This window comes from Haemorhous mexicanus, chromosome 1 (genome assembly GCF_027477595.1).
Source record: "Haemorhous mexicanus isolate bHaeMex1 chromosome 1, bHaeMex1.pri, whole genome shotgun sequence".
Taxonomy (NCBI): domain Eukaryota; kingdom Metazoa; phylum Chordata; class Aves; order Passeriformes; family Fringillidae; genus Haemorhous; species Haemorhous mexicanus.
In genome coordinates this window covers 70,698,274-70,770,362 of record NC_082341.1, presented here as the reverse complement: position 1 = coordinate 70,770,362, position 72,089 = coordinate 70,698,274, and the positions used below count along the sequence as shown (strand labels likewise).

The window sequence follows — 72,089 nt, the reverse complement described above, 5'->3', positions numbered from 1 at the left end:
AAAATAAGAACTTGGATGAGACCTATGAGCCAGAAAGACTGTATTCTATGTGATGGCATACTAGGAACCCCTTTGGGACAGTTGGGAGGCATCACACAATGGCAATGCTATTTGCCACACTATAAAAAGATCATAGAAAATATTACAGAAACCACTCTGGTATGGAAGTGTGAGGCCGAGGATCAGAAAGACCAGCTAGAGCCTTGGGACAGTGCGTGGTCTGTGAGTATACTTCAACAATTCCAATATATGGCAAACACCCCTTGGTGTATGAAGTGGGAAGGCTCTGAGAATGAAACAGATCGAGCAGTAACATACACTGCCACTAGTAGCAGAACGTGGGCAGACAAAGTAAGTTGGTGGGCATGCAATAAAACTTATGACTGCACTTCTGATAATGCAGAGATAAAACAGATACCACCCCGGACAATAGCCCTGCAAATTAGTTGTGTTTGCAGAAGGATCAAACATAAACAAGGCAAAATGAATTATAAAGTAGTTATAGGATGTACCAAGAGTACAATTAAAAGTCCAAGACAATTTGTATGGGCAACAAGCGATGGTACCTGGACAACACATCTGCCTGTAGACAGGAAAGTAAAGGTAATTACTTTGGGCCTCCCAACCTTATGTCCAATTTGGAAAAAGTCCCCATTTAATGGAAAACATGAACTTCTGCAGATAAGAGCAAGACGAGAAGTCCTAGACAATGAAAATCCAGATGACACTTGGCAAGAACCCTCTAGTGGAGTGAAATTTGGGTGGGCCCTCGAGTCTTTGCTCGGTCCTATAGCAAACTATCAGAGTAGAGAGATGCTGTACAAACTTACAGGTCAGGTAGACAGACTAGCAAGAGTCACCCCGGAAGGATTTAGAGAATTAAACGTACAATTACAAGCCACCACAAAAATGACTTTGCAAAATCGATTAGCCTTAGATTTTTTACTCCTGAAGGAGCATGGAATATGTAGATTTTTAAAGGGACGAGTTGATCATTGCTGCATTCACATCCCAAATGTAACTGCAGATGTAGAATATGACATCAATCAGTTGAAACAAATAAAGCATGAGGCACAAGAAGAGCAGAAGGATTTGACTACAAGCTGGTTAGGAAAAATCTTTAAAGGGTTAAGGTAGAATGTGAGTTCACGGATTAAATCTATCATTGAGAGTGTGATAATCTTACTAATTGTATTCTTAGCAATTTGGTTAGTTTACAGCATCTTAAGGAGAGAAATACAGAAGAAAATGTCCTAGAATCAGAACATAATAAAGGCACTGACACGAGATCCACGCCCACTATCTTCTGGTTCTCCAGCCCGTGATAGCATCCACGACAACTTTTACATCAACCCTGGATTTGAAGAACAACAAGCATAAATTGAGAAGTAAAGGACTGTATCAAGTGAAAACATTTACACCTATAGTGAAGTGAAAATGCATTCAAAGGGGGGATAATGAAAGTGGGGCCCTCGAAAAATGTTAAGCTAAGACTCTGAAATGTTAAGTTTTGCGTTTCACCTGCATAAGTAGTATGATAAATAATATAATTGTTAGATGTGATGATTGTTTAGTAATTAAAAATAATTATTGTATAATCATAAGAAGAACCATGAGAAACTGTATGTTCTTAATCTAAGGAGGCTATGCTTGGTTGAAATCTATGTATACAATTGAACAATACAAGTTTAATAATTAACGTGAAAGTTGTATAATGGTAGAATATAAAAGCATATCTATCCCGAACCCATGTCGGAATCAGATTTGGGTTTTTACCCCTGACACCCAGAGCTCTTCAATAAAAGCACCTGCATAGAATAATTTTCCGTGATTATGTGTTCCTGAACGCTAACACAGCTAGACTACAGAAAATCAGAAAGGAAGATGTCTTTTAAGAAGAATTTATCCTGATGTTCAGGAATGCCAAGTAGGAGCCAGGGCTCCATCAAACACTGGCCTCTTCTCTCAAGCGTGGTCTCTGCATATTGTCAATATAGATTTCTTTTCTAGCTTTCAGACCACATCCTGTATTACTTATTGCTAATTAATCCCTGAGGGGTTTAGATATTTAATATTGCAACATGAGAAGATGCCTTAGAAGCATTAAAAAAAAAAAAAAAACCAAAAAACCAAAAAAAAAAAAAAAACTAAATCACAGGCACCTAGGCTTTAACCAAAGAATTAATTGCAAAGGGCCAGACTGCCTCTGGAAGCAGAGCTCTGCTCTGTGCAGGAGAAAATGGGCATTACCTCCAGATACATTGGAAATCTCAAGTCCAAGCCCAGAAAGAGCAGAAGCAGCCCAGGAAGTGCTCTCATTTCTGACATTAGCCCGAACTCCTGCAAGGAAACTGTGGGTGAAGGATCAGCCAAGCCCACAGCAATCACTAAGTCATGGCAAGGAAACCAGTGGGAAATGGGTCCGGGATTTTGCCAAAAGCAATTTCTGGGTCCGAAGGAGATTTACAACCAGTCACTTGTAAATGAAAACTAATCCATGGTCTCCATGACCTTTATGTTTGATAGAGGTATAAATGTGTGGGGAAAATGCTTGTAGAAAAGATGCCACAACAGAATGATTTGACAGGTAGAACTTCCCTTGGTTCTGCTGGTGAATGTGCCAACCTGACAGATAGAGACAACTCCAAGGACTTCTGCCCACTTTCAAACGTCATAAAAAGGAAAAACAATGAGTAATTTTTCCTCTCTGCAAGGTGTTATTGCCCTGGCAACAACCCTCCATGTCTATGGAACAGCTTTAAACAGCGTGAGTGGGCAAGACATTGGACATTGGTGAGCAGTCCAAGTTTGCCTGTGTGACACCTGAACTGCCCCACCAGCTCTGCTTGGGCTTCCTGAGCAGGGCTTGAGAAGATGCAAAGATATGGCCCTTATGCTCTGTGTGAGGAGGCAGTCCCCCTGCCTGGAGCTCTGACATGACAAAAAGTAGCTCCCACATTCAGGGCAGCTGCAGTTTTTGCATTCATAGGCCCAGATTTGTGGTTAGGGTACAGATGGCATCATTATCTACTCCTCCTTGGTTTCCTAGAGAAGTACACATTTAAACAGCGTGGGATTGAGGGCCTGTCATGCCATGGTCTGTCTGAAATTGTCATTATCTCTAAAGCACATGTCACAATGTCAAGATTGAAATAAATGTATCAGCATTTTACCCAGCTGACAGAACATGACACCGTGTAAGGAGGTTGACAGAGAGTGTAGGTAAGAAAAGTATTCCAAGATGGAGTAGGGGAATTGTAATAGCAGCACATAAAACCTTGGGAGTGCTAGGTTTGCCTTGTGTTCCCATTCCCATGGGATGATGTGGAACAGCTTATATGCAAGGTAAAGGGCACCCACATTGCTACTTGGGGGTCCTTAACTCCACAAGGTGCATCAGGCTCCCTCTGACTACAGTCACTGATAATTATAGAGCATGAGCAGGTTTCTCTTAAGCCCCACAGTGGGCTCCAGCTAAGATCAGTTTCCACCATTCAAGCAGTGTCAGATGACATTCTAGATTTACAGCAGAGAGCACCATTTGCCTTGCCAGCTCTAAGAGCCTAATGACAAACTCTGAAGTTGGAAACTATTTTAATGGGAGCACACAAGCACAGGAAGTAGTAAAAGTTTTCCAAAATATCCAATGGGGCAGAGCTCTCTCCCTTGCCTGTGGATGCTGGCAAATGATAATGACCACGTTTAGTTAATAATTACCCGGTGCACCAGGCCACCAGATCTCGCTGCCCTGGACAAAGATACAGGCTATCTCCACAGTGTCAGGCAGCTGCTCCATCTGCTGGATCAAGCCTCCAGCTAAAGCAGCTTAGCTCTACCCCTGTCCCGTGAATGTGGTTCCCTGTGTCAGTCAGTCTGTGAATTGTAGCTATGAATAGTTTTAGCACTCCTCAGGGAGGTCATGAGTACCATGGAGGTCCTAGGGGTGTGGGTGAGTTGAGTCACTGGAGTAAGGAATAAAAATGGTAAGGCCATGGGCATGCTGGCCAGTCTCCAGCTATTCTCTGATGAGACAGGCTCTTGAAAGATAATTTGTGAAGTGATGTGACTGAAGTCAAACCATAAATGAAATTTCTTAAAATATATAAACAAATAAGCATTGATACTGCTGTTTCTGGGCTTCTAGGGTACACAGAATGTCAAGTGACTAATGATGCATGCAGAAAGCCTTGCAACAAAGGAGATCAGTATTTGCTGAAACAGAGCACATTATGGAGTTTCTCTTTTGACAGAACTGAATGCCAGTGTGTTCAATCTTCCACACTGATAGATCCAGTCAGCTCAGAGAAAAAAAATTCTGTATCACCCCACACTGTGTATAGTCACTTTTGTCAGGATGAAATAGGAAGATTAAAAAAAAAAATACTTTGTACAGCTTTAAATGTCTACACAGTGATGTAAAATAGAGAGTATTAGCTGCAATTGAAAACTGAAAATAAAAAAGAGGGTTGGGAAAAGACAGATACCTTTCTTTAAGGTGACCATCATTCTTGGATACTGGATAGGATACTCCAGATTATTTGCACAGTGAAGATTTGGTTTAATTTGTGCCTTTTCTTCCCAGGGCAGATCACATTTATTCTTATAAAACCTTAAAAAATCCCAAAATGTGATGAAAAGGAAGGCTGGGACAAGGCAGTAATGAAAGAAATGAAAACTATATCAGAGAACAGTGCATCTGAAACAGAGTCTCCATTCTCCATCAATCGAGGCAAACTCATCTATAAAAATCCTGTGTAGAAGACAGCTACTAATGCACAAAGATGTACAAAGGTTGTTAGCCACGTAATAGTTCTGCAAATGTTTCTTTTTGGGGAGGATCTCATTTTGGGAACCAAGGACCAACAGATTGCCATTTTCTTCCCAGCTGTGATGGAGAGATTTTGTGTGATATTAGGTTAGCTGTCATTTCCCAGTCTCTGTGATGGTTATTGTAAGAAGAATCTCTGTTATCACAGCAAAGTCACTTTCATCCTGCAAGTTTCAGCATAAAAATAAAATATCATTATTCTTAAACAAAATTATTTAAAACACCTGCAAACTAAACTGTTGTCTGTATCCACCAGAATTAATTTCACACTCTGAGATATGTCACTGAGAGAAATCTCAAGATATGGAAGAAGAAAGTGTTGCCTTCCTAAAAATTGCTGGGATAGGAACTATTTTTTGGATCCTGGATATCTGTGCAGCTGTTTCATCTGCTGCTTTCCCATTTTGGTGGGATGTGCTGAGAACAATCATCTCCTGTCCTCATTTGTGTTCTTTGGGTTAGAAGCTGGAACAAAAGACTAATGGCAGGGCTAGGTCTTTCCTGTCTGTTTTGATGATTTGAAAACACAACTGCTCACTAGCCACAAGGGGCCTATACTTGTTGCCTGCATTTTCATCCTCATTCCTAAACCCTGAGTCATGGTGGGAGCACTGAGATTAGCCAAAGGACTGCTTGAGATGACTCATGAAGCATATATCCCTGCAGGGGTTCACAGTCATGCACTCCTTTCCCTTACTGTTCTTACCCTTGTCCTTCTGCCCCAGTTGTTCCACTTATTTTTAGTATTTCTTAGCCATGTCTGGTCCAAGCAGACCACAAATGCTGGTATTCTATGTGTAGGTAGGGGTCTCTGGGCTGAAGCACATCACATGATAACAGACTACTACAAGAATCTCGCAGTAGCATAGCCCTTTCTTGGCAAGGAAAAACCCTTCCAAACCCGACTAGTGAAGTGTAGTTTGGAGTACGGCACAGCCAGGAATACAAGGCAAATAAAAATACTCAGCATTGTGTTAAATGTCCTAGCATATTTTACTCCTACTGCCTCACAATAACTGGCAGAGATGTCTATCAGAAGATATTTGAGAGACAGCTACATCAAAACACAAGGGTGACACATGCACAGAGCTTTTTATGCTATAAATAGGATGTCATTAAAATTCTTTGTTACATGCAATGACGAACACACTACTTATGATTATTAGCAATTTTTTCAGATTCAGATTATTTGCAGTACCACCAGTGGTGCAGGAGAAAAATCCAGGGCATTTCCCCTAAAAACACCAGGTGCTGACAGTGTTCTGTAGCCAGGGATTGCTTTGTATTTCTTGTGTGCTTCACAGTTAAAGTAAGAAGAAGATAAGGACTATCTTTGGAGGCTTGCAAGCTCCCAATGAGCTTGGTTCTGTGGTGAGAGTTAGTGGAGCCTGATGCCTTCCTTGAACAAACAGTCTCTGGCTGCGCAGTGTGTGCACAGCTCAGTGAATTTACTGAGCATGGACTGGGAGTACTTCACACTGCTTCCCACCCTCCATCGCTGACTCCTCAGAAACTCACACCCATCCTGTCTGCATTAATTTAGGGAGAAGGTCCAGGTTGACAGACTTTTAATAAGGGCATGGTGTCTTTTACTTACTGCAGTGAAGTTAATCTTACTCATTGAAATTGTTTAACTGTAAAAAAAACCCCAACCAACCAGCAAAACAATGAAACCAGAGAAGGTCAGAAGCCCCTAAATCCTTGCACCATAGACAGAATGAGTGTGAGCTGTCCAGATCCTCACTTAGTCTTTCCCTGACTCAACAGAAATTAATCTTTATGTCAAATCCATCACAAAGCTCTCTGCCAAGAGGACTGTCAAGGGTGACAGCACCAATCAGTGTATGATCTGTGTTTCATGATCAAAAAGAGATTATGGCATTTTGTGCCAGCTGAGGTCTTGGCAAATAGCTTCAGGTGCACAGACAGTGCTGTAGAGCCCAAGACTGAGCTGTGGAAGTCAGGCCCACTGAGCCAAGTTTTGGGTCCTCCCAAGCACAGGGCTGGGTGCAGAGTCAGAGCCAGTCTGGGTCTGGTACACAGGCCAGGCTCAGCTGGAGCCTGCCCTAGGAGCTTGCATCTGGTGGGGAAGGCTGCGTTGCTCTTTGCAAACAGATGATTTTGTGCCCGTTAAACCACACCTTGTTTACACCTGAACTTGGTGGTGAACAGCTGTTCCCATTACCATCAATATTCAAGAGGAAGTTATGAACCCTATCCATCTGCATGCCTAAGGGAATGCTATCTGACCAACACTCTCCAAAGATGCTACAAATTGTGTGATCTGTGCTTTCACTGCCACTGCCTTAAAATATGTGCTGACTTTTCCTGCCCATACCCAGCAGGAGCATTGAGGACATTTTTCTCTTCCCCATCACTGACTCAAAGCTTTCTTTGAAATCCTCTTATCTTTCCAAGGAAACTATACTACAGCACAGTATGTGTGTGGCACAACCTACACAACCTCAGTGCAGTAGCAGAATGCATACCTTGGCTGCTATTTCTTAAACTAGTATCTAAAAATCATGAATACTGATCCATGCCCAGAGCAAGTCTGTTGGAGATTAGTTAGGCATGCTCACAGAATCACATTTCCATCAGAAGGAGTGGTGCACATCATGCAGAATTTATACACTTCATATGATAACTCGATCCAGAAGCATCTTTCCAGATGGCAAAGATGAGCAGTAATTGCTCTGCCAGAGCCTGCTGAAAATTAGATGCTGCACTGATATGTTTTTAGGAAACTGGAAGCAACAGAATTTAGCCATAGTGCACTAGCAGTTTGTGTCACTTGTTTGTAAGCATTCTTGACTTGGTTTATGGAACATCTTTGTGTTTCTCTAACAACAGCAAAAGAAATGATGCTCTGCTGACACACATTAACCTCCTTGCAGAGCAGATCTATGTGAGAAGCTCAAACAGCTGTTGATGTTTCTCCTCAGGTGCTGCTGTGTATCTCTTCACCTGATTCACTGTGAAACCTCCCAGCCCCAAGGACTAGTTTACAGAAAATAGTTCCTGCCAGTTTAACTGCAATCAGTTATTAAACTGATTCACTTAATCCCTCAGAAATTCCTTAGGGGACACAAGTGTAATAATATATATCAGTTATGACTTAGAGCAATTTCCCTTTCAGTTGGTAAGATGTCATATCAATTTAAAATTTTCTTTCAGGTTCATAAACCACCAAGTTAACACCTAATTTCTATCAGCCAAAGCACTGTGTTTCCAAGTGATGTTTTCCATAACTGATTACAGTTGAGTTAGTTCAACTGTTTGTACAGGTCAGCCCGAAACCCCCTGCTCCAATTACATGGCTTTTGGTTTCAAATGTTGAGCAAGGCACAAGTGAATGATCCATCTGTTCCAGTGGTAAACAAAAGGGTAAGGCAGGCAGCACTTGATCCTGTTTTTAAAACAGCTCAACATGCAGAAAATGTGTTGAGGAACCAGAGTGAAATGACAGCAGTGAAGAATTTGACACACAGATATGCCTTGCAGTCCATCATCCCACAGCTCCTCAAAGACCCCCAGCTTTAATCCAGAGCTTTAAGTCCAGTGTTGGGTTTCATGTACATATTTCTCTCCTGTGGTTGCCCCAGACACTAATTATGGCCTTGTCTGTGTGGTGTGGCTGCTCCTATGGTACACAAGGGAATTGGTTCATGTTTCCAGAAGCTTGGAGCTGGCATTGCTGGAAACAAGTTGAAACAAAAGAAGCAGTTCCCTAAATGCTAGTGCTCCTGGTAGGGTGATCATCCCACTAGTATTACTAGTTTTACTTCTAACCACCAATTTCAGATTAATTAGCTATAAAACCTAGTTAAATAAGTCAATAGAATTAATTTTATTAAAATTAAATAACATCAAAGAAAAAAAGATTTCCTCTAGGATGGGAGAGGAACACCAGGGATGACAGCCCCTATGCTCTTACCTGGTGGTTCTGCCAGTGCAAAAACAAGTGGTATCAAGCCCTTTTGCTCATCTATTGTTTAATCAGACCATCACCTGCTGCAGACTCAGCAAGAAGCAGCCTGGAACTCACTGGCAAACCAGTTTGGGGAGGAGGGTTCCCTCAAGCCAGGCTGGGGTGCCTGGGACAGACAAGCTTGCACTGCCAGGATGGCAGAGCAGAGCTTGCTGGGGGCACATCTGGCTCCTGACACTGTCCAGCTGCTGCCAGGTGCGGGGCAGGGAGCCAAAGAGCTTTCTGTGCTGCTTTCCCTTGCTGCTCTGTTCTTGGCTAGCAGAGGGAGAAAGCAAGGAGCAGGGGCTGAAGTAGGCTGAGGGACAGCATGGTGCTGCACCTGGCAGGGTGGCTGCAGTCTCAGGCGGGGCTGGTGTCCACAAGAGAACAGAAGATCTTCTCAAGAAGTGAATAGCTCTGCTCACAGTTGTTCTAGCACACTTGAATTGCACCTGCCCCAGGGCAACACTGCTGTGTAGGGTGACATCTCCACCTGCTGTCCACTGCAACCTGCTCTGCTTCTCCCTATAAAGGTTTTTAGGCTTTTTTTGTACCTCATGGGGCACTGGGCTGAGTTTGACAGCTTCTCGGAGGGAGTTTGTATATTTCACTTCTGTTGCATTTCAGCTCAGTGAACATGTGGTAGATTCTTTCCCAATTTCATCCCCAGTAGAGGATTTTTTCCATTTGATGGAGAAAAGTTTTTAAAGTTCTCTACTATTTGGGAGGTCACTGGGTGTCACAGCGATATGCCAAGCAATGTCAAATTATTTTGTTTCAGCTAGGTCTCTTTACAGAGTTGAAGTTAGCCTCAGTTTTTCCTGGATTAGTTTCTTTATCTGGGGTTCCCTTTGGACAGTCTATGCTGTCCAGACAGAGAATTCAGTTTCATTGCTACTGTTTGCTTTCCAGTGGCTTATTACTGCTTGACACGACAATTTCATGAGTGCAACAGATGCAAATCCAACAACCTTGCCTTTGTTGTTCTTTAGCTGTTAGTAGCAATAAGTGGTCTCTAAATTTAAGTGCAACACCACCCTCATTGTCTCCTAGGCAATGTCAGCCTGCGCTGCTGGAACCTGCATTGCTTCTTACTCACCTGACGAAAGGCAGTGTCACAGAGCACTAAAGAAAGAAATGCTAAAGCTAAACCCACTCCTTTCTCAGGGCACCTGCTCCTGCACTGCTCTCCACACCTCCACACTCTTGGAGCTGTGCTGCTCAAGGCCTGATGGATGGCCCCATGCCCATCCATCCCGGCCTTCAAATGCTTTTCAAAAATCAATTCAGACACAAACATTTTGCATGCTCAGGGGCATGTCTTCAGCAGGAACATGCAAGATGTCTCAGGGTTAAAGCCAGCCTTGTTTTAGCTTTGCAACCATTTCATCTTTCATCTGTGACTCTTGTCAAACCTCATTAACACTCAACCCCCAAGCATGGGCCTCTGTGCTCTCTCACTCTCTAATTATACATGGCATTCCCTCTTCTCACACCCAAACCCTCCCATGTTGGTAAGCAAACACACTGACACCCAGGCCAGCCTTTTACAGCTTTGCAGAGACTTCCTGCACCCATGCTGAGAGCAGCCTGCTCCTCCTCTGCAGCCCAAATGCACTGGGCAGAGGAGAACCCAGGTGTCAGATCTCTGATGTTAAGACTAGGCTCAGAATGTCTCTTTGATGGCAGGAGAATAAATAAGTAATACTCCAGGGGCGGGTGAGCCACAGCCTTGCTGTTCCTGCCATGCCCTCTGGTCACCCTGAAGACAATGCCTATGAAAGCTGCCTTTGCCAGCCTTGCACAGCTGTGCTAGCTCTTCTGGAACAGAGATCCTTCCTAGAGCACTTCTGAAGCCCCCTTCTACCCACTGCACTCACATGGACAACATTCCCTGAATGAACTGGAGAGGTAAGAACAGAAGAGAGAAGAAAAAAAAAAAAATCTTTAAGTGAGGTACTTGCAGGTAAGTGTGCAGTAAAAAATGAGAATCTCTGTGTCAAAGTCCATGGCGTGATTTGCTTTGAGGCAGCACAAAGAGAGAGAGAAAGAGAGAAAAGGTTATTTTTCCTCCAAAAGCCCAAATGCAGAGAAATCTTGGGCTTATGGAAAAATTCCTTGAAAGGACAAGGTGCTCAAGAAACAGGAGGAAAGCCAGCAAGCAAGGATAATAAGACTTATTTTCCTTTGGAGACATAGACAGCAGTTCATCCTGAAGCACTAATACAGCATTCAAGCAGCTCTGAACAGTTCTTGCCACAGCTTTGTAGCCTAATTCATAAGGCTGCCATCATTCACAGGAGGCTTTTCTTTACCTCCTGAAGAGAAAAGCAAGACCCAACTGCTAAATGGTTCAGTATCCTGCATTGCTTGGTACCCATCTGTTAGGTCCAAACAGTACAAAGCACCAGGAAAGAAACAGACACCAGAGAGACACTTCCCAGGGGACAAGCATTGAGATGGACAGTGGGAAAGACCACTGAAAGATTGTTTCATGCTGGGGGCAGCAGTGGTGGGGGATGTAGATAATGCCAGATGGCACAGGATAAAGTGTAGTGCCTTCCCTTACAGCACAGGGCTCTGAATTGTGCCTTCAGGCCAGTGCCCACCACAACACTCTGTTAGCAGCACTACAGGATTGCCAGAAAGCCATTTCAGGCCCCGTGGCTCTTTAGACAATGGCTGGTTTCTGCCAGGGCCTGACACAGCTGGGGGAAGGTGGCTGTAGGCAATATGATCTGCTCTGCTCAACAGAAGGTGTTTGCTTGCCTATCTGCCTCCTCAACAAACACAGTTTTGAGACATGATTTCTCATATGGTCTGGTTTGACATGGTCTGGTTTTCAAACAGATTGCAGTAGGAAATACATCAAATGAAAAAGTGGGTGGACTTCTGCTGATATGACTTTTGTTTATAAGCCTTTAAAAGTATTGTAAATGACTGGCAATCCAAACCCAGCAGGTTTGATGGGATTTGGGATTCAAAAGATCTTGTTTTATTGTCTGTATTAAATAGGGGATTCAAATAATGTAAACAAAAGGAAAATTGCCATTGTAGATGGTTACAGCATTGGGACCTTGCAGTAGGCTTGGTTCTGGATTGGTTTTCTTCTAACAAAAAGGCACTACATTCAACCCAAGGAGAAAGCATTATTCCTCACCTAAGCTCAGTCTCAGCTGCCACCCAGTGGAATTAGAAATCTCTGCATTATACCAGTGGTTCCTACTGCTGCCTCTCACACTTGGCTACAAGATTTTAGTGACCAACAATAAGATTTGATTTGTCTGTAGTGTTCCCTGCCCGTAGATTCATGTAGCCCTTCAGAGAAACATCACCATTTCTATTTCTCACAAGAGGAACTGAGGCACAAGAGCCAAGGGATCTTCCTGCAATACAGGCCAGGAACAATATTTGGGATAGACCTTGCCTTTCATGATGATGCCCTATACATGGCTGGGTGCTGACCCACAGGAGATCCCGTGGGTTCATGATTTGAAGCAAAGGCAACAGTGCCAAGTAGAGGGAATGGATGAAAACATAGTGGAGGCTGGAGGTGGGATTGAACCTGTCACTTATAACTTGGACAGCCAGTTCCCTTCTCTTTGTGGTCTTCTGTGTTTGCTTAAAATGAAGTGAGCAGACAGTCTGGTTTGAGAGATGTCTGCAGGGATTTTTCAAGCTGTCATGAGTTATCTTTCACTCCAGGAGAGCCTGCTCCGGTTACTGCAACACAAACCTCGGCATATGGCAGGATGTAGAGGTGTAAGACAGAGCTGTCTGTACAGCTGGAGGGCACCTCCTGGAAATAAGTGGTCAGCCAGAGAGCCAGAGGTACTACAAATGAAGAGGAAGTGCTACACAGAGGCAGGCACAGCCCTAGCAAAAATGCAGACAGAAATTGTCCTTGTTTTAGGGTTATGACCACTTAATATGCAAAGGGAACACAACACACCTATCAGATCTCATGGGAGTCCTGGTGTCCAACAACCCCTCATCTGTCCACCCACAATTCACATCAGCTTTAAGCCTCTATGAGTTATTTCAGTGAAAGAAAATGAGGAATAGCTGGAATGTTTCTCTGCCATCCTAGGCAGGCACAACTGTGAGCTGCAGCTCTGTCATAGCAGGGAAAAGAGCTGGTAAATTCCATAGTCTGGAATGTATGGAAGGGCCCTAAAATAGGTAGTGGCAGAAAGAGGAGGCATTTATTTCTAAAGACAAAGTGTATGCATGCACACACTTTAGCATGTGTGTGTATATATGTATTTTGCCTGAGAGATTACAAACAATGTCATATTTACAAGAGGCAGAGATTCTGAAAGCACAAGTAAAGCCCAACCTTCTCTGACCTAAAGTACAATGTCAGGATAAACACTTAAACAAGTTGTTTTTCAGAAGAGGAACACTTTGTGCCTTCTGCCATGCACCTGAAGAGCACTCAGCAGAAGGTAATCATGAATAAGAAAAAAAAGAACTTTTCTCTAAGCTTTTATCTTGCTCCATAAATAGCTGGATTTGAACAGCACATCTCCCAGGCATTCAGATCTATAGAACACAACACAAAAGAGTGACCATTGGGATTTAAGGGATTCAGGGGAGACTGCTCAGCAGCCAGCTGAGGGTATTCCTCAGCTATTATCAAACTCAGGCTATTCCTAGTCAAATGAGAGGCTTACTTTTCAACCCACTTTCCAATTTGCTCTGCCTTTACTTTTACAAGGAAAGGTGAAGCAAACACTGAGCAGGAGGTGCACACACATGTTCAGCTCACCTCCAAAGTCACTGAAGACTAACTGTAGTTTCACAATATTTTCACTTTGCAACTGAAAACTCCCATCACTGAAAGCCTACTTCAAACCAAAGCCAACAGTGACCCAGTGCCACAGAGTAATCCCAACTGCAGTAGCACTATCTCTATTTGATGGCATCATCAAACAATGACAAAAATACCCCTTGCTAGATTTACCAAGTGGATACTATTTCAGGAGATTTCATTTTCAAGCTTTAGATCTTCAAGATAAAAAATGACCTACTTAACTTTTCATCATACCTCTGGAAGAAAAGACACTTTCTAGTGCTGCGTGAGAGAATTTTAAAACAGTTTCCATAAAAAAGTGAATCCCTGATTGGAATATGCAGTAGCAACAAGCCTCCCTTGGTATTACCTACTTAACCTCATGCACCACTACATCAAAAGCACAACTGGTGCAAGTCAGTGCCTGACTGATTTCACCATTCAGAGGCCAAATGATATTGATGAGGAAGATGAAGGGAATGAGCTGTGGTCTGAAACACAGGCAGCCTCATGCAGCCAGATCTAGGCACAGACAAGTCTAAGCAGAGCAACTCCATGAAAGTGCCAAGGTTCAGTGTGGGGGGAAACAACTTGGGAGGAGGGGGGAAGAAATCTGTGTAAATAGAAACCTTATTACCCAACTATCTGCGTTATTTATTCTGTTGCTCTGGTTTCCCTGTAAATTGAATCCAGAGAATATACTCTGCCAGCCAATCATGTAATGCTGGACAACATGTCCAGGCACACAAGCTGCTAAATTGCCACCAGCCTTCAATCTGGAGCCATAAAAGACACACAGCTGGGCTGATGGGCTTGTCCTCTCTCTAAACAGGCCTTGACAGGTAAGATACCATCATGCTCTGACTAGACAGTTGGACATGTAGGCAGCAGACTGCAGGTATGAGCTTCATTTGGCCCAAGAAATCCAGAGGATCAAGCCTCCTCAGTAGGAGGGGATACCTCCTGTTCAGCTTGGTGTATTGGAAAGAGCTGCTGCAGCAGCTGCTGTTGCTACAAATGTTTATTCCCAAAGCAGAACTGAGGGATCAGGACACCTCAAGAAAACTTCTCCTGTATCTTCTGCCCAGGGCACTGGGCTCTGTTAGCAAAGACCACTTTGAGGGTGTTCCTTTCGGACCTGCAGGTCCCATCTGCTCCACGCAGCAAGAGGAACATACTGCAGGGGTCTCAGGGACCCTCCCACCCCTCAGTCTATCTTCCCATTCACACCTGGATCCTGATGAGCTCCTTACCCTGGTGCTTGCTGAGGGTACTCCAAACACAGCCATTCTGAACTGAAAAATACAGGGGTAGTGATCAGAAGGAGAGTGGGGTTTCCAAACTGATTTTCTATACCAGCTAGAAGTTAGTTCAAATCAAACTACTTCAAGTCTCAAGCAATTACAATTCTCCCCAGACTACTGTCAACCAGAAAACTCACCTGTACAGCACTACATCTTTATTTTTGTTCTGTGTCAACCACATTATAATGAATCTATAGGTGAATGTCAAGCTCATTTTAGGAGCTTTTTCTTTACAAATACCCGTTTTCCTCCCTAAAACATTAGTTACCTTTTAATCATACTCAGACCCTAGGTCATTTGTCTGTAGCTATGAAAACTTAGAAGCTTCTGTTTTCAAGACTTTTCTCCCTCACAACCTATAAACATGCTTGAAATGGCAAAAGACTGCCTCAGTACATTAGTGTATGGCTCAGCTCTGTCTCTATGCACTGATCCTTGAATGAGAGCTATAGATAACTTTGTTAAATACACAAATGAATTTTTTTTTTTAAGGCAACAAAGCAGTGAAACACAGAGTAAATATATCTTATTTTTGAAAAATAGGAAGATACCACAGGCATTCAACTTTTTCCACAAAGATCACCCCTTCAAACCACTAGAACTTTGGTCCTCTCCTTTGTCTCATAAATACCCAAAATTGGCAGTTTAACATATCCATCAAGAATCCAGCCTCCTCATAATAGGAGAAGGAATCTATTGATTGAAAGGTGATTTTCAACTTTACCTATGTCCAAAATATCCAGGTGGTCTCAGACTGCAGCAGCAGCAGCAGCCACCCTCCCGGACACAGTCTCTGTAGATGTGGACATGATATATGAGGATTTTAATTCTGAGCTAAGCTTTGATCAAAAACACTCTCTAGACAACAGCCTATGACAGTTCATCTATCCTTTCTTCTATTGTTAACCTGCCATTCAGTAGGGAACAGCAAAAGAGAACAGCTAAGTGGAAGGGACAGCTAAGAAAGTACTTAGAACATTCAGAAGTGGGTATCAGGAAATGACGGTTTCAGTCTGTGTTTGTAACATTTTGCTTGGCACAAAAGAGTCATTCTGAAGATCTAGAAAATGTCAGAGTTGTATTTCAAATGATACATCAGTATTTTGCAGTTTTCATAATGTCCTGGCCAAGAGGAAGGACTGACTGGTATTAGCTTTAGTACAATATGATGGTTTCTGCCTCCAAGATGCTTAATGAGTCATTAATTTATTGAACAGACAGGCTACCAAGAAAACCAAAATAAACCTCACAACAACAAAAAACCCAAAACACAGGGGAAAGGGCTTATTTGGTTTTGCTTTTGAGAATCAGTGTAATAAATGAGAAATATCTTGTCAACATTAGTAGCAAATGCCAACTCTTTTGCCTGCATGAATTAAAATTGCTGGCAAGATTAAGAGAGAAAACTGTTTCTCAAGAACTGTTGTGGCTTGGCCCAATATAGGACCTCTATAGGAGGGTGGCTTGTGGTGGTGTTCACAGGGGTCCCCAGGATGAGGGAAGAGATGAGAATCTTGACTCCACGTTTCAGAAGGCTGATTTATTATTTTATGAGATATATTATATTAAAAGAAAATGATATATTAAACTATACTATAAAAACTATACTATAAAAAAAGAAAGGAGACATCAGAAGGCTAGCAAGGAAGGGAATGGAATGATAATAAAATCTTGAGACTGACCAGAGTCCCAGCACAGCTGGACCTGTGACTGGTCATCAAGTAGAAACATCTTATATGGACCAATCAAAGATGCACATGTTGCATTCCACAGCAGCAGATAATTATTGGTTTTATTTTCCTCTAAGGCTTCTCAGCTTCTCAGGAGAAAAGATCCTGTCAAAAGGATTTTTCATAAAATATGTCCATGACAGTGGCTTGAATCTAGTGGGACCTGTTGGGATCTAGTGGGATTTCATTGCATTTCAGGGGAAAGAAGATGGCATTTTCTTGTAGCACTGCTATGCCTTCCCTATAAAGTGCTTGTCTGCTGGATGCAAACCAGAATACAATATCACCATTCCTATGCCTGCTTTCCCCACCTTCAGGACAGATGCTCTGGGGACAAGCAATTGGTCACAGATTCCAGCATCCAGAGATTGCCACTGACTTCTCAGCCGGGAGAGATGGAAGCAGACTTCCCAGGACACATCTCCTTTTAGCTCACTTTTGCATCATCCTCGGGCCATCTTGCTTATTGGAGGTTGTAAACCCCTTTCCATCTCTCAATTTGACACTGATCTTCATTGTTGTTCAAATTACTTTAAACACCAAAGCTCTAGTCCTGCTCAGAGCAAACAGGCATTTTCTGCAAGCGTTTGCTCATGACCATCACCTGCCATCCCAAATCAGCTACTGCACGGGCACACCAGAATTTGGAGTGCACCAGTAATCAACATAAGGAGCATGACATGCTGCAAAACCTCTGACTGAATAATGCTCACAAAAATACATGTTTCTGGTAGATTGTGGAGAGAATAATGTCACATTTATCACAGAAGCAGCTGGAATGAATAGGATGATTTCATTGATTACTTGAATCAATGAGATGATTGCTTTTTCTCCTACAACTCCCATTGCATTCACAGTGTCCTAAAGCCATCACAAAGACCAATTCCTTCCATAATAACAACATTACCAATCTAATCTAATAAAGAGCCATCAGCCAGCAGAAAACTGCAGAAACAGACTTGTTTCTTGATGAAAGGTTACCATTTTTCTCTAAATTTGTCTGTTAAATTCCAGCTAGCTAAATGCCCTGATGCACACTGCTATTGCTTCATGTAAGTGCACAAACAACCTCAGCAAAAGCAATACTTTTGAGAAATTCCATCAGGCCCCTGCCTCATTATATGTGTCATGTTTGAAGAAACATGTTAGGTGTATTGGTTGAGTCTTAAGCTCCCTTCCACGGGGAAGAATGGAAATTGAGAAGCAACCAAGAAACAAACAAGGACAGAGTTAATGAAATGAATTGATTTTAGTCCTGGCCCAGAAATGGTATCCAAGTTTTCAAAATCTTCATTTAAAGTGTAAGGCTTGTTCAGCATATGGAAGTGTTGGTGAATATTCAAATATACATGTGTATATATATATATATATATATATATATATATATATACACACACACACATACCAATATACATGAATGTATACCTATATATTGGTATCTGACTTTATGAAGCATTTAATTCCTTTAATCACACTTGAAAAGGACAATCCTTAACAAATTTTCCCACACCACTAAGAACGACATGGTGGATTCTTTCCAGACTGCCACATTGTAATCTTGGTGGTGTAATTGCAAACAAGAACAATGTGTAATCACAATACTGATTGTATAACCTAAAATGTTCAAAACTGTATTTCTTAAACAGCTGAGATAATGTATTAGCTAGGAAAGGGGAACATTCAATCAAGAGCCCTGGCTATTCTCACATCATGGGCACAGAAACAAAGCTGGAGGGCAAGCTGGAATGGGGAATACAACTACTGAACAAATGGATACCTGCAGCAAGGAAGCGATGTGTTTATTTTATATTTATTTAATAAGCTACTGTCCTGAAAAGCCATGTGCCAAATCAGATTTGGAATTCCCCACTCTCACAACTGATGAAAGAATGACCATTTACAAAAAAAGCTTTATATTTTTCCTACTAGGCAGCCACAGTAGGCTCAAAGCCTCCAACCTAAGAAATGCAGATTACAATTTTCCTATGTAGTAGATTTTATTAAAAGGCTCCATCTAGCATGAATGTGGAAGGCATTAATATTTATGCCCAGCTGAAAGAGGGCTGTTTGTCACGTAGTGCCATTCTTCCACTGAACGCCTTAAGCTCCCTAGTCACAACCACTCATATTGCTTTTCTTTAAATTTAACTGCCTTTCTTGCTGTGACCTATTTTCTAGAGAACATATACTCAGCTAATGCTGGTAGATCAAATCAAAGCTGTAGCTATGATTCCTTTGAACAGAGATACATCCTTGTCATTTGAAACATAACACATCAGGGCTTTTTCTGGCATTTATTTCTAAATGGAAACACTAGATCTGTTTAGCCAGGCTATTTTAAGCCTACCTTAAACTGAAAATTAGTTGTCCTTATTACAGCATCAAAAGCTCATTTTCCTCAAAACAGGCTGGACTACCTCTACCAGTGATTCAATTGCTGTCTCTTACACAATAGCCACACATTCCACAATACTCAAGAGTCAGATGGGAATAGCTCTGCAGAGCTGATTTTTGACACATTTGAACCACTGCTGCACCTCTGTGGATTTGCTTGCTGCTTCTGAAGCCCCACCAAATGCAGTAACCTAAATGATAAAGCTGGAGCCAGAGGGAGGGAATGCCTTTGCGATTTTCCCAATCAGCTCAGCACCAGACACGCTCAGCTCTTCTTCAGCACCTGGTTTCAAAGTCTTTTGAGCCTTTAACCTATTGCAAAAGGTTATTTATCTTTATTGCCCAGCAGCAGCCCATAGCCTACACAAAGTGTATCCATCTGTGTGAACCCTGGGGTGACCAGGAATTCTTCCCATCGGGCAGCCCCAGCAGAGCACTTTGAGGTGAGGCCCATGGGCTGTGCTGCCCCTCGCTGCAGGAGAGCTGCTGAGCACCCATGGGAGCTGCAGGAGCAGATTCCAACCATCCTGCACCGGGACAAGGTGCTGCTGCCTGGAGCAGTGAGGTGCAGAGGAGGCAGCCTGATCCACAGCAGCAGGATCCTGGGAGAAGCTAGCAGCAGGGTAAGGCAACACAATGTCTTCTTGCAGGGGTTCTGCAGGGGCTGGGATATTTCTTCCTGCTGAAGCCAGCTTCTCCCAGGAAATGCAATCTTGCCTCTCTGCTATGACTTAGAGCTTATCTTACCTTCACTGGCTCCCAGCTGAGGGGACAAAGTCACGCCTCATGGGGATCCCCAACTTCCAGAATGCATTCATTCATGCCAGCTCCCATGACAAGGAGGCTGTGCATTAGAAATGGAGTTATGGGATGTGCTTTGGCAGGGCAGTGGGGACAAGTTTCTGTCTGGCAGAGTCAGACCTTTGTATATCTCCCACTTCTGAGCTGCATCCTTGACAATGTGGCCACATGGATGGGACAGATCCTTCGTGGCTCTAATGGAGCAATTTTTTCCTCATTATTTAATAACTGCTCCTTGAGCCTGTGTTTGACCTGCCTTTAGAAAGCCTGTCTCTACTACTCTCCTAAAGACTGTTTTTTATGGGTTGTACAGAAGTCTTGATCTCCACATATCTGGATTTATTTTAAAAATACCTTTTTCCTGTCCCCTGCAAAAGGGCATTTGTGCCAGACTGTGAACTGCACACATTAGAAGACAAAGTTGGTACACAGACAAAGAAATCAGAGCAAACCTAACTACTAAAAAAGGCTCCATTAAATCTTTTGTCATGGGCCACCTGAAGCTTTTCTCACATAAATGGGCATCTTTCCACTTTCTGCACTAAGAGCTGGATCAAGACCTTGGCTTTTGTCCAAGACTCAATTTTCAAGTGCAACACTTCTCCAGAATAGCCACCTGTGTTTCAGGGGAGAAGGCAAGCCACAAAAAAGGAAGGAAAGTGAAAGGATTTCCATCCCATCACCCCACTGATAACCAAGCTCCCTACAGCAGAATTAACAGACTTAAGCTAATCAACAGTTCCAGTGCAGCCAGGCCTGTGGGCCAGTTTAAAGAAGCAGCCACTGCTACCGCTGTTTGCACATTTCAGTCCAGTGAAAAGCTTCTCTAAGCTGCTTTTGGAAAAGCAGATGTAAGCTCCCCACTCACTTAGATATTACTGAAAATCTACCCTGCTCATATTAATTAAAAGGAGAATAACTCTCATTTACAGAGCCTAATTAGCAGCAGATTCTGCAGAGGGTATCATACATGTGATGTTTAATGAGCGTGAGGCAGATGTTACTCATCTCATTGAACACACAGCTGGCAGAACTTCTCACAGAGTACTATGGTGAAAAAGAACCAGCTACAATAAATTGTGCTTTGCAGAAGTATTTCTGGCTTGCTGGTTTGGGTTTTTGGTTTTTTTTTATATATAAAAACCAAATTTCATAAATCCCTTAAGATCCAGTTTAATTTCTGTGGAACTATAAGAGCCCCACATTTTTCTGGGACTGCTGCATGACTATCAAAGAAGAAGGCAAACTGCAAGAGGTTATTTTTGTGAGGTAAAAGGGATAGAACACCACAGAGCCAGGCAAATGCTAGTTGCTAGAGCTACACACACAATTACTACTGCACATCTCAAAATTCTCTCCAGATTTGGTGTGGCTACAGCTGTGCCCTATGACTGCTAGCAGCATTAAAAAGTTATATCATAGGCATATCTGTCAGGTGATTAAGAACACCAATAAATATCAGCCACAAATTCTCCCCATCAAGGGGCTGCTGCCCTGTCAGAAGAACCTCGTGGCTGGCAGGTGGCTGCTGTGGTGGCCGAGCATCTGCAGCAGGCTCTGCCTGGCTGAAGCCCATCCATGATGGCAAGCAGTCCCTCAACCCTTCAGCACTGGCAGCAGTACAAAAGCATGCTATTAAATATGAATCTCTTATGGTGTTAAGCTGCCACCCTCTATAAATAGCAAGGCATTCATTTTAATCATTTTATTGGAATATGGAAGCCTGGAAATATCTTGATTTGGGATTTGAATATTTATTACCTTTTGCAATGTTCTACTGTTTTGTAAGCTTCTCTAAATGGTTAGCTGCTTCTTCTATCAAAAACTCATTTTATTTTTGTCAAGTACTGCAGAAATCTACTGTAGAAGTTGTAAACAAAAAGACATCTGCAACTTGGGCTTTACAAGAAAAATACATTTTAAAAATGGGGTGGATTTTTGTGTGTATTTAGCCAAAAGGCTCATTTTTTACCAATGTAGTTAACTGAAGGATTTCTAACAATGAATGAAAATAAAACAAATTAGAATAAATCCTTTCATAGTCTTGCCTGGAACATCAGTTAGGCCCCTTTGTGTTTCTATCAGCATCTACGAGATGCAGCTGCACTCACCTTGAAAATTGTGTTGATGCTTGCTCAGATAAGAGATTCTGCATTCAAGTGGCAAAGAACTACAGTTCAAATCTGTGGAGGAAGAGAGCAAGAGAAGCCACCAAGTGCAACTTCTAATGTAGAATTTTGCTTTCTTTATTGCTTTTTCTCTCCCCTTTCTCTTCCCTACAGTCAGGTCTTGTAGGAGGGCCTTAACCAAAGTTACCTGATTGGCAATTACCACTCCAGAATAAAAAGTTTTTCTAAAGGGTGGCTCAGTTATCTCCTAGCTCCTCCCACCAGGCTACACGTGTATGCAGAGGCTCTGTGCTGACCTTTTTAGAAAGGCATGCTAATTCACTTTCTGTATTTGTGGTGAAGCCTTTCTCCAATTTTGTAGCAGAGGCAGCGTGTTCTTCAGTGCCAGTCACAGGGCAAGGCCGGCTTCAGGTTTACCACAAACTTTGTCTCAATGCAGCTCCTTCATAAGAAGATTTTTGTGCATGCCCTGCACTCCTGTAGCTGTGCCCAGCGTTATTCCTGAGTTCAACCAAGTGCCCTACAGAGCTGATCAGAGGCACAAGTATTTGACAATGCTACCAAAGAGTGCAAAGACAAGGAGACAACCAGTGCTCCTGTATTTTCCTCTGTTTTATTTGGAGGAAAAAACAAAATGGAAGTGCATGACTCTAATAAGAAAGAAAAAAACATTTTCCTTCTTACACAAGAAAATTGCACAACTTGGTTTAGTAGCTTTTTTGCAACATAGCCTGTTTCCTGCCCTTTAATACTCAAGGGACCACATAAATCAGAATGCTTTCAGCAATCTAAGAAGACTTAATGGTAAAGGAGAGTGCTACATTTCACAGTAAGACAAGGGGGTTAAGAATAACACCTCTTTTTCCAATTTCATATCTGCTTCCAACTGGGGCGGAACAACCATTAAGGATACAAAGCACATTTACCCTGTCCCAGATGCAATTCCTTTTTCTATTTGCTCTCTGCAGATTTCCCACTCCAAGAGCAGCCGTATCCCCGTAACCATGGAAACCACTCATGGCAAATTCCCTCAAAACGCAAAAGCAGAAGGATGGAAAGGAACAAATATTTTAAGAAGGTTGCACATGAACAGGAAGACAGCATCCTGTCTTCATAGATGCAAGACAGGATAAAACCACACTATCCTCATGCTGGAGGGCTTGCATTGGATTGGTGACCTTCCTCACTGGACAGCTGGCATTAGACAAAGTCCTCAGTTTCATCTTTATCATTGCTGTTGCACTCTGAAGATTTGCACAGTGTCAAACCTTTTCTGAAGATCTGGGAGATCAAAGGACACAACAGTGAATTTTCATGGTAGCATATGACAACCTTGCATCATGCCTAGGACAGATGTGCTTTGAATTCAAAAGCGTAACCCAGAATTTTTACTTCAAAAATAAAAATAAAGATATGAGTTAAATCACAGAAAAGGTAGCGCTATATCTGAGCAGACTTTGGTCCATCTAGTTCAGTTTTCTGTCTCCAACAGTGTCTGTATATGAAGTAAAAAAACAAGTGCCACTTGGAAGATACTTTCACACTTATATTCACCCCAGCCTTAAGGGACTCCTCTAGCCTGTTGTGGTTTATCAAGATAGTAAGACTCAAAGAAGCTCTATTCCAAACTCTTTTCCAGGCTCCTTTCCAAACCATCCTTTGGCAGCCAGTACAAGCCTCATTCACTTCACAGGAACAGCCACCTCCTGTTTGCATTGAGCCTGCCTCCCACAAGTGTCACTTGATGGGCCACGGTTCTCATGCAAGGAGAAATAACAAGAAGTCAATCTCTATTCCCCTCTTCTGTGTCACTCATGATTCTGTAGATCTCTATCACACCATCCATCCATCCTTGGAAAGGGACAATGTAAATTTCCTACTTAACTGTTCCTTGAAAGATATAATCTCATACCTTTGCTGAAATGAATTACCTTTCTTCAGACTTCCTCTGCTGTGATATATTTTAGAGGAGAGGATCAAAACTGCATTGAAAGGGGAGGGTCAGACTCTTTAATGCCTGTTCTCTTTCCACAAAGTAATAGTATCTAATCTTTTATTCCATTGCTGCTGAGTACAAGCTGATGGTTTCATGGAACTATTACAAACCCACAGTTTCACTCTTACATAAGAACAACAAAGTGTTAGCTCAGAATGTTATATGTGAAGTTAGGATTAATTTTACCCAGGAGATACATTTGCTATTTTACTATCCATCTCTCAAATTCAGGAGGTCATTCTTCAGCCTACCCTTGAGCTCCTCCAGAACACTTGGGTGATTAGTACCAGCCCTGGCAATCTGCTAATTTTCATGTTGTTTATTTGTACCTCAGCCTTTTCCGGAATTACTTCAAATTTCAGGCTGAGTCACTGCTAAAAAGAATGGCATAGGGAATCTCCCCAGCTTCTTCGACAGTAAGCAGACAAATTATTATTATTTCTGCAGCAGTCTTATCCACATGGCTAACAGATGGCCCTACCAACCTTCTGGTGAAAGTTTTGTTCTTGGTGTTGGGCCCTGCAGCCTCTGCTCCCCCTCAAGGCTGGCTCTCAGATGGTGCAACTGTGTGACCTGACTGCTGGGAGCAGAGATGGAAGACACCTTGCTGGGGCTCTCTGCACCTTCCAATGTATTAGGCTCAAGCCCTTGCTCTTGGTCCCTGCCCAACCTATGCTGTGGATGGCCCTGAGCATCCAAATCTCACCCAGTAATTTAACTTCCCAAGCCTGCACCTCCCTGTCCCAACAGAGTCACATATTCAGCTGGACACCTGGCTGCCCCTTGTCACCATCACCCAGCCCACTCTGCTCTCTCTGCCTGGGACCCACCATGAGGGCTCTGTCCCAGATGTTTTGTTTCACCTTCACTCCTGCCTCTGTTCCCTGTGCAGCAGCCTCAGCCCCATTACTGCTTGGCAGACAGGCTGGAAGGACAACCAAGTCCTTTTCCAATCTGATTCTCATACTTGTGTTATATTATCATCATAAATTTCAAACCCATGATGAGCAAACCTGAGGAATGGTTTTGAAAAGAGATGTGGAGAGAAGGAAAAAAGGGACCTCCAGTTTATTCTGGTGTTAGCAGAGGAGGCTCAGCCACTGCATACACCACACACAATCCCTGTGTGTGACCTGGGTCTGGCTGTTTAACTGCTCCCTGTCAGCTCCTCTTGCTCTTAAAGGGGATTAAACTTTTCTCCTGAGAACAAAAGAATGTTCCTTCCTTCCTTCCTCCCTCCCTGTAACAAATGTCAACAGCAACAACCCTGACTACTGCTAGGAAAACTTGGAAGATTGCCATTAACTTTAGCAAGTCAAGAAAGAGGCTTCATTTACAGAGCAGGAACAAGATGAGCTTTTCTGCAGAAAATATACCAAAAAGATAATGGTGCTCCTCTGTGTTCAGCATGAATAAGCAAACTAGCACGTGGCTGGGCATCAGATACCCCTAAGCCTTGTCAAGATATACTGAAAAAATTTGAAGAAAACAGCTTTTCATGCTGAAGCACCTAAAATTTACTCATGAATGTAATACATTATGTTTTGTCAATGTAATGTAGCTTGTAGCCTCAGCTAGCACATCTTCCTTTTTAAAGATCTGTTATTTTGGCAACAATTTCACTATACAAATCTACAAAGGAGATGGCATAGAGTCTTCCACTGACTATGCTTTAGAAAATTCTCGTCTACAGTACCAATTAATAAATAGCCTTCAAAAAGAATGCTAATGTAGTATTGATAACTGTGTTGAAATACATACAGAGGTACAAAAAGTTAAAAACAAAAGTCAATCTAAGCCCTATAGCCACACCTCAGCAAGCTATAAGTGAACAGCAAAGGGAGCAGAAGCAGAAAGAGCACCTCAGAAAGAAGAGTTTTCAAACCAGCAGATTTTATTGCTATAAAACCCACTCCTGATACTAAAATATCTTACAGTTTCTCCTGATTCTATTTAAGAAAACTAATGCAGTTTTATGGTGCTCTGCATTTTAAATTTCATTTTTCCCTCTCCTTCCTCAATGTTTTGCTGCGGCCTTCTTGGCAGTAGTGACAGGAGAACAACAGGGAGAAAAACAGCCATAAAAACATCAGGGGGAAAGAAAAGAAAAATCAGAATATATTTTCTTATAATGAAACTGTTCAGGGTAAAAATTGCCCTAAGAAAAGCCTTGCCATAATGGCATGTATAGAAAACCAGGCCAGGAGGCTGAAAAAGTATTTGTGGCTTGTTTTGTTTTAAAACAATTATGTTGGTAATAATTTTAGGAACATGGTAATTCTTATGAAGGAAGACTGTATCAAAAATTTCACCTTTTCTCCCTCCCATCCATATAATTTCCTGTATATATAACCAAACTCTATACAACTTTTGGCTCCTAAAGTTGTCATGCCTACTTGCCTAATGTTTAGCTCAGCTGCCTAAAATATTTATCTTAAATCAGATTCCAGTGCCATCTCTAAGATTAAGTAGCACTGGTATCAACAGGATAGAATGAAAACAAACATGATAATTGTCTCACTTTCAGCTTTCAACATTAATCCTGCATTTGAATGTTCTGACTTGGCTTCTGAACAGGGAATTTCACATAGCATCCACCCAGAGTATGAGAAAGGTTACTGATGATAACAATTACAATGGATCACAAGTCACTCCTCAGCTCTGAATATTAAATGGAATTAAGACTTGGAAACCTGGTCGAGAAGGTTCTCGGAGAGGGCTTTTTCCACATAAATGCCTCAGACTGCATAAACCTAGGACACAGGCCATAGTCAAAGGAAGAGGGCCTAAGGAGTCAGTATTTTTCATTGCACATCATATCCTTTCTCCCAGGTCCTTGCCATTCAAAAGGTTTAAATTGTTGTGCTGGACCTAAAGAGAGAGATACAAAATCCTCACCTTAGCTCTGCACGAAAGGTGATGCATTTAAATTGGGTAGCAGTGAGTAGCAGATCCTGCTTCAGGACTCATGCTGACACTAATCTAGAGGTGAGTTACTTGGGAATAGCTGAGGTATATAAATACCATGCAGGACTGTGCAGAGCAGAGTCATCTCTAGTCCTGATATAAGCAGAAATTCAATTTTGCCACTTCTTGAAGTGTGGCAGCAGCCAGGCGGGAAGCTGCTTTTCCCACCTGGGGAAATCACTCCTATGCTCTAGACAGCTCACTACAGGCTTTAATTGCTCAGAGTCACACTTCTTCCAGCTGTGTGCCATGCACATCTGCTCTAACCAAGAATTCTACAGCCAGGAGTGCTGTAGGTGGCTCTGTGTCTAATCTGCTGCAGTAGTAAGCAGAGGGCAGCTATTTTTAGCACAGCAGCCCCATAGGATGTGTGTTAGGTTGGAGGCTGCTTCAGCTACCAGAATGATAACAGGACTGTACACAGGGAGCATAATTTCCCTCTTCAGGCTAATGAAGTGTATTAGGGGAGGCTTCCAAGTGAGAGCATCTAACTGCAGATAGAATGAACGATATTCATCTTCCTTTGCAGCTATTAATGAATCACCCTTTAGATGCCTAATAAACTTGCACATTAAATTCTAATAGCCTCCTGCTTCCTTCATTAACCTGAACCACTCTATTGGTGAAAACCCCCTATTCTTCTACTAGGTACTACAGTGCCTGATACTCCTGGATCAGGCTAAACCCCTAAGTCTGTATCTGCAATCTCAGAGACACCTAAAGTGGTAATTACATCTTTTCTATTTATCGTGTCCATTTAACTGCTCTGCACCTCTCCTCTGATTCACTGATACACAAATCTCTGCCCTGTTGCATGCTTAATAAGAATCCTGTCTGGCCCTGTAGCCTTCTGGAAAATAATGCCTGTTTTCCACTTAAATGCCTGCAAGGTCTTAAGCCAAAGCCCTGCAGGTTCATAATATATTGCTGCAGTATCTGTTACTGTATCCCTCGACTGGCATTCTTGCTCCTGTTCTGCTGATATCTGCTTACACCCATTAGCAGCCAGCCTTTTCTCCCCTCAGTCATGCATCTAATCACCCATCCTCCACAGCTAGCTTGCCACCTTCATCATTTCTCAGGTTGTTAAGCACGAAGGAGACAAATTGAATTACAAGTCTTCTCACAGCTCAGAAGCCGCAGTTCTGCACATTTCAGTGCAGAGTGGGTAAATGTCCCTGTTGTCTCCTCAACTTGAGGAATGGGACTGCCAGCCCTCTTAACCTGTCCACAACTAAACCCAAGGATGTTATGATATTAAGTAGAAAGGAGACAAAAAATTTTCTTTCTGAGAAACTCATTGCTTGCACATTCAACATGCCCAGCACCAGTGATTGTGCAGGCTCTGTGATGATGCTACACCTACCAAACCCCTGACCTCCATAGGTCTTCTGCCAGGGAACACCTCCACTCTTCCTCTGGCAATGATCATATTTACCACCTGGAACCATAGGTTATATGACCAATATCAGTTCAAATTTGTGGTTATAATAATGTCAGCTTCTTTATTGGATTAGATATTTATTAGCTCTATAGAGGGAAGGTGTCAATAAATCATTTCAAGTGAACTGCCCATTGACTTCTGAGAGTGGTTGGAATCAGAGAAGAAACACAAGAAAGTCCCCCAGCCATCAAAGCCTATAACTTGACTATTTTTGGAAACTACATGTGAATAGTTGTTGTTGTTTTATTCTAAAACCCAGGGTAACACTAATTTATCATAAATACCAATGTCACATCAATGCTTTCTAGCAGCTGAGTCATCAAACAGCTATACTTTCCAGAACAAGCTAACTATACTCTAACTCACATGTTACAAAAATAATGCATCTCCAGGCATATAGTCTCTATAGACATTTCTGGAAAGCTTTTCTCTAAAACAAGAAAAATCATGCTAGTATCAGGAAATACTTGTAAAGATAAGGCTTATCATAATAACCAAAACAGGAGACCTCACTGTGAATGAAGTAGGGTGGTCATCAGTGACCCAGGTGAGCATCAGGCATAACACAGCTCATGTCAGAAGGCAGCCCAAGGAATCCCTGCAACAACTCAAGAGCAGGAATAGAGGCAGCCACTCTTGCAGTCCACCTTAAAAGTGCTAAAGGTCCTGGATGGAGCTGAATAAGAGCCCCTGGTTGGAGGGTGTGAGTGAGTCCCAGATGATGCTGGTCAGGGCAGTCCAAGCCTGTGAGGGCCCTCATGGCCATCACCTGCAGCCATCTGCATTTTTAGTCCTACACATATGGGCATGAGGCATGGAGAGTAAGGTGCATGTGGGAATAATTGAAACGGGAGCTGAATTCCTAAACCATCTACATGAGCCGTACAGTGCTTTGAAGTGGCAATCACAATCAATTTTGTTGCTGCAAAATATCTGTTTCCTGAAAGTTCAGCATATTCACTTTATACGAAGGCACCTGATCAGACAGAGACATCTCCTCGCCAGGGAGATGTAAACAAAACAAGCCAGGGCTGGTAACATTCCTTGCAGGATACTGGGTGAGAAACAGTATGATTCAGCACCCAGACAGTGCCAGACCACAGCTCTCTGACAAAGACGAATTATTTCAGCTTCCAGACTGAAACTATCCCTGGAGACCTCCTCTGTTTGGATTATAATCCTTCATTTATTTCTCATTCCTTCTCCTTCCAAGCCATGCCTGTGCCTCCTGCCCTCCCTTTGACATACACCCACTGCTTGTTTTCCTCTCTGAAGGCCACTTTGAGATGGCTGGATGTACCATGTGCTATCACTGTGCTCAACCACTGAAGCCAGCTCCCATAAGACAAAGGGAAACTTGGCAAAATTTGGGACATTTCTCTTCTGAAATGAGCCCATGTTCATTCAAAAGTCATGGAATCTGTTCAACCTAATTTTAATGGCTACAAGGGAAAACAATAGGAAATGGTTGTTTTGCTGGTGGTGGTGCTGATGGTGGGGGTTTTTTTTCCATTTTACATAACAAAATTGGCTTCTGGTACATGTAATTATTTCTATTTCCAGCCTGCCCAGTACAAGGTGATACAGCTAAACAAGATTACTTGCAGATGGTTTCCAAACTGAACTGCAATGCTAAAGGGAGCTAACTTACTAATGGAAATTATCAAAGCTCCTTGGATCCCCCAGAATGCTGGAGGAATTTTAATGTGACTGCACAGAGATTTGTAGAGTTGGCAGGTGCCTCCAAGGAATTGAGAGCCTCCTGTGAATTGCCAAGGGATCCAAAGGAAGCTCAGTACCTCACAGACCTTACAAACACACGTGCTGCAACTGTGGCCAAGCATTGATTTTACCAGGTTGTGTCAGAAACAGCTGTACCAGAGGGACATGCAAGGCCTTACAGGGAGTGCTAACAGATGCTGTAAAACATTTTAGTGAAGAATCTTCTCATTTTTGAAGTTCACTGGAAAATACATACACAGAGCTGGTGCTGGGATGTTTTTAACCAAAGTCTGTTGTCTTAGCTAGCATGAGTTCTAATGTCATTATAGTGCAAGGATTTCCTATCACCAGAGCTTCATACCTCCTCAATGTTTCTCGCAGGCAGCTCCTCTAAGCACTGACTGTTTCTGGTCCTTGCAGCAGTCATCTGACTCCAGATCCCCTCAGTCCACTCTTTTATACCACTTGTTCTTATTGGCTACAGGTGTGGCTTGTTAAGATCAGGCCTACTTCTAATCTTTAGTAATTGGTCCAGCTGCAGCTCAGTGGGGGATAAGATTACCTTCTATGCCACCTTCATTTACCCATACTGTATCCCCCTACAAGAGCCCCTGTTCACATTTGGGTTTTCTTCTTGCTAATATATCAGCTGTCACTTCTATCTAAGAGTTTCTCAAAATTGTTTATCAGAATTTGAGGACTAAAAGAAGGATGGTTAAAGGCATCTCCACAGCCCAGGCCAGGGCTGGGCTCTAATCCAGTACTTTCTGGCAGAAGTGGGCACTTGTGCAGCTGACAAATTATTTCCTACCAGCCAGTTCTTCAGTTCGGACATGTACATAGCCTCACAGGACAACAGAAAATTAACTTTACTACTCTGAAAAGTTACGCAAGGCAACTTCAGAAAATAGGGAGCTTTTCTCTAAATCCTTACCTAAGCAGGTTCCCCTAACAGCAGTCTGTGAAGAATGACAACCCAAACCTCTGCAGCCACTCCTATCCTGCAGTGCAAGGCATCTGCATGCTAGATGTCCTGCTAGGACAAAAACTAAGCACTCCAAAATTCTGTCTCAACTAACTCTTGGTGTTCCATCTTCCCTTCTGCGATACCAAAGTTCAAGCTGTTCTTTCTCTCAACAGAGCACAGTGGGGTTATATAAATTAACTGTAGAGGCATGATAACAGGTTTGAGAAAGCCCAGGAAAGTCTGATTTCATACAGCTCAGTTGTAAATGCATCCCACCAATCTTCACTGCTGCTTTTAGGTAAATAGGAATTCTCTATTTCTTACATCTAGATATATTATGTTTATTACCTTGGTATTTTGCCCTTACCTAAATCCCCCAATGTATATATTACTAAGAGTTAATTAGAATGAGAATGGGTTTAGAGCAAGAAGAAATTATCTGACAGCACTGAAAATGGGAATGGTTTGTGTGCTATAAAACTTGAGAACTGCACTTCAGGGTGTGAGTATTTCCACAAGAAAGCAATTACATTGATGAAAGCTGATCAGTAAAATAGCCTGAATAATTTGTGTATGTGTGGGGAAGGGAGTTCAGAGATAGCTGACTGGAGCAGGAATGCATATTGCAGGAAGCAATTAGAAAAAGTTCTTTTTTTTCCCCCTTTTTTATTCTAGAGTTTGATACTGAGCTACAGATTACTGCTGCTATGAAGAATGGACATGGAATCCAAGACTGAGTTTTTAAATAGTAGCTGATGCAACCAAAAAAAAAGAGACTGGTGGACAAAACATAGTGTAGTGTGATACACTTTGTCTTCCCTAACTCTCCTATGATTTGGCAACACTATAATGTCAGCATATTTCATGACTCGAGAAATAAAAACCAAATGATTTTGTCATCACTGCTCCTGCCAAGAGACACATATCTCTTGCTCCTTCCCTAGATACCAGCACACTCCAGCTCTGCTCTGCTCAGGCAGCTCATAGCAAGCACTGGCACACATGATCCCCACGATGCGTGCCAAGGGCAGAAGCCAAAGTTGCAGAGAAAACACAGGCCAGCTTTTCAAGGACAAGCCTTACACAGGAAGTATCTTGGCATGGCATGGAGAGGGGTTTGGGAACAAAATCCTTGTGCCAGTTGCTTCCTTTAGAATCATCAATAGATTACCTAATGAATAATGATGCTAATCTTTTACATTTCTGGAGGACCACACACAGCACCCATCTGGATGGCAGCACTTTGCAGTCCCTGAGATACTTCTCACAGGGATCAGCAGACCTGGGCGTGGGGGATTTTACCAGCTACAATGGGTGCACAGGGGAGAGGTCCAGGCAAGAAATCTAAACCACGGAATTTTATTTCCTTAAATGTTGAAATATTTTCCTTAAATGATGAAAGACTGATGTTCATTTGTTTTGGGTTTTTTTTGTCATGCAATAATGCAGCATGAACTGAATTCTGCACCATTTCATGTCCCCAGAACACCAGGGTACCTGGCAAAAATAAATGTACTTCCAAAATATGCACGACAAAAATCCTGACCCATCCAGCATCTGGGTCCAAGGGCACTCACAGGTCTGGCTGTCCCTTCTGACCCTTGGGTTTCCACCACTTACTCGTGGCCCAGGATCCCATGTTAGTCCCCTCAGCCCATCAGCCCCTGCCCCAGCAACACCACAGCTGGGCTGCTCTCCTGTTCCCCAGAGCAGAGCAGAGCCACATCCTGGCCTGTCCTTGGCCCACTCTCATCCTTGGGGTGGTGCCTGATGCCACCCTGGTGCCTGGTGTCCTGCTCCTGGCAGGGTGGTGGGACAGGCCCCAGCTGCCCAGCTCTGCCCTGGCAGACCCACAGGAGCCCCTGCTCCACTGACCCTCAGAGAATCCTGACATTCAGCTTGACAAGCTGGAAATGCACACGGCTTAGCTGCCTTTCATTTGGAATGTATCTGTCAGTTTTAAAAATTAGCAATACTTCTCTATTTATTTTTTAATGTATGTAATTTAAAGTGCTTTAAAAGATAAGTAGTTACCATGTGGTCAATAATTCATAGGAAAATTCAAATGAATTAAGGGACAACATTGCATCAAAAGCCAATGACTCTGCTTTCCAAAATATCAGTCAAGGAAAACTCAGTGAAAGGGAGATGAACTAGAATTACCCAAAGTAATGTGGTAAGCTGACAGAAAGGTTAGGAATTGAAATAAAATATTCCAGTATCCAGTCCAATACACATGTCTACCAGATGCTATTTTCACTAAGAACACTAGCAGAAGAATTAAAACTAATGAGAGTAAAACTAACAAAATAAAAATCTTCCCAATTCTAATTGAAGAGGCTGCTCAGAAAGTCTTTGAGTGAGTAATGACATATTCCTTTCTACTATAGAAATTTACCTTATAAGAATCTGCTTCATCTTCAAAAACAATCATGTCCAAATTTGATTTCACTGATGATAGTGAAAATACAGAAATCTTCCACTAAGCTGAGTGACATTAAACCACAAACACCTAAACCTAAGATCAACAGCTAGGCAGAGGTTCCATATGGATAACACCCTGTCTACAGAATAAATAACACATGGGGCACAGAAATTGCTATTATTCAGCATGTTTCAGAAACTATGGGGAAAAGAAAGAAGATGTGACATGTCTGGGAAAGTGTACTCAAAACAAGACCAAAAAAAAAAAAAAAAGGCACTGTTTGAAGCTGCAGAAGTGTACTGAAGGTGAGTTATATTTTATTTTATTTCATTAAAATATATTTTAAAAACATACTGTGTAAAAGAATTAGGATTCTCAATAATTTATTATTTACATTAACAAATTCTGTTTGACTGTTATTCTATAGATAGAAACGAAAAGTTTGCGGAAGGGACCTGTATCAGCTTCTTCAGGACAAAGCAAGCCTCTTGTCTAGGAAACATGTCCCAAAATGCATTTCTTTCCATTTCAGTCCCTTCAAAATAATATCTGCAAACAGATGGCAAAAAGCTCAATGAACGGTCATGCTGGTGAGTGTTGAGCACTCACAGTGAGAGCCGGGAATTCAGGGTGCTCTGCAAGGGAGAGACCCCAAGGAGACATTAACATTGCACTGCTCAACAGTCAAGAGGCTGCAGGGTCCAATCCCACTCTTGCTCCCACTGTCCTATCTCTGCTGAAATCCATGGCATTACACAACAAGGAGGCCTGCATGTGACCCTTCCAGGCAGATCTCAGAAAGCTGGACAAACTCCTTGAGACAGGGTGGCAGTGGGAGAGACTGTTTTTCCTACCACTGTAGGCACACTGCAGCTTATCATCCTTTTTCAGTCCAAACACAACATAAATCTCAGTGTCTTCCTTCCCATCCTCTGGGAAGAAATATGCATAGGGAATTATCTCTCTGATGTAAACATCTGTAAGCACCATTCATATATGCTGGTCCACATTAAAAGAAAAAATATTATCAAAGTGCCTGCTGTAGCCTTGACCCTTCTTAGTGGAGCAGCTCAGCTTTCCCATCAGCCTTCCAGACTTCCAAAATCATCCGGGTACCCAAACATCATGCACAGCTCATTGCAATGCCAGCTGCTGTCTGCTTTACTATTCCAGGAAAGAGCAGTCGCCCTTCCAGTGATTACACAAAAGCCCATGATTAAAAGAAGTAAAGCTGTCAGCTCGTGTGTTCTGTGTCCTGGAGGCACTCAATGGTATTTCTGACATCTCATGTAAGGCACCAATCATCTGGTAGCTGAGCAAAAAGCGACCCACGAGACCTCCATTAAGCAACTGCAGAGGGAACTGACAAAGTTCAGCTGGTTTGCTTGTCTTCTTGCTTACAAAGCATAAAAAGTGTGGTCACGCCATCCCAGGAAGTTTCTGGCGGTATCCTAAAAGGGGAACTTGTGCTTGCACCACAAGCAGCACGGGTGACTCCTGCCTGCTTCAGCACAAGTTTCTGACAGCTGCGTCAAGGTGGCAATGCCCACAGACACAGCAGAGATGTCATTGATCCCCAGGAAGCCTCTGCTGCCTTGCTTTCACAGAAAGTGAGTTTGTTGTCAGCAGCAAAGCAGATACCTCCTCACAAGATGTCTCCATAACACACAACAGAGGATATATAAAACCAGCTTATAAAACCAACTTGGCGGCGCTCTTGCTGCAGCTTCCCTGCTGTTGGTGTTGTCTGCACAGCCTTATTCCCAGAGATGCAATGCCAGAGATAGCAGAACCTATGGACAAAGAGGTTGGCTGGATGCTGGCTGGCCGCACCCCTGAGCAGCCTCAATCCAGAATGTCAGTCTCAAATGGGACCAGGTGGTAGTATGTCAAATTGGTGACATAAGCTGTTGGATCATCACTGTCTTCCAGCTCTGAGGTAAAGTCACTAACACTTTCAAACCTAAGGAGAGATGAGAAAAAAAACCACCAAAAGGCATTAAGTCATTTATAAAATCAAAGGAATTGGGGAAAAAAATACTAAGGGAGTGGGAGAAGCACTTGGAGCTGATTTCATCCACACCTCCTTCATTTCCTATACTCATGTGTTTATGACTAAACCATGGTGAATACAAGCAATGAATCTTGTCACCCCTGACTTTCAAAGCTACAAGGAAGGACGGAAGGAAGGACGGAAGGAAGGAAGGAAGGAGCAAGTGAGTCTTGTAAGAGTGAATCATGCAGTTGAAGTCCACGTCCTTCTATTTTGTTTCCACAGCATGTGTCAACAACACATGATGCCTCAGTTCTCACATAAAAGTGAAAAAGAAACTGCCTTTGTTTCCCATCTGAACTTGGACTCTCAGTCTTTCACTTCACAGGCACCTTCTCTGGCTTTGGCTTTTGTAAGAGGCCAAGTGTCTAACATAGGTAGGAAAAAATGACTAGTGTCCTTCTTCCAGAGTCTAGCTGTTCTTCCTATGGTACAAGGTTTAGATTTTGACAATCAAAGAATCTACAAATATAAAAAGATTCCCAAATTTAGTTTCGCTTGTTTTGGTATTTTCCTCCCCACTTCCCAACACCTGTTTCATAACCTGCACTTTTGCAAGAATTACCTACTCTTTCATACCAACTCTCCACCAGAAGGCATCAAGCTGTTAGAACCTACACTTCTCACAGTTACACACATTCCCATTTCAAGAAGGCTTGAATTTCTGCAGTAAGAAACATTATCTTCTTCCCAGATAGCCTAGCAGTTAAAGGCAGTCACTGCAGGCCAAGGACTAAATTTCACCTCAGTTCTAAAAGCGGTTTGAAGAACTGTAAAGTTTCTTTTTCTCAAACTCTCTCTTTAATATTTTGAAAGAAATTTCATTCACTGTGACAGAGTGAGAAATAAAAGGAAGTAGAAACTGAAAAATTGTGCAAGATGGAAAAATAAATTGTAACCTAGCTTCACTTTTAGCATGTGTCTCTAACACCTTTATCAGCCTAGCTGGCCTACTGCAGCTTTCTGAATGGCAGATAAATAGATGAGCTTTAAAATGATTAATATTTAAAACTGCATCTCATCTATGCACGAACTAATTAGACGTTTTAGATACATGAAACAGCTGTAGACATCCCTCTAACCTCGCCCTAGAGGGTGACCTAAGAGTTAGGTATTTCAGAGGACCTGAAGAAGGGTGGTAGGGCAAACAAACAGATATTTCCCATTTCTTTCCAAAATTTTATTTAGAACTATCATGGGTTATAGGATAGCCTGGTCTATACATCCTTCAACATATGGCCACAAGTTCTGTGTTTTCCATACTCCTTCCTGGTCCTTCTCATCTCTTTTTTTTTTCCAACTATGAGAGTCAAAACAGAGAAGATTTTTTTTGAGCAGAAACTCATGGATTTTCTCCCGCAGCACTGTGGCTTTGCTCTTCACTTTAAATGAAACAGCAAGGAGACTGAACTTTGAATGTTTATTACCCTCATTCCTCTAGTCCCTCCAGGCTGTTTACTTGCCTGCATGTGTGGGAACGAGTGCACGAGGGAGTTGACTTGGTATCTTGAAAATACTTCACAGATCACGTTGTGCTGTCTTATGGACTGCAAGTGATCCAGAAACAACAGATTATGAAATACCAGTGGGGCAGACAGAGAGAAGAAAGCGGAAGAGGAGTCAAGAAGGCTGTTCAGATTCTGCTCTTTTTCTCTTATCAGCATAAAGCTACATTACTGCATCTGAAAGCTCCCACAGATTTTGTGGTTCTCCAGCCTCACTGATAGGTTACTACAAGCAGAATGTGAGGAGCAAAGCAGTGGATGTCAGATGCTGTGGTTAAGCTGAAAGTTTTTCTTGTCACCAAAAATGAAGTGTGTGCACAGCAGTCTGCAAAGCACTGCTGTGGAGTGCTCACACAAAACCAAACTCAAGAAACCAGGACTGTTTACCACAGTCAGAAGCTGTGTACGACACCAACAGCCAAAATGCTTTTGTGCTGTTGCCAACAGGTCTTTCAAAATAAATTCTGCAACTCTACTATGGACCTTCAGATTCCTAAATGCCTGAACTACTGCCTTTAATCTTTTTTCCTCTAAGTACCTTGACAGACACACTTTTGCAAGAGCCTACTACTTGTGTTGTAAGACAAAATTCTTTATCATTTTAACCTCTGTTAATTAGATTTGTAGCATTAGATCAGTAGCATTACATTTGCTACTCAGATTCGCCAGGAAGAAGAGGGAACAACATAGAAGCTTATGGTTTGGACCGGCTTGCTAGGTAAAAACCTGGTGGCTGGGCTCAAAGGGCAAGTGTTGGTGAATGGAGTTAAATCTGTTTGGTAGCCTTTCACAAGCAGTGTTTTCCTGGGCTCACTTTTGGGGCCAGTCCTGTTGAATATCTTTATTAATGGTCTGAAGACCAAGTGCACCCTCTGTCAGTTTGCAGGTGACACCAAGCTGAGTGGGAGTGTCAATGTGCTGGAAGATAGGAAGGCTTCCCCGGAGGAATCTGGACAGGCTAGATTGATCAGCTGATGGCACTTGTGTGAGCTCCAACAAGATCAAATGCTGGGTCCCGCACTTGTGTCACAACAAGTGACCCCATGCAGAGCTACAGATTTGGGGCAGACTGGCTGTAAAACTGCCTGGCAGAAAATGACCTGGGTGTGCTGGTCAGCAGCGGCTGAACAGGAGCCAGCGTGGGTCCAGGTGGCCAAGAAGGCCAATGGCATCCTGGCCTGTATCAGAAATAGTGGCCAGCAGGAGCAGGGCAGGGATTTCCCCCCTGTACTCAGCACTGCTGAAGCTGCACCTTGAATGCTGTGTCCAGTTCTGGGCCCCTCACAGCAAGAAGGACATTGAGGGCACATCCAGAGAAGAGCAACAGAGCTGGTGAGGGGTCTGCAGCACAAGTCTGATGAGAAGCACCTGAGGGACTTGGGGTTACTTAGGCTGGAGAAGAAGAGGCTCAGGGGAGACCTCATCACTCTCTACAGCTGCCTGAAAAGAGGGTAGCCAGGTGTGGGGCTGGACTCTTCTCCAGGTAAGAAGTGACAGGGCAAGAAGTAAGGGCCTCAAGTTCTACTGGGGAAAGTTTAGATTAGATATTAGGAAAAATTTCTTGACTGAAAGGGTTATGAAACATTGGAAGAAGCTGCCCAGGAAAGTGGTTGAGCCACTGCCACTGGAAGTATTTAAAAGATACACATATCATAGAATGGTTTTGAAAGGGACCTTGAAGACCATCTAGTTCCAATGCCCCTGACACGGGCAGGGACACCTTAGACTAGGTCAGTTTACTCAGACCACCATCCAGCCTGATTCTGAATGCCTCCAGGGATGGGGAATCTACCACCTGGGGAACTTGTTTCAGTATCTCACAACCCTTATCTAAAGATTTTCTTACTAATAGCTAATCTAAACCTACTCTCCTTCAGCTTAAGGCCACCCCCCTTATCCTATCACACGCCCCCATGAAAATTCCTTCCCTCTTGTAGGCCTCCTTCAGGGACTGGAGTGAATTTGCCAAAAAGGCAGTTTATCCAATCCACAGACTCTGCTGCTGGCCTAGAAGACAGAAGTGGAAACAGTCTTTGCAGAGAAAGGTACCTATGCAACAAAACCAACCCATGAGTTGAAATGCATTTATTTATCGCCTTTTTCTTTCAAAAGGACTTCAGACTGCACTCCAAGAACCACACACAAAAGGACTAGTCATGCCACATGGATGCTGAGCACACTGGCTTCGCTATAGCTTACAACAGTGTGGTGTACTGCCAACTAAAATCAGAGAAAATGAAGGAAGCAGAAAAGACCTACTTCAGAACAACAGAGTAAGCAACTGCAATTGGGAAAAGTGCTGTGGTTTCTTTTGCAAAAAGTGTGAGACTTTTCAGCTGATGGATCACTGGGCAGGTAGCTCTGCAGGCTACACAGCTAACCAGTATAGGGAATGAGCACTTCCTGCTGAAGCTTCAAGCACTTCTTCCCACAAAATACAGGTTTGCTCTGCAAAATGTCTCATTCAAGTCCATCAGCAGCCAAAATCCAGAAGTCATAAAGAGTTTAATGCAGCTGAAAGGAAAAAATTCCCATCTGAGGATATCAAGTCCACAAGGAATTAACTCTGATTTCAGGGTAGAACACACCATAAATCTAATTTTACTGAAACCAAAAGGGAGCAGCATTGGATTTGAAAGATTTTAACGTTTCCCTTCTGGGCTAATAACATACATTTAAACCGACAGTATAGAAAATCTCTGCTTTTGAAAAAAGGTTCAATTTTTACAAAACAGCTGTGCTACACTGGTTCCACTATCTCCTGGCTATTATGTCTTGGCTATAAAATACAGCTGTGGGATGGGAAAATGTAGGGCACCATATAAAACACACATTGGAAATTTATTAACTTCTTGACTCTTGACTTCACATCCTTTGGAAAGTTAAACTAAGTCAGGCTGCACAAAGTCAGGCTGTTACCCTAGATGCATTTCTTCCACCACAATTTATGGGAAAATATGGCTACCATTCAGTTTTTGTCACATTAGTATTTTCTGATCTTAACAGTGTCTAACTTCAATGGGATGACAGATGATTGTAGATGCTGATCCCAGGTAAGTTTTGCTTGGGCTGGACCACATTTTTAAAATCAAAACTAGGTATAAATATTTTTTAAACAATTAAAGAAAAAAAATCAAAGTAAGGCAGGAAAAGGCTTTCTTTGGTAATTTTTTCCTATAATTTGTCACTCTCAGTACAAAGAGTGATCCACTGTGAACTATAATAATTTTAATTTCCAGGTATTAGCCTTACAGAATTACCTCTAGTGTGCCATTTCAGCCTCATTATGGCAACCTTATAAGGTTAAATGCTGTTAGCAAGGTCAAGGTTCAAAACACTAAGTGCTAAGTTAATAAAAAGACTTCAAGAAAATACACTCGAGCCAGACATACTCTCCAGCCCCTGACCAAATGTTGCCAAGCTCTAAACCTTGTTACAGACTGGCATTTCAGATATGACAAGACAGTTCATTGCATTCAAAGATAAAGGCTCCATAAGTCTTTCAGTATTCTCTTTCCTTCATTCGACTGGTCTAATGAAAAAGCAAGTCAACATTTCTCATCAAAAATATTAAAATTGTTCACTACCTGAAGCTCATTGAAATATCAATCACCTGATATAATAGAAATCTGTAAAAGCATATTTCCATCCGTGAATACAGTCACTGGCTTAAGACCTACAGGAATCACAGAATGGTTGGGGTTAGAATGGAGACCATTCTGAAGACCAATCACTCCAACCATCTGACAAGGCAGGGTCACCCAGAGCAGGTGACACAGGAACATGTCTAGGTGGGTTTGGAATGCCTCCAGAGAGGGAGACTCCATGACCTCCCTGAGCTGTCTGTTCCAGTGCTCTGCCATCCTCAACATAAAGAAGTTCTTCCTCACGTTGAAATGGAACTCCTTGTGCTTTAGTTTATGGCCACAGAAGCCCTCCTGGTTACAGGTTTCTGACCCCAGAATACCTATACGCATTAGGAAGCAGAACTTTCCAATGAAACCAGTCTAACTTGCCTTTCCCCTAAGGATGTACACATGCTACCAAGTCCCAGTTGTGCAGCTGTTGACCTTTGTTCAGTTTTTGACCTTTCAGGGATGTGTTCCCCTCTAAGAACAGTGTTTTGCTTCTCAAATGTTCTAATATCCTTGTAGCAGGATATGACATTTGTAAGGCTGTTTGAGTTTCCAAGTTTGGCTTCAAACCAGACCTCATCACAGTCATGGGAGAAAGAAATAATTCTGTTCTCCCTTCGCAGCACCCCCATGGCAACCTCTGTTCTTTTTTCATATACAGAGGACTGATCACTCTGAGGTCAATCATTCTCCCATTTTACCCACTTTAACAGGAAACTGCTGTGAAGTGTTAGCAATCAGGCCCAGTACCCTTTAACCAGTCAGGATGACAGCTGTACCAGTCTTGCTCTTAGGCAGACAACAACATTTTGCTAGGGGGGTGGGAAAGCTACAGTGAAGGTGACAGCATTGCTCTTGCTCAAAGTCCACTTACAAATGTTCTGCTGAATCTACATCCAGGTGCTTCTCTTTTCCATTAGGTATACTGTGGTCAATGACTATTGTTTCAGTGTTGGCTAAACAGAATCCATTTGATCGCATGATTTCTGTTGGGAGAAGAAAGAAAACAAGATTGAAAAAAAATAAGCTGGAAAACAACTGTGTATCATATGTAATTGACATGGCTATGAACTGACATGTGCACATGACATTGAAAATCTGCACAGGAAAGTAGGAATGAAGAGTTGGTTTCACAGCTTCTTAAATCTGCAAACTGACAGTGCTCAAGTAATTTTATTCACCTAACCAATTAATGACACAGAGCATCTGAAGCAACTACCACTACCAAAACATAACTGTATTTTTCTTAGACAGTCCTAGGCTTAAGCAAAAACAAAAAAGACATAACAAGGGAAATGAAAAGTGACCTTACAAGTTAATTCAACCTCTAAGATGTATAAAGAAATACCATGTTTTACACTGCCCTTGATACTGCTTATTTGTTTCTGTGTTAGAAGCCTCCAATACAGAATATCTAAAATTTACACCTAATTCCACTGACTTAGTACCATGGGGAGAATTGATAACTAAAGAACAGTATCTAATGTGAATGAGAAGTTAATCCACATCTGTGCTCTATGGAAAATCAAACTAGGCAAGTCACAAGGATTTCTTTTGGTCACAAAATTTTAGATGAAGCTGGGACCAACACAAAATAAATGCACTTTTCAAAAAAAATCAGCACTGACTTAGTGGCAGTAGGATAGAACTTAGTAGGATAACTCTTGATCTGCCTGAAGATCTGCTATGACCCTGTGTTACAGCCTTGCATTTTCAGCACAACAAAAAGAAATTAGTCTGTGGCACAAAATATGGCAGGCAGAAAACACACCAACAAATTTCATCTATATATACAGTTGAAGCAATGAACAGGAGATGAGGCATGAAAGAGGAGGTAACTTTTTTTTAACATTACATGCTCCTGCATTAAGGTAAAGCCAAGACTCATCTTAGACTTTCATTCCATATTTTACTGCAGCTCACTTTAGCAGAATACATTTGGGGGTTGTGAAAACATTGAACCCCAGCAGAAGCACATTTCACATGACTCATCTTGAGCCATCATTGTATGATTGTAAAATAAGATTTAAACCATAAATTCAAATTCAGCTTTCATCTTCGAGGGCAGCCCTTTCTCTCTTCTCCACCACCTACCACTCTGAGCAGGACCTTTCAGGAAACAGTTTGCTTTTTCAGAGAATACAAAACATTTTTGCCTGCTTTTCCAAGACTGCAAGCCAGGTAGAGAGCTGCACTATGAGTAACAGGAATGTCAGTATTTTCCTAGTGTCCTTGACTTGACCTAAAGTTACAGCATTTCACTGCTGCATGAACTGCTTTACCCATTATCATTTACTGCCATCTACTGACAGTGCTGCCAGACACTGAACCATTTCCATTGTGCAACATCCAGATGAGGCAAATATCAATTAACATCAAATTTCCACCTATGTTCTTAGCATTAATTGCAGCAATCACTTGAATTATGAAATTAATTACCACAAGATGCTTCTAGATAGCTGCATATATAGGAGAATCTCCCTCCAGTTAATTAGGTATGACTCGTCACTACCAACAATAATTTAGAATTAAAACATGCTATTATTCAGCAGAGATAGTTTTGTTAGTACCAAAGAAAATTGATACCAGCTCCTTGCAATATTATAAACCTTGGAGGACTATGCAGTATTTCACTTCAATTAACTGTAAATAAGCTCTTCTGGTGTCACAAAACCAACAGTTGGCACTAGGTTTAAACAAAGTGCTTCAGTATAGAAATACAGAACCAGGCACTCACAGACCTTTTGACAACGGCCAGTAGTAGATGAAGAGGGGAAGGGCTAAGAGAATAGGCAAGGGTAGGCTCTCCACTTTACCCACTAGCAATCTGTGGTTTAGAACTCCCTATGTCTCCACCTGTGACAGGTTTCCATGCACTTGTCCTCCACTTCCCTAACTCCCTTTCGAAGTCACTTCTGCTTTCAGTTCCACCATATCCTATGACAGTGAGCTCCACTCCTTAACTATGGTTTGTACAGAAACAAAACAATATTATAACCTCTCTTTTGTTTGTTTAAAGCCTGTTGTCTGTCAATGATATTGGATAACCTATAGCTCTTGTTTCATAAGAAGTACACGGTAATTGACCTCCTTCTATTCACAGTTTTGTGGACTTCCATCATACCAGTCTGTCATCTCCTCTCACAGGTAAAGGTGTTCTTCTTTAATTAACCCTTTTCTTAGACAAGCTGTTCAACAACTTGAATCCTTGCCCTATATTTGTATAATTTTAAATTCTATTATATCCTGAGATGAAGAAACCAAAATTGTGCATATTGTATTCACGAGGGGGCCATGCTCCTCTCCTCTGTTTCCTTCTCCTTTCCTAATAATACCTAATATTCTCACTGCAGATATTGCCCATTGCTTGGCACCAGGCTTACCCTTTCACAGAACTGTATCAATAGCTTCAAAATCTCCTTTTTAAGTGCTAACAGCACTATCATATGTGATGACGTGCAGTAAGGACTGCATTTTCCTCACATTCACTGCTTTGCATTTGTTAGCCTCTCATTTCACCTGCCACTTTATTGCCTGAATGCACCTTGCACAGTATTACAAGGAAAATTATATGCTCTGTATCACAAAGCACTATTGAGAACTACATTTTGAACTGTTGACAGAGAAATAATAATGGGAACAGCAAATAAAGTAATTTTCATTCTTCAATTCTTGTGTCAATTGCAGGTAGATAACAATTCTTACCTGATATTTTAACTGGACTTTGAAAGCTTGGCTGAATTTTATGGACATTGTCATTTTTTAGAACTTGGTCCAAAGGAGATCTCTCAAAGAACGTGAGGACAACTTCAGACCTCGAATACTTAAAAAGAGAGAAATAAAAACAGACATCCATTTTTAACCAGTAATTTGTTTTGTCCCTCTTCTCCATTTCCACCCCTTCATAGTATGACAAAAAGACTTTAATAAGTGACAGCTTGGAGGCATCATTACACAGTTCTGGCACTCAGCATTTCTCCAAGTTACTCAATAAATTGCTACTTCTTTCAGAGTTTGGCAAAGCCCATCACATTCTAATCTGCATGAGAGGGCATGCCACCATGAAGGAGGAGTCAAGCTGGGCTAAATTGGAACTCGGCTCACTCACCTTCCAGGGCATGTTTATAATAGTCTTCAGAAGCTTTTCTACTTCATTAAGTCTGGCTTCTATATCATGGGCTTCTTTTATTGTGATGAGCCCTAGAAACAAAGTAAACAGATCATAAGCATAAACAAAACTCACTTAGGCACACTTTAGCAGCCAGAAGGGGCCCCTCAGGAAGATGTTGAACAACCTCAAATGCACCTTCCAGAAATGTCTTTTAAACAAACTGGTGATAAAGCATGCACCCCAAACTGAGGTGGGTGTAGTTTACAAGCAGAGTCGCAAGCCTGACACAAACTCAGCTGTTTATGACCATATGTAGGAATTGCAAGACAAGCAGAAGTAGAACCACCTACTCCCTCACCCACAGTTTCCCTACACAGCATTCCCAGCAGTGATAGTTAAACAGCCCACTTTCTGCTTCCAAGAACCACTATTCATCCTTTTTTTTCCTGAAAATAAAAAGCAATAGAAAACCCAAGAAAACCAAAAGACAGATAAGAGGGGAAAAAAATAAACACAAGCTAAACAAAAGGCTTTGAGAGCAGTTTTGTGTTTTGCTGACTGTAAGCCCCAGTGAGTGGTCCAAGGAAAATTTGTCAGTATCATGTTTTCCAGGTGCAAGATAACTGTTGGGATTTTTTTTCATCTATTCAGTCACTGAATTATCACACTGCTGCAGGAGGGATTAAGACTGAAATTTCACTTCCCAATGTCCTGAACGATGCATTTCAATGCAATATGGAATTGCTAGCTATGGTGATGTCAAACACTGATACCATATTTTGTATGGATAACCTGCAGGACATCTCTAACTTTCCCCTCCTCCAGCAGACTGAAGGAAATACAGCACAGGCTAGATGCATCTATGGGGCATATGAGGAGAAGTAAATCCCCAAATCTCACATCCCTCTAGTGAGCCTTTTATTGCTGATACTTGCAACCTGCTTTTTCTAATCAAATCACCATTTAACTTCTATATTTGTGCATCTTTTCCAAGGAGCAGGATACACCCATGAAAATGAAATACCTAAGAGGAATTATTAAATATAAGAAGCCACAATAAACAAACAAACAAAAATCGAACAAAAAGCTGGAACAGGAAAAAACACAATCAATTAGAACCATCAAAATTTAAAATTTGCAAAGCAGTCTGTGAGAAAGTGTTGGGGTCTCTAGCTGGTCAGAGTGAGCCCGAGAAAAGTTCAAAAGTCTCTTTTCCCAGCCCAGCGCTTGAAGAAAGAGTCAGGGCTCTTCACTTCTCGGTCCCAAGGTTGTTTATTGTATCTTATTTATGAAATTCTTTCTCCTGTCCTGCCGAGGTCCGCTCAGCAAGACAGTCAGAGGCATTCTGCCTGCCCCCGGGGTGGTGTTATCTTTTTATACTAAGAACTATGTGTACAATGTTTACAATTACTTTCCAATACCTATCACCTATGTTAGACAGTGAGCTTCTACTCTAAACCAATCTAAAGTGCCAACATCACAGAACAAGATGGAGGCCAGAAGAAGAAGGAGAAAGGCAGGACACTCCCAGATTCCTCCATCTTGCCCCCTGAACCCCCATTCTAAAAACCCCCAAAAAATCTATTTTTCACCCCGTGATAAATTCACTATCATTCTACTTAATTCTTCATATAAGGTTGGTAATTGTTTTTTCCAAGGGCTAAATCAAAGGCACAGGGGTCTTGGTCTCTGTGCACCCCCGGAAGGGGCTTGAGTCCTCCAGGGCAGCCAGAGCAATTTCCTGGGCTCCCACAAGAAAGCACTTCAATATACTATACTGTGTTAAAGTAAGTGTATCTGCATCTTCCTATTCAAAAGACAAAGGCAGAGCCATCAAACATGCAGAGTGTGGGAACAGCATCCACAAACAGTTTCAGTCTGCACCAGCCCTTGTTGTTTGCTACCAACGAGATACAATCCCACAAAAACTTTCCAGACAAAAGTGTAACTTGGAAGCTGTCAGCTCTCCTCCAGTTACAGCTCTAAATAAAACAGAGATTGTCTCCAAAGCAACCGGGTTTACTTGACAGTTGTCCCACAAAAGTGCCCTGTTTGTATAAGCCTTTCTCTTGCTCAACAGTCCTTCATTTTCCTGTTTCTTCAGCACGGCTATCCCCTCACCCAGGTACAACTCGCTCCCTCTCCTGAGAGCAGAGCAATGCACACCAGCAGGCATATAAGGGAGGTGGTGTGTGTCTTGCTTTGGCTGGTGTACACTACAGTCAAGTAGCTTTGCTTGGAAATTCTCTGAAAGGCTGTAAATGTGAATAAATTCGTCTGCATGGGTCCACAGACTGCATACTAGCTGAGCTGTGCTTAGCATTACAGACCTGAATTGCATTCCTTCATCATCCTAACTACGGGGTGCAGGCTGGGTGGATCTGCTTGGCCCCTCCACAAATACATTCCCATCCCACATTTGGATCGAGTTCAAATTTTTCAATGAAAGGGCTGTCATCTTCCCTAAAAGAAAGAAGAAGCTGCCAACGGCCCCACAGCTCAGACAACCCTCCATGATGTTAGAAACACACTGCTGGCCATGCTGCAGTCCACATCAAAAAACCAGGGAAAACAGAGCCAGCCACCCTGGTGTTAGCTGCCATGGGGTGCTGCTCCACTTCTCCTGCTGGTCTTGATCCACTCTGCATAAACACTGATATAGTCAGAGCAGAGGCTGCCCAGCTGTGGCTCCCACCTCATCGCTGATCCACCAGGGATTCAGCATCCAGCTGCTCCCTCTCAAATCTGCCCTCAATCTCGGACCATTTCCCAGATAAGCATGCACTGTTGGAACTAGTATTTTACCAGGAAGAGGGATACTTTCAAACAAATGAAGATATTCAGACTGAGAGGGGGAGAAAAAGAAAAAAAAAACCCAAACCACCTCGGCAACAACCCTGAGCATTTATCCCATGAGGAAAACTAGCCAAGCGGTCAGGACTTCTCTCATTAGTAATCAGGGAAAGCATCTGCAGTTCCACATGGTCTTTTTATGCTTCACCAAGAAGTCAGACAAGGCTGTCAGCCTGTTGCACTGTCACAGATCGCCCTGTGGGAAATTTTACAGCTTCTTGCTTTCACAAGGAATTTCCAACCCTGGTATGTTATCTCCTTCCACCTCTTGGAAAGACACCAGCCATGCAAATCCACACTCCAACATGGAAACTGGCACAGAAAACTTGTAACATCTGACACCATAGAAGTGTTTCTTACTGAAGCTTTCAGTAATGTCAAAACCAAAAAGCAGACAGCGTAGGAAGGAGGGTGATACATCTGCCTGGACAGCTTCCTATGTATGTGCTCAATGATTGCAGATGTGCAGCTTTGGGACATAAGGCTGCTGACCTTAAATGAATTCCCCATACAGGGAGTTCAATTTGGCCAGGCTAAAGCCTTTCTTTTCATACATCTGCAACCCAAACAAACAGAAACCACTTGACTGGCCTTGTATACATATATTTAAACCTGTAATTTCTTCTGCAATTGTCATGAACTTTGCAAGGCCTTCATTTATCTTAATCCTACAAGTCTCTGTTTCTAAAAGTTAACAGATGCTCTTGTGGTTTTCAGTTAGTCATAGACCATGATCCCACAACCTCAGAGACTGCTCCCAGCCACGCTGACCAGAGCAAGGCACTGCCTGCCCAAGGATCCGGGAGGAGTGGAGGTCCTGGTCCTTCCTTTCCATCCCTTTCAACACTCTCTAACTGGCTGCTGTCATCATCCACAGCACCTATGTGCATGAGGAACACTGGGGTTTCACAGGGTAAAGTCTCTGGTGTCAACACTGGCTTAAGGTACTCCCACCCTCCCCTGCACCTCATTTCCTCTCCCACACCACAACACAGAGCTGCTTCTGCTTTGCCAGCACAATTAGGTGAGAAACAGGGAATACCTCAAACCACTCCTGTCAAAGGCTTCACTTCAGGAAACCCCAGACTCCACAAAAGAAGCAAGAGATTGCAGGTGAGGACGCCCCATCCAAGCTCCTTTCTCACCCAGGCACTATATTAGGTTTGAGCAGGAGCCAGAATTTGTGTAAAGAAGGGTCACAGAACAGCACCCAAGTTTCCAGGCCTATCCTTCACTTTGTGGGGGCTTCTCCTTTGTCTGTTCTTTCTCCTGTTTGGAAGATTTATCAAGGCAGAAAGAAAGAGGAAAAAAAATGCCAGAGACTGAAGTAGGATCTCCAGATGCTGGAAACGCCTGAACAAACAGACACACAGACATGCCAGCTGCCACTGCAGACAGAGCCCAGCACCCCCACCATTCATTAACCCTGACACAAATGCACCAAAACGTGGATGCATCTGAAGCATGAGGGACCCCCTGGCCATGTATATAGCATCCATACAGCAGCTACAACATGACCTGAGGCTGCTGTCTCTGCCCATGGGCCATAAATACATGTCTAGCCTCTTTTTCCATCTGGGGCTTTCACTATCCAAGAACCCTTACTCCATTTGATATAAAATAAAAATAAGATGCCAGTAAAGCAGCCAGTATCTTGGAACCAGTTGTGCTTTCTTCACTTGCTCAGTCATGCAACAGAGCTGAACTCAGAGCTGGGAAATTTGTTAGTGAGGTCATGGTGAAAGGCTGTTCTCATGCCTTTTTCTCATCTCTGGCCCTTGTCTGGATTGCTAATGGAAAACATGCACAAACTCCTCCCAGGAAAACTTTGCTCTCTGTCTTGTTACCTATACTGTACTTGGACAATTAGCTGTTATTTCAAGTGATTTAAATGCTATAAACACCTATGTTTACAGGGTTTGACGTAAACTGGGGTCCTGCTGGCTCCTTTTTTTGCCACAAACCCTGCTGCCAAATACCACAAACTTCTAAGATTCCTTCACCCTGCACAGAGGGGAGCCAACAGGCAGGGTGACAAGAGGGATGACATTGCCTAAACCAGTGGGGCACTTACCTGTGCCTGGGAGACTGCTTTATTTTTATTACATAAGCAGTGACCTCATTCAATCCTTTTGACATTTTCTCTGCCCCCTTCCAGACCAAGAGCCCTGGGCAGAGTCTTTAAGACTGAAAAGGATTTGCTTTCAGTTTGAGACCAAGCATAAGTAACAACTCTGCACAGAGCAACATGTGTCTGGAAAAGTATGGCACAAGCAGCACCAGGAGCCTGCAGCTTTCTTCCTGCCCTGGCTCCCTGGTGCTGGGGCAGCTGCAGGAGGCTGGGGAGCAGGCCAGCAGCTGTGTACCTGGCACGCTGGCTCACAGCGTGGGAGAGGGGCCCAGAGCTGCAGACAGGCAGGAAACGAGCTCAGCAGCAGAGGAGAACTAACAGAGAGCCAACTCCTGATGTAAACACACAAGCCTTGGTAGGGCTGTCCTGTTACTGCTGTGAGCCACCAAATCTGCAACTAATGACATTCTGAAAACCGCAGATAATGCACCCCATGTTTCTACCACAGGAAGTAGGACAGGAATTGCAGCATGTGCTTCATGGCTCATAATGAAATCACAGAGCAGTCCTGACAGTCAGCATACACAATGAGCATTGTCTCAAAAATCCTCTAGTGCCTTCCAAGGAAGAGTAAGTTCATGCCCAAGTCAAGTATGTATCTGTAATGTCATGCCAATGATGACACACAGAAGTCTGTTTTTCTGGAGATGTACAAGTCACTATGTATACATGACACCAAACTGTAGGCAAAACCCATCCCTCGGGTCTGAAGGACTACACCTCATGTTTGTGGCCAGGACAGGAGCAAAGAATGTCCAAGAGATACCTTATTTTCTCAAAATCAGTTCTATACATACAGGAAGCTGAGCAAGAGCAGAAGCCAAGGTACTTTCTGAAGATACATGCAAGATGGAATGCCAACAGCCCTAAATGCTGTGTGTTTCAGCATGCACATAAAGATTTAAGTTGTATTGAACCCCTCTCATCCAATTGTCTTTCCATTCCCTATAGGGAGACTGCAGAGTAGGTATCAAAGAGAAAAAAAATGAGTAAAAAATAAATCCAGAGAAATCCTACTGTGTTCTGCTAATCTAGAGTGCAAGAAAGATTTGAGGCTTATAGATTTAAATTATGAGTCCATTCTTTTTCTCTTTGCACAAGACTCCAAGAAGTAGTTAGGGATTTCAAATCTTTAGGGAAAACATATAAGCTGCCTTGCATGGGAGACTGCTACTTTGCTGTCTCTCCTGACCAGACTTCAAAGGGAGATGTACCCTTTTCCCCAGTTACAGCATTAATTACCACTGCAGTGCTAAAACTTTTTTATCCTTTTCCCTCATTCCTCTTTTCCCTCAGATATGTTCTTGTGCACATGCACAATCCAGAATGTAGATGGAGCAATAGAAGTAAGGTCCCAGTCATTAGAGAATAAGGTTAAATTAAAGAGTCTAATTTGATTCATCCAAAAAAGGGCCAGGTCCAAAGTCAGATCAGGCTGACTACATCTGGTCAACTTCTGAACAGAACCATGTTGTCTTAGCTAGCATGAGTTCTAACGTCATAATAGTGCAAGGATTTCATATCACCAGAGCTTCATACCTCCTCAATGTTTCTCACTGGCAGCTCCTCTAAGTACTGACTGCTCCTGGCCCTTGCAGTAGTCATCTGACTCCCCTCACTCCAGATCAGATCAGATCTGATCAGATCTGATCTTCCCGCCCCCCCAATCCACTCTTATACCACTTGTTCTTATTGGTGTGGCCTGTTAAGATCAGTCCTGCTTCTAATCTTTAGTAATTGGTCCAGCTGCAACTCATTGGGGGATAAGATTACCTTATATACCACCTTCATTTACCCATACTGTATCCCCCTACAGACCCACATTCCACAGAAACATGCAGAAACTGAAGCTACTGAGCTGACACATGGATCAGGGCTGAAAGATGGCAGACAACTCAGCCCATTTTTCCTGCTGTTTTGCTCCTCTGCACTGCTTTGTAACTCCTCCATCTGCTTAACTGGGTCTTCTCAATACCATTTCAGCTGTCATTTTCCCTTGCTTCATGGCCACTATACCTTGTTCCTCCTAGCAGCTGCACAGGTAGGATACCTCCTCATCCCAAACATGTGTTCCCTCAACCTTGCCACCTGGGAACTATGGCATTAGCCACCTCAGGCTGGATTCTGAAAAGGCCAAACCAGCTTCCATTAACATCTGCCTCCTCTCTGAGGAAGGAAAGAAGGATAAAAGATTGCTAGAGGGGCAAAGGAATACTCAAGGGTATGTAAAGGCAGGAAATGAAAAAAACCCCAGCAGATGGGAAAGCTTGTTTCACACAACTTTTCTTCAATAACTACAGAAATAACACCACAGGGATCCCTTAAGTCCAAAGACTTGATAAGATCCAGAGAAGGGCAGATAATTACAGGCAATCAGGGATGTCAGATCTTCAATTATGAGAGACCAGGACTGTCATTTTTTTGTTCTCTGCCTTTTATTTATGCTGCCTTCTGCAGCATCTGGTTCTCATCATCAGGGACAGGATCCTAAAGCTAGCTAGAGCATTGGTCTGACTTAAGTCTGGCAGCTCTAGCAATTCCTCTTTGATGCCTCTCGCCTAATTCTTCAGCCCCTCTCTTTTGGGGCAGACACACTTGCCCCTTCCCCTTGTGGGGGAGTTCATCCATCTCATGTGACAGGAGTCACTACAGCCTTTACAAAGGATTTGCTATCAATGCAATATCGCTGACAAGATTCCTCTTGGTGGCATTACTGAGGGAGCAACTAAAAGGACACGGCAGAGCTGAAAAGAAGGGTGGGTGTAGGGAAGTGGACTTTTGACATTTATCACATTGTGCTGCCCTTCTTAAGCTTGATGACAAGGACCAAAAATTTTAAAGAGGAATCAGTACACAAAATGTGTGTGAGTAACTCCATATTTTCAGAAGTTCCACTTGGTAGTAGCAAACATATTGAAGATACTGAGGTAAATCTGTTTGATGCAGAAAGAGAGAGAGCTTTCAAAAGCCTGCCCAAACCTTTCTTCTTTTGCAGTTCATATGAAGCAGATGCAGGATGGGGAGAAGTCCTACCCACACAACTGCCTGACTGAAATCCCCCAAAGCAAAAGTGACCGTGACCAGAGGACACTGGCACACTCGAATACCCATGCAAAGAAAGGAGGCAAGTTTAAAGCTGAGAAACCTAGACCCTCAAGATGATGGTTCTTCACACATTGTATTATTAGTTATGGGATCTCCCAGGACCTCTGGAATGGAGAAGGCACGTTTTGGTGACAGAACACAGCAGGCAGGCTTTCCTCACAGAATTCCCTGTCTTGATGCCCGGTGAGCCACAAAAAATAAAAAGATGTCAAAGAAACATGAGATATGAGTGAACAAAGCAGTCAAAATCTGATATGCAAGCTCTTATAACCATGCCGGTTTCTTATCAGGTGAGAGCTGTCATGAAAAATACACCTCATTTCCATTCCTTTCCACCAAAACCTTCCCCGACACATTGCCTTGGTTCACCACAAAAAGGCAACTTGTGTCTAGCTTTTTAACAACGCAGCCAGCTCCATTTATCTCCATTATTACAAATGAACCATGAAATTCAGCTGATAAAAAAAACAAACCCAAAAGCCACAAACTTAATTTTGGTTATACAGTTCTGCTAGAGTCTGATAACCAAGAGCTGCATCTTTTGTCTGCCAGACAGAAGCTCTGAGCAAGCTCCACTAATGAACTGTTGACAATGTCAACAATGAGAAGAGCACAATAGATGCAGTGTATTTATCTGTATTGTCACAGCACCGAGAAACAGCTGCTGTCTGTGGAAACCACTATGCTGCTTCTGTAGAGCTCCCTCTTCTCATAAATCACACTCCCAGATGGTCTTGTAAACAACAACAACAAAAAAAAAATGCTATAATGCAGCGTATAGAAAACTAAGTTATGAACACAGCATTTGCAAGCAAGCAATGTTCCCGGGCTGGCTCCTTGGGAACTGCCCTCTGTGCTGTGCACATCCCTCCAGTGGCAGCCCTGAAGGAGCTTCCCACTGCACAGGCACTGGGACATGGAAAACAGCTGATCACTTGCTTTCTGCAGGAGGGTGTCACCCCAGAGGCAGGTACAAGGCTTGGAGCTAGAGCTCAGCCTAGTCTCTGTGAAGGACCACTCAGGTCTGCTGCAGGTAAAGTGACTGTTTCTGTGCTGGGAGGCAAAATAAAGGTGCAAGGTTTCTCTAGGAAATCTCCACCACTGCTAGAAAACTTCTATGGATGGACAGAGGTTGAGCACCTGCAAGGTAGAAGGGAACAGAGAAGTTCTGTAGAGCCATAAATAACCATGGATGGCCGCACACCATGGGAGGAGGGAAACCTGAAGGCAAAGAAAAGGAACAGAGAGGAAATAACAGAAAGAAGAGCAAGAGGGGGAAAAAAACCATGACAAAGCAGAATGAGACAGAGGAGGCAAGGAAAGGAGGAAAACGAGAACTTTGGAGAGAGAGGTCCATCTAGTAATAAAATAAATCTGTCAGAGGGCTTCTGATTTGGCAGCTCAGAGTATCAAAGCAGGACCAGGCACCACAGGTAGGTACAATATGAACAGTTACATTGGAAGAGCATCTAAGCCTCTGTCCTGGTAACAAAGGCAACAAACAAGTGCACAGGAGGATTGCCAGAAACTACCCTGGCACTCCAAAGGCAAAACAAATCCTAGTTTTGAAGACTGCTAATGTGCTCTTTTGGCTTCCTTAAGGGGTTGATTCTGCCTGCACTGAAGTCAGAGGCGAGGGAGGTGTGTGACTGCTGACTGTACTGCACCTGGCTCAAGTTCAAGGATCAACCTTAGATGAGACCTCCTCACAAATGGTATTTAGAGAAAATAGGAAAGGAGGGGGGCAGGGAAAGGAAGAGTCCTTTTCCAGATGTATACCTCAGTTTTGGTGTCTGTTTTGTCTACTGCAACTGTTTCTACTTCCATCAATTTTAAGTCAGCTTTTAAGTCCGTAGCTCGGCCTTTCTCAAGAAAACTGACTGAATTCAAAAGTAGACTTTGCAGACAGTTTAGAAACATTATGCTGTGTTCATTGCAGGAGCAAACAAACTCGTGTTCTCCTGTGATCCTCTTTTGTACATTTGCCTAGAGCAAGGGACAGGCAGATTTCAAAGACAAATAAAATACTAGCAAGTTACTGGCAACATCACAGTGAATCATACTTAGTCACCCTGCAGGTATGCTCATATCTAACCTTGTTTACCAGCTTCCCAGTGAGATGCCTTGTGTTGCTGAATGTCCTTGGCCTTCAGCATCAGCGTACACTCCAGATGCAGAGAGTGCACTCTGCCATGCGTTCTTACTAGTTACCAAAGACAAGACAAAACTGTGGGAATGCCCTACTACCCCCTGGGACTTCCCCTCCTCTCATATCTAAGAAAGGGTAAGATGAACAGTCACTGCAGACAGCTACACCTCCCATCCTCTCCTCTGCAATTTAAAACACTCAGCAGCTCCAGCAAATAAGGAAGGGGAGAGCATTGTGGAAGTCTGTCCCAGAGGATGAGGGGTCAAGAAAGGAATGGAGAGAATGGTTTCCTCATGCTGAGCAAGAAAAGGAGCACACTCCTGCACAGCATGAACTGTCTGCTGAAGCCAGCAATAAAGGTAACAACCAACTCTTTCTAAAATTGCTGACGTTTTTAAAATAACCACAACCTTCGTTTAAAAAGTTAATAACATCAAATAGCTCAAGCTTCCACTCTCAGTCATATCCCTTAAATGTAACACACTGCAGCTTGACTGAACTGTAGGATGATGCTAGACCTTTTAATGCTCCTTAGGCAAATCTGCAGGGACTTTGGAGTCCTTCAATGCAATGCAAATTTGGCTTGCAACACTTTATCACTTCCTCCAGATAAAAGACACAGCTGATATTCACCTTCTTTCAGGAAGCCCAAGATAAACACACACACACACATACAAACTCACATACATATGCAAGTACGTTTGTATATATATATATATGTATGTATAAATACACACAAATGTATGTGACTAAATGCTAACACACACAAGAATGGGCTTTTGTCAGGTGTTTTTGTTGGGTTAAGTACATTGAGCTTCACTGTAGACAGCACGACATCTGCTCTTAAACATGGCATTAAGAAACCATGCTTACCCCATGAATTTTGTAAGGACTGGACATGCCCCATGCAATCTCTTTTTACATGCAAAGCTTTGCATCACTGTCACTTAGTTAAACGAGATTTTTATGTTTCAACTTGTCAAGTTATCAGAGGCTGTGGCCAGCCAATTTAAAATGCTGGTATGATGAAGTGTTCTTTAGGCAGAGAAGCATACTCTGCAAAGTAATTTTCTTTAGAGCAGGAGCAGCACAATTTTAAACAGTGAATTGCTGAAATTGTGACGCACGCTGTAATTGCTTAGAAACTACTCCTGATTTTTATTCTGCCTCTGTTGCAAAGTTAACCCCCACCCTTTCAACAAGCTAAACAGATCATAATCTACTTATATTGGGTTTCGATTTTTCAAATTCTGAACTGATACTTTGCTCATTCCCCATTCTACTGAAGGCAGTGCACTTGTTCCTGAGATAAAGGTAAGCCAAGGCTCTAGGTTTTACGCAGAGATTAAGCAACACAGGCTGAAGATGGTTAATCTTTCCCAGCTGTTCATGCATGAATGGTGCATCTACCTGGGACTGTCAAGTAAAGCCAGTGCAAGGGACCATAATCCCATCTGGCTCAAACTGCACGAATAATGCTTCGGAGAGAAATGAAAAAAGTCGAATACTTTGTAAAAGCTCTGGCAGGCCTTGAGACGGGAGAGGAACCACGCTTGCTTGAGAGAGGCGCTGAGGAATGAGAAGAGCTTTAGGATAAGCAGCAGCTCCTGCGAGTAATCAATGGGGAAGGAGCACTGGGAGGGGCAGCAGGCCAAGGATCGAGTCCATTTGCAGCCAGACACAGCACACACCCCAGTCCAGCTGCCAAGCTACTCTTCAGAGCCCCATAAAGCCAGCAAGAAGGACTACCGGCACTCTGGGACGTCAATTTTTAGTCATAGTGACTCCGGTAGGTGCTGTGCCCTGCAGGCCACAGGCAGGCTCGCTCCAAACCTACCAGCATCCTCAAAAGCCGTGGCCTAGGTGCCACATACACTTGAAGGCCGTGTTACTGAGAATTTACTGCACTAGTAAAAATCGCACCCGGGCTAAGAGGTGGGGTCTGGCTTCCGCAGGAACAGCCCCATTTCCAGTCTGCACCCAAGCGGGAGGAGACAGCCCCCCTCCGAACATCTCCCACTCGCAGCCCGGAGCGAGCAGGGGCTGCGGGGCTGCCGGGCTGCGGCCGCCCCGGCTGCCTTGCGCCCATCCCCGCCGTCTGCAGAGGGCACTCGGGGCCCGCCAGTGGCTGCGGAGCGCCCAGCGCCGGCGGGGCCGGGCTGCCACCTCCCGGCAGCGGGGACGGGAAAGCCCAGAGCCAGGGGACACAGGCCGGGGACAGGGCTGCGGCTCCCACCACACAAGGAAGCTTAGACAGGGAAAGGTACGAGCGTTTTAATGCGAGGCACATAAAAAAACCCAAACCAAGCCCACCACCAGAGGTTAGGGATCTGGCAGGAGCATGGAAGAAGACCTGTGTCACTTTAAACACCTGTCAGAAAACATCCTTGGGGAGGCAGCCCGGCAGAGCTCGCCACTGGCAGGGAACAGAGCTCGCTGTCACACAGGGACGGCCCAGAAATGAAGTCCGGTGGGTTTACACCTCTACGAGCAGTGGACACCCAGTTCAGAGAACGGCAAAACGCAGACCCTCTGCAAAGGGGTCCCACTAGCAAGGTGGGAGCTTGGGAAAACTTTCCCACCCTCTCACAGAGAACATCAGGCACAGAATATCGGCTTTTGCCCGTTCCTGTTCAATCAAATCATTTACGTCGTAACTAAAACAAGTGGGGTGACTGGAAGGGCTAGGCGTACACCCATTTTCAGATGACTGGATGCTCCTCACCACTCTACACACTTGAAATACGTCAGAATAGAACACGTAACTCCACCTAAAAAATACCCCAACAATTAAACACACTAAACCCAACCCGCAAGATATCTAGGGTACATCCTGCTTCTGGACAGCAAGCAATACCTGAGCATGGACAACATCCCTCGAGTTTGGTTTATCCACTTCAGAAACTGGAAGAGAACAGACGTCTCTACTAACACTACTAACCGCTGTTGCAATTCCCGTTTCTCAGAAGTTATGCGAGGAATTATGCCAGTTCCCAGAGTTGCTCCGTCCCCTGGCAAGCGCCGCAGCCCTTTTTCTTTGCCCTCTCCTTGCGGCAAGCATAGCAACATGCGGAGATTTTTCAGCTACACCCTTTTTCTTGCCAACCACCCCCAGCCCTTCCTCGGGGAGCCCGGAGGCACCGGAGAGGGGCAGCGCCAGCGGAGATCCCTCTGTTCCCCCAGCCCAGCCTAGCCCGGAGCAGCACAGCTGCTGTGCTGGAGACAGCAGCAGCGATACTGGGGTCACCGTCCTGCATGGAACCCTCGGCTCCAAATGTATAGTCAAAAAAAAAAAAAAAAAAAAAAAAAAAGGAGAAACACAAATCAACATCCCGGGAGGAGTTTCCGACCGCAAAACGCCTCCGCAGTTTTTTCTGCCCCCCCCGCCCCGTCCGGTTCTCAGCGGCTACAGCTCCTCACCCCCTTCCTTCCGCCGAGAGGGGACCGCTCGCCCGCCCGCCCGTGCTCCCCGGCCACCGCCACCCCCGGGGAAGCGGCAGCCGAAACCCACCCGCCCGCCCGCCGAGCACAGAGCGCCAGGGCCGCGGAAACTGCTCAAACCTTGGAGCAAGGGGGAGCGGGACAGCTCGGGCCGGTCCTCGGGGAAGGAGTCGAGGAGCCGCTTGAAGAGGCGGCCGAGGTCGGAGTAGCTGCGGTGCAGGTAGAGGATGTTGCGGTCCGACCACTCGGTGCGGATCTCGTAGAACTCCTCCTCGTCGCCCCGCCGGCTGATGATGAGCCGCCGGATGCCGTTCACCCAGCAGCCCCGCACGTACATGTTCACCAGTGAGGTGCCCTCAAACACGGCCGAAGCCATCCCGCCGCCGCCCGCACATCCCCCGCCGCCGGCGCAGGGCGAAGCGCACCGCCCCGCGCCGCTGTGGCCAAGTTAAGAGGAGGAGGAGGAGGAGGAGGAAGAGAGAAGGGGGGTGCCACCCGCCGCACGGCCCCCCCGGCCTGGCCCTGCCCGCCGGGGCTGTGTCGCCTCCCGGCTCTGGAGGGAGGCTCTCTAGTGCCTCACAGACGGCGGCCGCAGCGAGGGGACGGGCCGGGCACCCTGCCCCGCCGAGTCCCCGGCGCCGAGCAGGACGGCTCTCACCCCCTCCGGGGCGGGGAGCAGGGTGGCTCGGCCCCTTCTTCTCGACTCCGTAGGAAGGCAGAGCCCCTCCCGCCCAAAGGCGGGGGGACGCCCCGGGCCCAGCCCCGCAGCCAGCGCCCACCCCCTTCGCCGAACCCTGCGGTCCCCGCGGGGCGGGATCCTCCTCTTCCTTCTCGGGACGTTTTCGTAGACGCCGCAGACATAACGAGGATTTTTTTCTCCTCGCAGTGACCCCAGAAGGTTTTTATTTTTTTTCCTTAAGCCTCCGTCCAGGCCAGCTGAGGGAGGAACAGGGAGACTGCCAGGCTGTCAGCCGCCAGGGTGGACCAGCGCCCCCGCTGTGCCCTCGGAAACCTCGGTGGAGCCCCCAGCAACCGAGCCTGCACCTCCGGCGGGAAGGGGCGCCAGCACAGAGAGGAAAAACAGGAGGAAGGGAGTACACAGCCCGTGCCTAGGACTCCTTCGGCCTTTTAATAGTAGTCTGCAGGACGGCATCCCTGAAGGAGCCCCCAGCAGCATCGCGTACGGCAGGGAGATGGGGAGGTTTATGCTGCAAATACAGTCCCTCCTTCCCACCGGTACCACATGCCATGCGGTGCCCGAACGCCCAGAGAGCGCGGCACGGGAGAGCTGGCGGGGGCCGTAGCAGTCGGCAGCAGGCATCTGGCAAAACCGGAGCAGCACTGAAGAGCAAGGAAGTGTGTGGGAGATGCCTGGATGCCTGCAAATGCCTTGGAGCTGCGGGGTTAAGATATACATACTGAAGGTGAAGCAAATGACAGCGCAGTGATGTAGGATGCAACATCCAAAACGGAATTCTGCTGGAAGGCATTGGCCTTCGGCATCAGGCTTTCTGAGGCAGAGGGGCTCAGCAGGGCCAAGGGAGGTGGGAAGAACTTCCCTGGGTCATGCCATGGCCCAGGGCAGGAGAGACCCTTCCCGTTTGTATAATTTGGGGAGGTCAGAGGTCGATATACTCACACTAATATAAAATTTAAGCCAGTTTCTGCCAGAGTGACATCTGTGGCTCAGGAGGCCAAGAATTCACATGATAAAAAGTCAGGTCTGTTTAACCTCTCAGAAAAGCCAGCAGAGCCCACAGGAAAGACCACTGATACAAGGATCAGCCAAAAAGCAGCGCTTGGAGAGCGTCACGGCTGGACCAGCTTGGGGTAGTACAAATAAGCATGATGGGATGGCACAAAGGTGAAAGATAATAGTTTTTTGTAAAATGCATAACTAAATAACTAAACTATACTCTTTTCAATAGATAGCATTGCAAGTAGCTGCCTACATCATTCAGGTTCCACATGCCTCTGCCTTAGAGCAACTCCAACAATTGCAATGATGTCCGAACTGCATATTTTCTCTGTTTTGCTTCTACATAATAAAACTGGGTTTAGCTCTCTCTGAAGCACAGTCATATATAAAGAATGCAAACAAGCAACTGAGCCTCATCTCTCCGAACAGAAAGGCACGTGACTGTTTGCTGCAGCCTTGCTCTATTGCACCTGCAGACAATTCTTTAGAGAAATCTGTGGTTTTGAGAACAGGTGGGCGATACTTAAGGTGACAGAGCCGATCCTACTCCTGCTAAACTGACTTCACAGAGCACAGTGCCAGACCCAGAGCTGTGGTACAAAACCAGAAAAAGCAAATAACCTGAAGGCACTCCCTTCCCCTAAAGAGGTGTGTAGCCTTTCACAGAGCAAAACATGTGTTAGAAAATCACCTTGGATCACCACAGAAAGAGTTTCCACATGACTGTCGGGCTAGACATGTCCCAAGTACCACATATTAGCTGTTCAGAGAGTTCAGTGTGGCTTTAAAGGAAAGGAATTACTGTGAACCTTTGTATGGTAGAAAGAACACGCAGCTCCTTTTGTTCAGGTCAGGCTTTTGTAATCCCTCCTCTTGTTCCAGTACATGGTGGTCTTGCCTGTTCTTCAATATAAAAAAACTCAAGCAAATAAAATGCCTTCTTTTCTGGCATTTGCTGTGCTAACCTGAAATAACCACACACCCAAAGGAAGTGAAACTTCTAGGAAGAGAACCACAAGAGTAACCCCCCCTTTTTGAAAGATGTCAGCCTTGCACTGCTTCTGTTTAAGCAGTGAAAGCACTTGACTTCTGCTCATTCTGATGTTTTCTGCATTTGCAATAGAATGATTTTTGCTGTTGTTGGCCTTCCCATGACCTATGTGTCACTCAATAAACCTCTGAGGCTCTCAGCACCAAGTAGGAGCTCTGGCTTCAGCTGGACTCTGCAAGGTCTTGGCTGGGGGTTCTCAATTTGGGCTAAGGTTGGCATGTGCCATTCTGCAGGTTTAAGCTTTATGGAATTGGTTCTGTTTTTCTCTTTTAGTCTGACTGGTGCAGTGCTTCCAACTTACCAAAAATATTCAAGTCACGCAAATCCCTGTGTACCTGTCACTGCATGCTCATGGAAAATGAGCCTAAGCTGAAAATTCTATACCTAAAGGGCTTTAAGCTGTCATCCTGATGCCAGATCCTACTGAATTTTACAAGTATGAAAGGTAGAAATACTCCTATGCCTAATGCTGAACATGCAGGGTCAGTTTGTTATTCCCCCAAGAGTACAATCCTGTTTCAGAAAAACTTTAATCCAGTAAGTCGAGAAGTACAACACCCCCTTTTGGAGTGAAAAATAGAACTGTGCACAGCTTTAATCCTGCCACTGAGCACTTCTGGCACTTGTTGCCTGGGGCCAAGTTGGTAGCCCACTACAATCTAAGCTCATTCTCAGCTCAGGTGGCAGGACATGCACATATATATGTCCTGTCTCCCCCTGGGTCAGGAGAGCCCCTATTACAGCAGTGTAATGTTGACAACACATTAAATATGAGCACGAGGGGTATTCATGAAAGTTGGGTTAGTAATAAACATCTATTATTCTGTGGCTCCAGAAAGGTTTTCCTTTTTTTTTCCTTCCATGCTTACACACAGAAAAGTTTGCTTTAGACTAGCAGTGTGCTGAGGAGGATGGTGGAATTCACAAGCTTATCTGCTTCATGGAATGTAAAATGGGTGTTCAAGGAGGCCAGATAGTCCCAAAGAACACAGACATCTTCCAGAATGAAGTATCTTTTATTATTAGCTCTTTTTACTGTCAGAGTACAACTTGTATCTCCTGTGAGCTTTTAAAAATACTGAGAGGCTGGGCCTTTACATTTGACAAGTTTTTTACACATATGCAGAATGGACAGAGGCACAGTGCCATGGTTGCTCCTCAGCAGAAAATGGGAAAATGTATTTGACTTTATTCAAAGTAGAAAGATGTGCTTTGTTAAAATACATTTTATTCCTTCTTATGTGACATGCAGTTTTACTATTTTCCATATTTAAGTTTTGAGACAAAAGCCATTACTGGCAATTGCACTTTAAAGAATAAGAGCCAACAGCCTATGTTTTATCCACTTGCATTTTTGTGATCTTACTGTCTCATTGGAGTCATAAAATATTATGGGAATGCATGCATTTGCTTGGCCATTTATTAGATTGATTTTAACCTATCAATTTTATGGCCTTGCCTTTTACTTTCACAAACTTGTAAAAGATTTTTTCTTTTAAAATACACGCAGGGTACCTTCCACATACTGTTAATAACCTTGCTGAAAGGACTCAGGCCCTGTAAGGGTTGCTCTGACCAAACCAATGCAAATACAATCGAAGTGATGCAGCAAAATTGCCTGGATTTGAAAACAGGCCAGGCCAAATCATGGTGCTTAAGAAGCTCAAGGGCAGGTAAGTCTTGGCTCTTATATTGGGTTATGAGCTGGGGCTAGAAACACAAATGAAGTCAAATGAGCTTGTAGCTCTAACCTTGTGCTGTGACATGTCAGCCCTGCTTTTTCAGGTTTCTTCATCAGTGTAGTGGAAATTATAGGGATACTCACCTTCTGTCATATAAAAGTAGGCTATGAAGGCTTCTAAAGGCTATTTCTGTACTATCTACATTTTTCTTCACATGTCCTACAACCTACAGTCCACTGCAGCGCTTTCTTCTGCCCTCACTATAGTCCCCAAAAATTACTGTCTCCCTGACTGCATCTACATTTAGGAGGAACTTCATCTAAATATCTAAGAAGATCTCTCCCTGTCATTGTTTCAAAGTCATTTGAGAACTCCTTTTTACCACTGTGGCTTCAACACCCTCAGCACAGAGGCATGATGATTCACCCTCTTTCTGTCCACATCCATGAACTATATACTTCTCAGGGGAGGAAGAGGCTTTTCTACTATTTTCATAATTAAAGTCCTCATTTTTGGCATTTTGGCAGGCTTTATATTAAGGAATAAGGAGTGTCAAGAACTGCAAACAAGGGATAAAGAAAATTTTCACCATAAGGAATAAATGAGTCATATCTTTTGTGAGCATGAGCTGACCAGTGAAACTGGCAGGTTTCATGACTTCAGTTTGGATCATTAACCTCTTTAAAGGAAACACATTACTGTAACAGTGGCAGCCACTAACCAGACAACATGCATTTCCACCTGAAACCAAGGTGAGTGTCTCTGGAACAGGGACACCTAAAGGTAAAGCTTCTCATGGAAAAGCTGAGTTGAAACTCAAGGATGGAGGCAGGCTGTGTGCTGCAGGCAGCCTGGCTTTGGCAGCACTGTCAGAGTTATGTTTTCTGCACCACAGCGATTACTGCTGCCAGGTGATCATGCTTAAAACCACATTACTGCAGTACAGAGCAGACAGGAACAACCAGACAGGGGCAGACAAGGGAGTATTTCCCTTAGTGGATACTGCCACCAAAACTCAAGGACGGGAAAATGCTGATCTAAAAAATCAGTCTAAATAGCTTTGGTGCTTCACCCTGGAAAGAGTCCAGAAGGGGCAGGAGAGTGACAATGCCTGCCGTGGGCTAAGAGGCTCTCTGGTCGTGCAAGGTCTCCTTTGCACAAGGAAGCAAAAATTATATCCAAGCTGCCTGGCTCAATTAATAATTGCCCCTTACTATTCAATACCTGAAGTCACTTAAGTCAAAAGGTCACCACAACTCCCAGGTCTGGAGTCACCTGTCAGCTTTTGTCTGGTGCCTTTTTAAAATCTTTCTGTCAGAGAATGTGGATGGCCTGAACACTGCAGTGAAGAATAAGGTAACATTTCCATCCTCAGCTATCAGATTTGGTAAAACAGGAGACTGGAGTCTTTGCAAAGAAGCTCAGTTAGCTCATTTGCCTCTATTGCCAGTACTGGAGTAAGAAAAATCTTCATCAATTGTTCGACAAAATAATTCATAAAGCAAGAGGGATTGAAATTTTATACACTTACTCAAGCAGTGGAAAGAAATTATGGGCTTTAAAAAGCAGCCCTCTCCTCTGTAATACCTGCAAACAACATGGGGTGGGCATGGGGTTTTTTTCTGTTCTCCCCCAAAATGCACTATTCTGCTAAAAGGGGGTTTTTGATGTACAAGCCAAAGTCAAAGCAGCCTCTCCTGTTTTAGCCTCTAGTTCACAGGACAGGATCCATTCCTTCTGAACACCCCTGTTGAGGGGGAGCCCTTGATTAAATGAGCTACAGACTGAAACATCCTTTCATGCTCCTGTGGGGAGTTTTGACTGCAAAATGTTTGCATGCATAGCTAGGGCACTGCTGGGACTGTGTGTTCTCACTTTGTTCTCCTTCCCTCTCCCTCAGGCGGATTCTGTGAAGTACTGAGCCCTCCTGGAGCCAAGGGGAGTTTAGAAAGTCCTCAACATCTTTCCACTTTTGGCTGCCTCATAATATAGGCATTAATGTATGCACAGCCTATTTTTAGAATCTGTAACATGCTTTCTGGGTAAAAAAAAACTCTTGAAAGACCCCTTCTTCTCCCTTAGAGTTGACATTGAATTGGATTTAATAGAACAGCCTGAAATTCCTTCCATTAAAAAGTGTATTATAAATGCTCAAGGAGCTGTAACTGCAGTTGAAAGCTAGATATATTCCTGCCAAAGGGTAAACTAACTTCATCTAATAGGAGAATATTTCTAGTGGGACAATTCACCCTTTATGAGCCTTTTTCCTGGAAACAACACAGAAAACATGTCTTCACTATGTTTCTAGCAGTGCAAAATAAATATACCTGCAGGTTGCTAAGAAAACCATTGGCATCAAAATATGCAAGACAAAATTTATCTGTGTTTTTAGACTCTTAGCCTACTGCAATCAGCCATCTGGGCAATAAAAACGTCCACAATGCTGGCCTTCAGTATAGTTTGTAATGATCCTTCAAATGGCTTAACACCACAAATTTGTATTGCATTTTGAAATAGGAAGCCCTAAAGTGATAAAATAGATGAGCATCGTTATTCTGTGTCTGCAGAAGGGGAGACTGAGACACAGAAAAGAGAAAGCAGCCTGCTTAGTTCTGCAGAAAGAGGTCATCCTAAAGTCTGAAGTATTTGTAGCATTTGGCATGTGAGTTTGTATACAGCCCTTGGAGAACATACTGTTTTGCAGGGGAAGGAAACCAATCACATTGCATATGACCACTAGAGGTGTATATGTCCAACAGAGCCACTTGCACATACTAACAAATCCTTTTTTGGTTTTTTTTAAGGACAAACTGTTCTAATGTTCTTCCTTTATTTTTTTTTTTCTCCTTATTCCTGTGAAGAAAAAAACCTCAGTTTAAAAATGGTAGGCAGTGGATAACAACTTCAAACGAGGTATTTTTTTGCGCTGTTGTTAGTAATTGAAAAGAGTCCTTCCTTTGCTCTTGCTACACTACCCCAGGAGAAGAAATTGCCCTTGTTTTAGATGAAAGCCCTGTGTCTTAACCAATGATAACTCTCACATAAACATTTGAGCCGTCCTGCTGACCTGCAATAGGCTGTTCATGCTCTTAAAATTAAGGGCACACAAAGTGCTCAGCTATGTGAATAAGGAGGCCTTCAACATCTGCTTAAGGCAAGGAGAAGTTCTCAATGAAAGAAATACATAAGGGAGTCACAGCAACAGGAATTCTGAGTATGACAGACATGCAGGATTGGACCCTGAGCCTGACAAACAAGTATTGCTGAACTGCATTCATTCACACAGCAGCATCCGTAAGATACAGCTCATTGGTGTTTGCTGCTTCAAATACTTGAAGTCAAAACAAGCGTGAGTGATTTGATGTGTCTACACAGCAAAATTAGAGATGTAAACAATAACTGCCACTGCAGAAACTAGAGCAATATGCTAAGTAATTACCTGAGTTCTTTTGGCCTGGCTACGTTCTGCATCATTAGTATAATTACGGGAGTTGAATTCAAGCCCATCATACCTTTGATAGTTCTGTTTGTGCACAACCTCAGCCTCAGTTTTTATGATGTTTCCTTGATCGCCAAGGGTGGCCCATGCTCTCTCCCATTTTTTGTCATCTGAGCCACAAAGGAAAGACCCATTAATGAAAACAAGGTTAATTATGCTTTCATCAGAATGGCTACAGAAGAGATTTCTTCTGAGAAAGAGCAGAGTGGGGAGTCCATTTGTTCTATTCCTTTCCTCCTTAAAAAATAAAGTAAAACCACACAATGAGTGTCTCTATTTACATTTCAGAGTTCTTTTCATGCGTAATATGCCTGTGTGAATGTACCAAACACAAGTGAAGCATGAATAATATGTGACTATTTTTCCCTTTTTCCTTATATTGCTTAGCACTCTATTTTTTAACTCTTCCCAAGAGCAAGAAGGTAACCATTTCCCTGGCCCCTTCCTCTTTGTTTTTTTTTTTTTTTTTGTTATTCAGGATGGGGCTTGTAGTGAATCTGTTAGGACTATTGTGCTATATTCATCAGTTCTACTTGGTGCAGCTCATGAGTGAATCGAGGCTTTTTTATCTCTATGAGAAAAGGTATTTCCCTTTATAGCATTCTAAATCAAATACTGTGTTGGCCTTATGGGTTTTTTTCCCTTCCCAGCAGACATATGAGAAATATTTTCCCTAAAGTCCTGGTTATTATTTGTCACCTTATAGAGGCCAGAGACCTTAAACATCCAAGTGGTTTGGGATCATGTACACTTAACACACACAGGAAAAGGTCACAAAAGGTAGCAGAGCACCTTCTTATAAAGACAATATCTGATGTAACTGTGAAATATCTGTGAAAGTGACTCTTGTCACTTTCAAATAATGAAGTTAATAAAAAAGCTACAAAATTTGTGTATTTGCATAGGACAGTGTTAATTCTTCTGTAACATCAACTAAGGACTCTCAACTGAACCCACTGTGAAGCCTCAGATAAACATGAAGAATGAAGCAGAAGACATACAGTGGTGGTAGTGTAAATTGCTGGAAAAACAACCTCTACCCATGTTAAAAAGACTCTGGACTTGACTGCATAGATGCTTCCAGTACAAAAACCTATCAGGTTCAGCATTAATGATATGTTGTTTGTTTTATTTGGGAGAAGATGGGATGCAAAGCCAGTGCCTGTTCTTGTTTCCATACCATGCAGGTAAAAGCTTGTTGTATTCCAGTGCTAATCCCCCTGGACACCAACTTAATTTTCAGGTGCAAGAGCTACAAATTAGTCCAGCTAAAAAATCTTCAGAAGCATCCAGTTTTCAGGACACAATGCTGTCATACCCCATGGGTCAGAGCCAACAAACAATGCAACATAGGGCACCAACCCAACTCATCTCGTGAGAGAGGGAGGGTCTTCACTGTCAATGTCAAAAGTACAAATTCTCAATTTCTGCTGAAAGTGAAGGCTATGCAGCAGAAATTGCTGCAATATCCTCCCGCAGGATTACTGTAAATGCAATGCATGTTCTCCTTAGGCCTTCCCAGCAAAATTTACCCCTTGTCATCACTACATGATCCCAACACAGCCCTTAGTCCAAGACCATCTCTTCTGCTGCTTCAGTGAAACATCTGCAAATAGAAATAATTTGTATTAGAAGTTGACAGCTGTACATACAATCAGTGATCCCAGAAATCAAGTGGACATGAAGGGAGTTCAAGGAGCCCTCCTGGTGGAGAACTAAGTTTTAATGGGAGTAGTTAAAAACAATTTGACATAAATAAATTAAAGATTCAATACAATGAGAAAGCAACAAATGATGAAATACAGACTTCCATATTGTCTGACAGGAACAAATAGTTAACAAAAGAAGAAATCTTAATCTACATACCAAAGAAAAAGGTTTCCGAAGAGGTTTAGTAAGGAATTTGCTCATGAGGGTTCAAAACCTTACTTTACTCAATTCAGTGTCTAATTATGAAAGACATTTTCACAAATTCTGCAGATGGGAACCTCTGCATGAAGAAGGGGTTCTTTGGGTGGGAACACTATCTTGGTGCCAAACTCTTCTTTTATGCCAGACCTGACAGTGCCATCACTAACACCCAATGATTTAATTATATAAGGCAGAGAGATTGTATTATCCTATCTTATCTTAAACATATGGCAAAATATGCATCTGAGCTAGCCTGTTGATCAAGTTGCTTCCCTTCAGTTGTTGCCTGCCAAATATTAAGGCTTGTTTTTCCACTCCTACCACTTAGATTTCTCAGTTTTCTTATTCCTATTACTCTAACTCAAAAACTGCCTAGAATGGTTACTTGTAGCTGCTAAACTAGTACTATTTTTTCCTCCTAATCTTTGGTGAACTTCCTGCGTAATGAGGATCCTGTCCTTCCTGTCAAAAAGGTCTGACCTAAATCCCAGTCCTATGTCATCTTGTGGTGACTGCTGCAGTTAGAGCTACTAAAAATAGGATTAAATGAGAGGTATGCACAGTTAGCTAAGTGCCACTATTATGGGCCATTTTCTTAGACTTGTATTTGCTTTTGGAAACTCATTTGCCAATGTATATTGCCAGCGCATCTTCTGTTTATTAAAAAATAAACCAGGTAATTGTGGAAGAGGTTTTACAGTGACTTCTGTGAGCCAGAGAGAAGTTTGATAAGAGGATGCATGTTTAGCCCTGAAAATTTCCTACCAAGGTCATTGAAATGGGAACCAAGAAAGAAAGAAGGATAAATAAGAGAAACCTGCAACTGCCTATTCCAGTAAGCACTTTGTTTGTCTTTCATGACCAATGAGGAAAGTGTAAAATTAGGAGTTTTGTAAGGATGTATAAAAAGCATGCATGAAATAATATAGCAAGTTTGAAGCCTTCTAAAAATGCAGTCTGTTGCTTTGTATCATCTCTGTCTCAACTAGGACAGGTAATGGTTCTGTGAGGAGCTGTTGTGGAGGTTTATTTTGCTTTTAAATTGCTTTCTTTTAACATTTGTGATCAAAACATCATAATGCTGCTTGTGCAATGAACAAAGACACCTGTAATTAAAGGCACTATTAGTATTATAAGGATACTGTTTGTTGACAGGGTCCCAAATGAGAAGCAACATTTGTTGGTTGTTCCAAGAAATTTCTAATAATTCAGCTTGGGGGGCTGGATGGGATTAGAGGGGTAACAGTCTTTGTTGGGACTAAGCACAGTGAGGGACACCTTTTCTCTCATCCCCAAAGATATTCCCCATGAACTCAAAAGTTTTTCTGAAAATTTTTTCTTGATGTAGCTCCACCAGCACAGATTCACTGGTGCAAAGCACCAGAGACCTCTGACCATGTACAGCTGTGTGCCAGCACAATCAAACACAGAAGCCAATGAAGCCCATGCAGAATTAGGCACAGAATTGGAGCTTTACAGCAAAATGTTTCAATGGGACCAGAATTTCAGGTTTCTATTCCTCTCTAAACAGAGTCACCAGGAAGGATCTAGTGAAGACAGAGGCATCTGCAGAGATGAAAAAGAGATGAGAGACCTTGGGAAGACCTATGGGGAATAAGAAAGCTGACAGACTAAGCCCCGAAAAGCACTGCAGCTTTCATGTCTTTTTAGCTGCACAGAAAAATCAATACTGAGGCCTTGTAGCCTCCAATCCTGAAAGGAAGCAAAGAGCACAAAGGGGAAACAGCATAAGTATCAGCCATCTGCTTGTGGGGAGCTGCCACTCCTGTGCTTTCCAATAGGTGATGGATGGATGGATACAAGTCTGTCCTGGCAGGTGGGGCAGCAACAAGCTTTTGTTCCTGCCTTGCCACAGCTCACAAATGTCACCTTTTGAGTGAGAAGCTGAGCAACTTCTCCCTTTAGAGTGGCTTGATACCACCCCATGCCAGAAAAAGCCCTGTCTACGAAGCATCTCAGAACATAACTGTGTTACATACAGCCAGCCCCTTGCACAGCACCTGAGCAAAACAAGGGAAATTCTTCTGACTTCCTCTTCTCCACAGTTTGCAATTTTAAAAAGTGCATGTGTGTGGGGGAAGAGATTCAATGCCTCTTAATTGTTCCCTGGCTTCCTGTCAAAAAGGTCTGGGCCTAAAATCCCAGGAAGCTTCTCACTCCCTGTTCTTGGCAGGATTCAGGAGAACAATAGCTGGCTACATCAATGGTGCTGCAGCAGAGACTTGTTAAAATATGTGTTTGCATTGTTGTCTTCTACTGAGAAGTGCCAGTATGTAATAGCACACGTAACTGTTACAGCAGAGAGAAGTATTAGTAGTGCTAAGTGCTGAAATCACACACTAATTTATCTTCTGGCTTCTCTAGCAATTGCTAGCAGTATTTATCTTCCTCTAAAAAGCAAATCAGATAGATAGGTCTGCAGAGAAATTTATCACAGTACAACTCAAGAACAGTGTGTTTTAAAACAGAAGAGCTCATTTTTCTCCAACAGTGCATTTTTTAAATTCTCCATTTAGTTCCAAGGGTTGGTGATGCCATAACACTCAAGAGGGCAAAACTGGCTGGCCCTAGAGTAATTATTCTTAACATCTCTCTCAATGATATATTACCTTCAAAACTGATAAGCAGTTTCTTCCAGTGTATGCCCAGAAGTTATCTATCCCATAGTAGTTTTCCAAAGCCATATTCAGTACACAAATGGCTTGGCCTAATTTTCCCAGAAAAAGCAACCACTCTGCCTACTGGAGCAATGGCAAAGTTGTCCAGCAAGAGAGACTGAGCCCAAGTAGCAATCCCTGCACATGGTTGCCTCTACCAGACAAGAGACCCCAGCACATGACTGAGGGAAATAGAATACATAAAACATGTAAAGATGCCATTGCAGCCTGCTTACTTCCCACTATTGCCAGTATAAAACTATTAAAAATACATAATGTTTCCCAGATTGCTCCTTTTCATGTGATGAGACCTTCCTGACAAAGGTTTTCCTCTTCAAATCATGCTCAATTTCCTCAGATGCCAAGAGACATTAAAAAATACTCAGTAGATTTAAGGCTGAACTCATTGAGAATATAAAGTGCCATCTTTTATTTTTCTCCCAGATTGCTGATGCTCAGTTGAATCTCCCACTCAGGACTCAGATAATCCAAGATATCAGCTGTGTCCACTGATTCAGAAACTGAAAAAAATTTGGAAAACAGTAAACAGGACTGGAGGGCCAAATCCTGTTTGCCTGGATTTAAGGCAGTGCCATGCATTGACTCAGTCCTTCTTTCCTGCAAGAAAGAGTGAAGCACAGATGTGGTTGTGCAAGAATCAGCTGCTTACTTGGGGCATCCAGTCAGACCACAGCACACCAGATAAATTGGGAGGCCAGGCAGAGCACATCAAACTAGAAGGTTTGGTGATCAAACTCTCTCAAAATCAGGTTGCTTACTGGAAGCATCCCTGCATATGCATATCTGGTGCCCACCCACAGGCACTCAAGCTTGACCATGTTGCACAGCCTAAAAATGGCAAGATCACCAAGGAAATTCTGAGAAAAAACAGGAATAAAACCCTTTTTGTCCTACTACCACAAGGCTTGCTTTCTTCCTTTGTTGCAGTAATTCATTTTGTACAGATTTAACAAGCTAAATGTTAAAGTTCTTCCTAAAACAGATTTGGATCCAAGCTGCACTGCATACTAGCTGGCATTACTGAGCTCAGAATTCAGACTTTCTTTCTTCTTTATTCCTTTTCAAGCAGCATTCCTGCTCCTTCAAAATAAAG

At 43.3% G+C, this 72,089-nt stretch overlaps 1 protein-coding gene across 1 annotated transcript; it reads right to left on the bottom strand.

Moving 5' to 3' along the window:
- Window positions 1-33,763: 33,763 nt before the first annotated feature.
- On the bottom strand, window positions 33,764-59,126 carry PXDC1 (PX domain containing 1). The gene is made up of 5 exons (XM_059853361.1): window positions 58,576-59,126; window positions 44,774-44,865; window positions 44,371-44,488; window positions 41,540-41,651; window positions 33,764-35,435 (listed from the first exon to the last, which is right to left on the bottom strand). Exons 1-5 carry the CDS (start codon window positions 58,829-58,831, stop codon window positions 35,318-35,320), a joined length of 696 nt encoding a protein of 231 aa, XP_059709344.1. The 5' UTR covers window positions 58,832-59,126; the 3' UTR covers window positions 33,764-35,317.
- Between the last annotated feature and the right edge of the window lie 12,963 nt (window positions 59,127-72,089).

What these genes read in the sequence shown, in the direction of transcription:
- PXDC1 (XM_059853361.1), bottom strand. Translation starts at nt 58,831, where the DNA reads ATGGCTTCGGCCGTGTTTGAGGGCACCTCACTGGTGAACATGTACGTG. An exon ending in CCGCTCCCCCTTGCTCCAAG is followed by an intron (nt 44,866 to 58,575) that starts GTTTGAGCAGTT and finishes CTTTGTTTCTAG; the next exon opens with GGCTCATCACAATAAAAGAA. An exon ending in TTATAAACATGCCCTGGAAG is followed by an intron (nt 44,489 to 44,773) that starts GTGAGTGAGCCG and finishes TCTCTTTTTAAG; the next exon opens with TATTCGAGGTCTGAAGTTGT.